Genomic DNA, 72,089 nt, shown 5'->3' on the forward strand with positions numbered 1-72,089 from the left:
ATGTTATGAAGAAAGTAACAACTGAAGTCATTACTTTACATAATTACTGAAAATCTTTCTTTCTTAGTGGGATACCGCTAGCTTAACACTCTGAGCCTCAGTACGTCTTGTGCCGCACAAAAAAAACAGTTTGTTCTGCACTGATCTGCACTCAGTTATTACATAGACACTTTTTGTTGATGGTGCTTTGAATGCAAGTATACAAAACAAAAATTATACTTTTGATTGCATTTAAGACCTCTGCTGTCCTGCGTTGACAAGACAGATTCTGCTCTATGACGAATAGTACGTCAGTTTTGCACTTCACTTATTGTCTAGCAGCAAGTACGAGACCATTTTCATATTTTTCATGACTACCCACTTTCAGACCTGCCAATCTTGAGTCAATTGCTGAAATCAAATAAGTATCAAACAATCATGGGCTGTCGTTGCTTCAGAATTTGTGACATCCTGTTTATATATACAAACAAATTAAAGTAGAGAGGTCATAAAATATCAAGATGATGGAGTCAAAACAGGGCAATAAGGAAGATCTTACAGATACAGAAGAGTGTGGTTGGTTCACATGTAGCGTGACATGAAGCCATGATCACTTTGAGGCTGTCTTCATGGGTACAGAATTTGGCTATCAGTTTCTGCTGGGTGATTCTGTTTTGTTGTGTATCTCAAATAGAACGTTGACCCAACGATCGCAGGCTGAATGCCCTTGACATCTAAAGTGTTCCCCGACCTGGGGGGGAGCATTCTTGTCTAGCAATTGTTGTGTGGTGCTCATTCATCCATTGTCATAGCATCTGCATAGTCTCGCTGATATACCACGCCTGAGGGCATTCTTGCCAGCAAAGTAAGAGATAGACAACAGTACTTAATATCAACAACTGCCAATTTCCAAACGCCATTCTACAACTCATCCACTTCATCCTCGACCACAATGTCTTCACCTTCGACAACCAGTTCTTCATCCAGACACATGGTACAACCATGGGTACAATAGTTACACCCCCCGACATTTTCTTCCTTTGGATTCATTGGAAGGAAACACTGAAACGTCTGCATTGTGATATTAGCAAGTTTTATCCCATCATCAGACTTACCAATGGACTACTCCTTAGAATCAGTCTCATGCTTGGACACAAATATTTACAGCAAGGACTTTCACCTCAGCACCTCACTCTCCCGCAAGCTCACAGATAACCTCACTTCGCTAGCGTCCACCCTAAACATTTAAAGGGGCCATACCCTACTGACAAGCTCTGCACATATGCAGGATCTGCTCTGAGGAAGAGAAACGCGACAGACACCTAAAGGACACCCTCATGCGAACGGGATGAAATGCTCAATTCATCCATTGCAAGTTCCGATATGACATTGCAAAAAATCTGCAAAAACTCCTCAGAAGATAGAAACAGGATATGACTGATAGAGTACCCTTTGTCGTTCAGTTATTCCCCGACCAGAGACAATACATCATGTTTTCACAGCCTTCAATATGTCATTGATAACGATGAGTATATCTTTAAGATCATCCCTACATTTCCACCTGTCGCCTTCAGACAGCCGTCAAATGTTGAACAGAATATTGTTCACAGCAAACAACCCATCCTCCAGGACAACAGCGACCGCAACACCACACAACCATGTCATGGCAATCTCTGCAAAACATGTCAGGTCATCGACATGGATACTATCTTCACAAGTGGGAACACCAGCCAATTAGCAGACGTGACTTGGTCAAAGTTGTCTTTCTGCAGGCAAGGATAGCCTGAGGCATGGTATATTGGCGAAACCTTGCAGACACTTCAACAGTGGATGAATAGACACTGTGTGACAATCGCCAGACGGGAATGTTCCTTCCCAATCAGAGAACACTTCCGTGGTCAAGGAATTTCAACCTCTGGTCTTCAGGTAAGCGTCCTCCAATGTGACTTTCGAGATAGACAACAGCACAGAATCATCAGGCAGAAACTGATTGCTACGTCAACCGTGATCATGGGGTGATGTCGCACTACATGGGACCTCATCACACTGTACTGTGTCTGTAAAATCTTGTTTACTGTCCTGTTTTGACATTATCACCTTAATAAATTGGTATAATCGCTAATTTAATTAGTTTGTGCAGTTTTGGATTACTTATTAATTTGTTTAGACACTCAGCATGCGACTGTTATACCTATCATGTTATCCCAGGCAACAAGGTGCAGGGCTGGATGAACACGGCATTTTGTTTGCCTCCAGCACGGCCTTATTTTTAATCCTTTTTTTGTTATCACCTCCTTTCTCAGTTAATCAGATTATAGGTCATCCTCCGCTTGTTATTCAGCTGTTGACACTTTACTCACATTGTCTGACACTTTTGATCACCTGCAGAGACTATTTATTCGACACTCTACTCACACCATTTGTATGATCTTTTGATCTCTCGGTCCTTGACCTCTCTGCCCATAAATTCTGTGTCTGTGTGTTCATCTCTCTCTGCACCTGATGATAGGGCCATGCTCCTAAATCTTGTGATTTCAAATAAATGTGTTGGACTATGACCTGGTGTCGTATGACTTCTGACTTTGTCTACCCCAGGCTAACACCAGCACCTCCACATCGAAGAAAAATATATCATTATACAGGTGCAGGCAAAATTAGACTGGGAGCAGCTACTTGCAGCTAAGTCTCCAGTTGGAAATGTACATATTTTCAAAGTTCTGTTGTGAGAATTCAGGGTCAGCATGTTCCTATGAGAGTGAAATACAAGGGCACAAAATTCCAGGAACGTTGTATGTCAAGGGATGTCGACAGTTTGGTGAAGAAAGAAGAAGGAAGCACTTGGTAGGTACAGGGTATTAGTACAAAAACAAGAGAGGTTCTTTAGGAATAGAGAGAGTGCAGGGATGCTTGAATAAAAGAAATTAGGAGGGCAAAATACCTTTGAGAGACTGAATTAAGGAAAATCTCAAGGCATTTTAAATATATTTTAAAAGCAGGAGGGTTACCAATGACAGAGTGGGGCCCGTTACAGACAGAAGGGGCAACATATGCTTGGAGCCAGAGGACTTGGATAGGTCTTAAATGAATATTTTTCATCTGCATTCACAAAAGCAAAAGACATTTTGAATGGACGTTTCAGTTGTGTCAAAGAAATTTAAGAGCATGTTAAGATTAAAAAGGAGGAGGTTTTCAATATTTACGCCGGTCTGCAGGTGTATAAATTCCTAGGGCTTGATGATATGTCTTCAAAGTGCTATGGAGGCATGGGAGGAGATTTCTGGGGCAGTGGCATGGGTATTAATTTTTCGCTGGCCACAGTTGTGATGATACTATGACTTTAAGAGATATATTTTGTTCTTTTGTTTTAAGAAGAGTTGAGATCTGGGAGCTTTTTTTTAAAACTTCATTAACGGGATGAAAGAATCTCTGACTAGGCAGCATTTAGTGCCCAGAGGGCAGTTCACAGTCAACCTCATTACTATGGGTTTGGAGTCACATGTACATTAGGCCAGGTAAGAAGGCAGTTTCTTTTCCTAAAGGACATTCGTGAACAAGATAGGTTTTTCCAATAATCAACAATGGATTCATGGTCATCAATCGATTCTTCATTCCAGATATTATATTGCATTCAAATTCCACCACCTTACGTGGTGGGATTCGAACCCAGTTCCTCAGAATGTTATCCGCAGCTCTGGGTTAGCAGTCCTGCCAGAATATCATTAAGCTGTCATCGCACCTAATCGGGTGTCGCACAGTCTGCTTTGCAGCCCATAAAGTACACATCTTGCGAAGCCTTTCTTTTTCCTTCCCTGAGGTTGGAACCATAGCAGCAGCCTGAATTGGGGGGATGAAACTCCCAAAGATTTTTGGTATTAGTTTTTCAGTAGCAGTTGCTGGCGTCCTGAAGCTCCCGTTGTAAGCTGCAGTATATCTTTTCTTCCTGTGTTTTCTCTCCATGATTTTATTCCTCATGGACGGGAGAATTGCCTGTGAGGACAATCGACTTTTTTGAATTTTGCCTTTTGACAAGGGAGTGTTTATGGGTTGTTACTATATTGTAACAGTTAATTAGTAGTTGTTAATATACTCTTATTTTGCTAAGCATTTAGATAGAGTTACAGTTAAGTCAATCATTTGCTTTGGTTTTTATTTTTTTCTGTAGTTTAAGAATAGTGTGAAAATAAAGTTTGTTTTGTTTGTTTTGTTTAACGTCGTGTATTTTGAATTGCATCTGGAACACAACACCTGACATGTAACTTTAAAATAGGCTCTGCACTATCTTCTGAATATATTTTTTGGAGCGGTCTGTCCACACAATGAGAAATCAGGGGCTCTTTTCACAATTGAAATCTATAATTCCAGGTTGGGTTACTCAAAGATAGTGAGCAGTGAAAGATGGTGTGCTTTTTTTTATTTTGGGCATTACATTTGTTTGGTTTAAATAGTGTGTACCTTGTGTAATAATAGTTCTTTCAGCGATTAAGTGTTTCCTGGGGGTGGAAGAAGTCTCGTCGGGAGTTTGACGGAAAGTGAGCAAGACAAAACATTATGAATTGGCACAGAAGCTCGAGTTGGAGGTTGTCTCTGTCTGTGAGGAAAGGTCAGACAATTGTTGTAATCACGTAGCATTTAGAATTTTCAGGTGTACCATCAGAAACTTGAGAGAATTGACAAAATTCAATTGCAAACAAAGCAGCTTGAATGAGAGACAAAAGAAAAGGAAGAACAACCCTGGGGAGAAAAAAGAGATAAAAGGAAATTAAACGGCTTCAATTACTAGTAAAAGGAGAGGAAGAAAAAAAGGAACGGAAGACCCTATCAGAATAAAGGGAGAAAAAAATGGAAAAAGAGAGAGTTTTTGAACTTCAGAGCTTGGATCTGAAAACTCGAAGCTGAATTAAAATGTCGGAGGTAGAGATGGAATGTAGGAGTAGTGATGAGGACAGTCATGGATGGCATTCGTAGCGAAAAGCGTGGCAGAGACTTATTTAAATATGTCCAAATGATGCAACGAGGCGAATGGAAAATTCTTTTTCATTTTATTTGAGAAAGTGGGTCAACAAATGAAATGACCAGTGACCATGTGGGTATTGTTGTTTCAAAGTTGGTAGGTAGAGCTAGTGAGGCATTTGCATCACTGTCAGAAAAGGTATCTGGGGAGTATAATATGTTGAAAAACACCATCTTAAGTGCATATAAGCTCGCAGTTTGGGCCAACAGTCAACGTTTTAGGAATCTAAGGAGTGAACATGATCAGACTTATATGGTGTCTGAAAGGAACAAACAGTAATTTTCAGAGGCGCATAAGTGCATTGAAAATCGATCAAACACATGACACTCTTACACAGAAGATTCTTTTGGAGGACTTCAAAAATTCATTTGCTGAAGCTCTGAAAATTCATGTGAAAGAACAAAGTTAACACTGCAAGATTAGCAGCGGAAATGGCATATGATTGTGAATTGGTTTGTAAATCAAAATCGGGATGCTATCATCAATTTAAATCCGTGAGGTATACAAATTGGGAGAAGAGAAATTCTCAAGCATTGAAGGTAGCAAAGATGCTTTACCATAGGGTAAAAGAGAAACCAATGAGTGGAAAGAGAAGAAAAAGCTCAGGTATCTTCACTGTAATACAGTAGGCCACATGAAGTCGCAATGCTGGTGAACATAGAAAATAGAACTGTACAGCACGGAAATGGGCCATTCAACCCACGTTGTTTTCCCGGAAATGACGCCAAATTAAACTAATCGCTTCTGCCTGCAATGATCTATATGCCTGCCTCCTTGCATATTCATCTGTCACGTCTAATAGTTCCTTAAACTCTCCTATCGTCTCTGCCTCCTCCACCACCCTTGGCAGCGTGTTCGAGACCCCTACCCTACTGGGTGTAAAAAACTGATCCCTCATATCTTCTTTGAATTTTCCCGCTCTCATCCGAAACACGTGTCACCCTAGTATTAGATATTTCACATCTGGGGAAAAAAAAGTCTGACCATCAACCCTATCTGTACATATCAACAGTTTACAGACTTCTATCAAGTGTTCACTCGGCCTCAACTACTCCAGAGCAAAGAAAAATGAGTTTTTCTAGCCACTTCTTATAGCTCATACCCTCTAATTCAAGTAGCACCCTCATAAACCTCTTCTGCACCCTCTCCAAAGTCTCCACATCCTTCCTGTAAGGTGCCAACTAAATTGAATACAATGCTTTCAGTGCAGCCTAATAAAATTCGTACAAATCTGCAACATGACATCTTGACCCTTGTACTCAACTCCCTGACTAATAAAGGCAAGCACACCATACATCTTCTTTACCTCCATATCTAGCTGCGTGGCAACTTTCAGAGAGCTATGGACTTGAACCCTAAGATCCCTCTGTACATCAATGCTGTTCAACGTCCTGGCATTAACTCTATACTTTGCTTAACATTTGATCTTCCAACGTTCAGTACCTTACACTTAGCTGGATGAAAGTTCACCTGCCATTTCTCCGCCCATATCTGCCTGTATCCCGCTATATCCTTTGACAAACGTCTACAGTATTGACAACTGCACTGATCTTTGTAGCATTGGCAAATTTACTAACCCATCAATCACATTTTCATGCAAGTAATTTACATACGTTACAAACAGCAAAGATCCCAATGCAGATCCCTATGGAACACCACTACTCACGGACCTCCAGCCTGTAAAGCACCTTTCCACCACTACACTCTGTCTTCTTTGGACAAAATAATTCTGAATTCACGTGGGCAAGTTTATCCGCACTACCCTTTTAATATTAATCTTCTGGAGAAGCGTACCATGAGGGACCTTGTTGAATTGATGCAGACAACATCCATTGCTCTACCTTATCAATCACTTTTGTCACCTGCTCGAACATTCCATTAAGATGGTAAGACATGACCTTGCCCACTTTTAGCCGTGTTCCTAATTCGGCCATTCTTTTCCAAATGTGCATAAGTCCTATCCCAAAGAATTGTCTTTAACAGCTTCCTAACCACCGACGTGAGACTCACCTGTCTACAGTTTCCTGGATTATCCCTATTTGCATTCTTGAACAGAGGAAGAACATTAGCTCCATGCCAGCTCTCCAGGATCTTTCCAGTGGCTAGCGAGAATACACAGATCGTGGTCAAGGCACTAGCAATCTCCTATCCTACCTCTCTAAAAAATGGGATAGATACCATAGGCCTGGGAACTTAACCACCTTCATGCTCTTCAAGAGGTGCGACACTACTTCTTTCTTGATCTCGAAACGCCATAGCATATTTGCATTCTCCATACAAATCTCACTATCCTCCACGTCCTCCTGGGTGCATACTGATGCAAAGAATGAGGTCATTTAGTAGTAAGGAAACCTTAGTCCAAAATTAAAATGAAGTAAATTATTTGGCATCTCTGCATAAGGATGGGATTGAGCTGTGTACCGTAAGTGACAGGTAATTGGAAAACTTCAGGCAGTGCTAAATCCAGCATTCTTAATACCCAGAGATAACACACTACAGATCTGGAAGAACAGAGCAAGACAGGCAGCATCAAAGGAGCAGTAAAGTTGACGTTTTGGGTCAGGACCCTTCTTCAGAAATGGGAAATGTCCATCCCGCATTTGAGGACCATTTTACATGTTGGTGTAGAACCCCTACCTAAAACAAAAAAGTGGGAATCGGTATTTGTTTACCATAATCCACTCAAGTATAGGATTTCCAGAGAAATTCTATTGCGCAGCATCAGGAGTGCACGAGTTACTCAATTATTTTACTCACTATAGACCACCCACAAACATACAACCAGATTTACCATTTTACATTTAAGTTATTCAAGGAAATTATGGATCACGTAAGAATAAAACAATTCAAACTCATTGTGTAAATGAAGAATCGCAGGCAACATTAGGATGGTGACAGCAAACTTTACAGATCATGTTGAGGGGTTTTAGAGAAGACTGTCCGGAGCATTGGAATAACAGAATTCCATGTGGACTCTTTGCAATTAGGGATGCACCGAACTACCGTACCAAATTCAGTCCATTTGAATGTGTTTTTGGGTATAAAGTGAGAGGACCACTGAAATTAACTAAGGAGAAGTCTGTGAGTCAGAGATTAGAAACCACACATTTGGACTAGGTGTGAAATTCAGGCTAAGATTAAAGCATGTGGTGAGTCAGCTAGACAGTATTTTAAAGTAATACAGAATGTGATGAGCGGGAATCAGGCAAGAAACCAAAAATTCACGAATTTACTAGCAGAGATAAATTATTATCTTTACTTTTATTGATACTTGAGCCTTTAAAAGGAATATTCAGTGGGTATAATCAAATCAAAAGGAAATTGAGTGAGGTAAATTATTTGATAACAACGCCAGATAGGAAGAAATGTCAAAGTCTGCGTCATGATAATATGCTCAAAAGGTGCTTTGTTCGGGAAGGAAAACAAAGGGAGATTGTCGTACTGGTTATGACACAGAATGAAGAGCTAATTTCAGATGGTTTTGAACTGGACATTCCTCTAATTACACTGGAAATCGAGGAAGTTCTCAAAAATGTTGATAAATTTTTGAGTTATCTTCCAGAGGAAAATAGAAATGACCTGAAAGAGGTATTACAATCGGCTGGGGAGATACGTGGGTATAAATTCGGAAGGGCTAATCTAATTACGCATGACATGGACAGAGGACATGTTGTTCCAATTAAGCAACAGTATTTAATCTTTTAAAGTTGGCACAAGTTCAAAAAAAAATGAATGCATGCTGAAAGACAATATAATCAAAGACAGTTGCAACGTATCAAGTCTACTCATAATAATGGTGCCAAAACCACATCATAGCCAATGATTATATGTGGGCTTTCAAAAGGTCAATGCAGTTACAAAATCTGTTTCACATCCTATTCCACTTTTAGAAAACCGTATTGAGAAGTCAGGACAACCTACTTTGATTTCAAAATTGGAATTATTTAGAGGTTATCCAAAACAGCGTGGAAAATGTTGGCTTTGTGACATCGAATGGACAGTATCAGTTTAACGTTTGGTGTGAAAAATGTGCCAGCCACATTTCAAAGGCAAAGCATTAAAGTTATTTCCAGATTACCCAATTACTCCATTGTGTGGTGTATATTGGCGATCTGGTGATTTCCAATCACTTTTGGAAGGAACATTTGGAGCATCTATCCAAATTGTTCTCTTGGCTTTGGGAAGCGGGCTTGGTTATAACCCTGGCTAACAGTGTGTCCACAAAGTTTAAGTCACGTTTCTGGACCATCATATTGGGCATAGACAATTGGCCCAAAGGGATGTGAAAAGAGTTTTCCATTCGATCAAAGGAGAAAGCAGTCCTGCGATTCCTGGGCATGAGGGTTTTTTTTTAATTATTGGAAGTTCATACTGAATTTTAGCATTCTGGTACATCCACTGACTAACTTTTGAAGTAGTACAGAAAGTTTCAGTGGATGGAGGATGGTAAGAAGGTATTTGACAGCCTAAAAGGTGTGTTAACCACTACCACAGTGACGGCCACATCTAATTACACAAACACATTTAAGATCGCTATCAATGCAAGTGATGTGGGTGCCAGTGCTATAATCTTACAAGAAGACGGCGTGTTTATGTAAAGATCTGTTGGGTATTTTTCCAGAAAAGTGAAATTTATGAATGGAAACATTCCAGATTCAGAATGAGACATTGAGTTTGGTGTTGGCTTTGAAAGGTTTTAAGATTTATCTTGCCAGTATTGCGTTCGAGACCATTGTGTATACTGATCATATCTGCTTAAAGGTTTTTTTTTGGAAAGAAAGATAAGCATTTACATTCCAGACTGATGACGGAGAATATTGTTGTATCCATTCAATTTGAAAATTCCACACATGGCAGCAATTGAGATTGTAATTGCCAAACTTTGATGTGATTTTGAAAAAGGATGTTGGACATGTTCGTTGGCGGGAAAAAAAAATGAATGAAATAGCCTGTAGCAGTGAATGTTCCCATGATTAAAGTCACCGTAACAAACAGGAGTTGTCTGTTCTAATAGTGTACGTTTTTCAAAAATGCAGCTATTTTCTTTCGTTGGTTTTAAACAGGGTGGGGGTGGGAATGAGTGACAATACTATGGCTTTAAGAGGCGTAAATTATCTTTTTTTTATGAAGCATTGAGATCAGACGTTCCATTCGGTATGCTCATAGCCCATGAAGTAAATAGCTTTTGAGGCCCTGGTTTCTTTTTCTTTTCTAAACTTGGGAAATTACAAACAGACTGAATGAGTTGGGTCAAGCTGCCGCAGAGCTGGTTTTTAGTTTTAGTTTTTCAGTCGCAGTTTCTGGGGTCTTGAGTCTGTGTTTGGAATCTGCAGTTCATATTTCCCTGATACTCTTTGTCTCAGGGTTTTCGCTTGATTTTTTTTTTCATCCCAGACTGCAAGACAATCTATTTTACTGAATCTTGACTTATGCAAAGAATGTATTTATGAAATGCTACTGTACAGACTCAGTTAATTCGTAGCAATTAATACTGTTTTGTTAGATATTTCGATAGTTACAGCTGAGCCAATTCTGTTATTTTTATTTTGTCCGTACTTTTACGGTTGTGTAAAAGAAATAAAAAGTGTTTTCCTTAACGTCGAGCACCTTGAACAATTGGTTTGTATCTGGAACACCTTACACATTAACACAGGAAACTGTTAGGGTCTAGAGTATCTTCTGAATATACTTGGAGGAAGTTAGGTCTCTTCCATAACACAGGTGATGTGTCAGATCACTGGAGGAAAGCTAATGTGGTTCTTTTGTTCACGAAGAGAAGCAGGGATTGGGCAAGCAATTGCAGTTAATCCGACATCAGTGGTACCGAAATTATTGGGAACATTCCTGAAGCTTGGGGTCTTGTAACATTTGAAAAAGCTGGGATTTAAACAGATAGTCATACACCCTTGAAGGAGTGACTAATTTAATTGAGGATTGTTTTTCAGAACTGTCCAAATATATTAAGAGCAGAGTTGTTGATGTGGTTTACATGATTTCAGTAAACTGTTTAAGAAGAATGGCTGGTATAAAAAAAAGCAAGAACACTTGGGATCCAAGGCATGTTGGCAAATTTTATCCAAGGCAAAGTCGTGATGGTAGACGATCGATTTTTTTGAATAGAAGCCAGTGAGCATTGGTGCGTTAGAGGAATTGATGCTGATACTCTTGCCATTTGTTACGCAGATTAACGACTTGGATGTGGACGTAGAAAGTATAATTAGTAAGTTTGCAGGTGACACAAAATTCATGATAGAATTGATAGTGAGAAGGGTAGTCTCAGGTTACAGTCTGATATTGATCAGCTGCAAAATGGAGTAGAGCAATCATATGGAACTCAATCTTGTGAAATGTGTGGTGATGCATTTTAGATGTCTAATAAGTATCAAAGGGATTGGGTAAACAAGTCCAAGTATTCCGGAGGGCGCTAAAACGCGATGAAGAAGGCATATGTGACGCTTGCCTTCTTAACAAGGGCATAGGTATTGGAGAAGTGAAGTTGTGTTCTACAAATTTGCAACATTTTTTCGGCTACAGATGGAGTTCTTTGCCACTTTCTTGGAAGGACGTGATTACATTAGAAATAGTGAAGGAATAAGGTGAGGAAAAGAAGATATTTGCCTTGTATTTTATGATGTGGAGATGCTGGTGTTTGACTGGGGTGGACAAGGTCAGAAGTAACACGACACCAGGTTATACTCCAATAGATTTATTTGAAATCACAAGCTTTGGGAGCACTGCTCCTTTGTCCGTTGAAGTGGGTGATTTCACCTGACAAAGAGACAGCACTCCAAAAGTTTATGATTTCAAATAAACCTATTGGAATTTAACCTCGTGTCGTTTGACATCTGACCTTGTACTTTGTGGAAATATAACCACAATCGATTAGTTTAAAATATGCAGACATTATTCCACAAGGAGAATAATGCAAAAAATAAATAACTCTTAACACTCTCTAAATTTAATGATAGGAAATCTGTGTATTTTTTTAAAGACATACCTGTGTTTCTCGGCACAATTTTCATCTTTTTGATTTCTGAAATATGAAAAATGATGCGCGGGTTTTGTGTTGTCTCCTAAACCCTTGTGGAAATCTTACACCAACATTATATTTATTTTGAGTTTTAAAGAGGCAGGTTGACAAAGCGATGCTGTAACAAAAAGAAAAGCAGAACTGAGTGGAAAGCACATATCATGAAACCTTCTAATCATCTGAATCTTGTCCTGTCAAATAGTTCTCTTGAAATACCCGTATAGCATAATATTTCAAGTGCAATTTTTTTTCCTTTATTGATTCATGGTTTGAGTGGCCTGTCCCTCATTGCCCAGACAACAGTGGAGAGTCAACCACATTGCTATGAGTCTGGAGTTGTGCGTAGCCCAGGCCAGGTATGGATAGTGATTATTTTCCCTAAAGGACGTTAGCCAAACAGATTGTTTTTTCTTGACACATGGCCATTGTTAGATTCTTAATTCCAGATATTTACCAAATCCAAATTCCACCATCTGCCATGGCGGGATTCGAAACCACTCACCAGAATGTTATCTGTGTCTCTAGATTAACTGTTCAGCAATAACGCCGCTCGGCCATCGACTCCGCTTTTCTCATGTTTAATTTATTTTGTTTTTATTTCCCATGTATAGAACGGTAGTTTATAGCATAATAATAATGCGCTTTGTGTTACTCAATGTATAGTTACTTCTGGACAACTGAAAGTTTACGAATACCCATTGAAATTTTGGCACATGGTTGACTTTGTGTCTCAATAATTCTGCCCTGCGGTTTCATGATTTAAATTTGCTTCACTTCTGTGTAGCAATTTCCAATGTATTATCCCCTTTAGTGTGGAGAAAATATGAAATTTATTACTTAGAAAATTCCTTCTCGCATTGGTTTTGATTGCATGGTCCACAATGAAGATATTTATACTGTGTAGAGGCGTCAGCAATCATGTTTTCAGTAGCCTCTCCAGATAGCTACATGCTGATTGTAAATCTTTATTTCTAGTCTGGAACAGATCTGCGTGAATTACCAAAGTACTGTTGCAATATTGCGGAGGGTTTCTATCCCTTGTTTGTTTGTTTATTTAAGACTCTTCTGCAATCTGGTTTACAAAATAAAGAGAAAGATACATTTAGCAGTTATTTTCTGGGCTGCATCTGAAATCCTGCAGCAATAGTGTAGCCATAAGGTTTTTTTTGCCATATACAATGGATTTCAGTTCACTTTCAGTGGAACTTCTGGTTTTAAATCTACATTTAATTGTGATAACTTTCTCCACTCTCAGTCAATTGTTTATCTGCGATCATTTCTCGTTTCTTTTGTTATTTATGCAACTTACATGAAAACTATTCCAAGGAGAAATGTTTACTCCTTTGTAAACTTAAATAATTTCATGCTGAAACTATTTTTTAAGCATTGAGTTCAATTAAATTAAATTGGCAGTTCTTCAGCATAACTTATAAGTTTCTCAATAGCATGATTAGAAAATTTAATTTATGTATAATGAAGGTGAAGTGCCATCAAAACTTTACTTTTAAGAGCTGTTTGCTTTGTCTATAATTTCACGTTCGTTCTTCTTGTTTTCATTTCAGAAAGCTTTCGTAATTTGTATTAATTAAAGTGCAAAATGCCTAAAAGTTTCAGAATTAATTTGTTGATTGATATAGGAAATGCTTGCAAACCTTTACAAATGATTCAAATGCGCAAATTGGAGAACTGGTTTTGCACACAAATGAGATGAGTCTGCAACTTTGATTAGCTTCATGTCTATTCCAATGATTTTACATCTCTGTTTTCTTATGGAAAAGCAACAGACTTTGTGATGTCTCGTTTATTTTCGCCATCTTAAATGAAAGAAAAGTTCATCGAAACAATAACACACCTAACTCAGCAGAATCCTTTGATTATTAATATATTGCTTTTTGCATTCAAGGACACACCCTCTCTTAAGTCGCATAATAATGTTACTTTGCCAATTTTGCTGTTACATACCTGTTCTCACATAGATTCTCATTGGCACTTTTTCGATTTAAAACAATTACAACTATCCTACTTTGCTTAATATAGCATTTTAAGCCTTCTGTAATCTGTTGACCGCAGGCTTTTACCTACATGGTTGTTTATTCTTTCCTTAAAAGGACTTAACTTACATGGGGTGGTTGTTTTTTTTAATTAAATGCCGTATTCCATATTTATGAATATAGTGAGTCTCTGTTTTACCTTTGTCAACTTCTTCAATATGTTGTTAATTCTTCTATTGTATCTACCAGCCTCCCTGTTATATCTAGTGCTGACTGCACGAAGTTCATAGGCCCTGCTCTTAAGCTGTTTAAAATCTTTTAAAAATACATTCTGAGTTTTGTTTTGACTCGAGGTTTTGTTTCACCAAATTTTATCTCATAAGATAGCTGCAGCATTGGGAGAACTTTTTTTTAACAGCGTCTGGTCGATATCCGTACTAGTGATCCTTATGGTGTAATGTTACATTTCAGCTTAGCCAGAATACTGTAAAGTTTTGTTTCTCCAGATCCAACTGGTATATCGCCAGTAAATTTGCTTCAACTAATGCTTCTTATAGGCATTATTCAAAGTACTGATGAGGAAGCAAGGTAAATCATCACATTAGGTTGATTGACGTAATTCTATTGTCACGAGTACTCACGTACAAAAGTACAGGAGTACAGTGAAAAGTGTATAACGTCGCCACACAAAGCATCATTTTAAGTACAAGTGCGTAGGTACAGATTCTTTAGAACAATGTAGAAAGAAAAAACAAGTTAAAAGTTAAACATTGCAGTAACTATAGAACAGTGAAACCCTCTTAGTTTAAAGTAGAAAATAAAGAAATAAAGCTGAAAGCTTTTCTGCAAGAATTTATGAAAGAAGCTGAAAGGATTCAGTCTAGTGTTGAGTAAACAACAATGGTTTGTTTCCATCACAGTTAACAATTACTTTCCACCTAATGCATGTGATTGTCTTTTTGGTAGACGTTGGCATAAATGTAACAGTGAATATATATTTTATCAATATGCCATTAACTTCAAACAGTGAAAATTGTGACAGTCACCATTACCTAACTGAGATTTTAATTCCAGTATTTAAACATCATTGATCTTCAGCCAGCTGGTATGGTGGGATTTGAAGATATCCAAACGGCCACAGTTAGATCACTGACCATTCCACTATCCTATGGGCTCGCGTTGTTAAATTAGTGTAATTATATACACTTTTTCATAGTTATTTACAAACATTTACCCCTAAGATTATAGAAGCAGGTAAGTGGTAGGTGGGTCTATTGATCAGACACAAGCCTGTACAGATTATTACTGATTAATATTTTGCAACATTGCGGAAGAACAAAAAAAGAACTACAGTCATTTATCTTTTCCTTGCTGTCAGATATTTATCTTAAAAGAGTTCATGATTTCAAACTAGTACACAACAGATCAATCATAATTCATATAAAAAGGTCTATTTCCTTGTCATTTGAAACTAATTTCAACCTAAAGGGTTGTTTTATCTGAGTTAAAAACATTTCAGAGCGACCCTTTCATTCATTACAACTTAGCCCAACTCCTCCATCACGCATAATAATTTTGTCCACCCACGTGGCACGTTTACAACCTTCATATAAAAAACAGCAAAAATCCCCTTAATCCTTCGACCTCTGTATTGTACAAGGCTCCAGAAGCACCGTCCAGTTGAGGCATTAGTATGTTTGTACCGATCTCAGTCTTGTCTATTTGCTACTTACAGTCTGGCTTCTGTTTACATCCTGACAACCAAATGCAGACGGGTGATTCCTTTGTGTAATACCACCACTCTGAGTGCAAGTATTAAGAACCTCTTCCAGATACTTTTAATTTCAGTACACAATCTTGCTCACATGCTCTGTTCTCAGCCCGTAGCAGTGTTACAGTGGAGTCAATCACAAGCTGAAGGAATGATAATCATACCCTGCTTACATTCTTAACACTCTTCAGGATACAATTTGATTTTAGCAATTTCAGAAAATGAAAACGTCCCCAACACCCTTTTTAGATTGGATGACATGGATTTGCTCTCAGCAGATCTCAGCTTGCTATCTATGAGTCACATCTATTGGTAAACACAAGTTACATCTATATCTTTCCTTTACTACTGTTTGACACACGTACTGGGCACCTTCACCGTCAGTTCAATTTGGTGATCATTCCGCTTTGGGATCAGAATAAAACATATCTCTGTTCTACCTTTTCATTTTCAAAGTCATTGCATTTGAAGCATTTGCTCTATTTTCCTAGTCATGGATGCTTCATGGTTTGCTGCGTTTGTTCAGCAATTTTGTTTATGTTTCATGTACTTCGAGTTTTTTTTTAAATTACTGCTTCTGTACATGAAACTATTTGTTTGAAAATGAGAAGCAATTATGGCCGAATACTCTCGTGAACATATTATCAAATTCTCAGATTAACTCACAAGGACAAAATAAAAATCTGAGGTTCTTTACTGGCAGAGTGGAGTGGGTGGGGTGGAGGGTGCGGACAGCGTGGGATAAGGGAGAATCAATGCACTTAACAAGTGGTCATTTTTTTGCCCAATCCTTCAAGAAAGTAGTTTAGCTTTTGAAACTGTGAACAAACAAATTAATTCATCGAAATCAGTTTTATTCTCTCTGTTTAGAAGTCAATTGATATTAACACAAGCACACAACTTGCTATGTGTCGCTAATATCAAAGTGATGGCTACAAATGCTGATTCAGCAGACCTTCATTGAACTCAAAAACAAAATCCGTACTTTGTCTATTTAGAAACGAAGTTGAAATGTAAATAAAATGTATTATAGGATTTCATTATGAAAGCCCTGCATATATTCTACTATACCAAGCGATTTTCAAGTTGTTTACATGCATTGAATAATTAACTTTATGAAGATCGAATAAACTTTTTCCTGTATTCTTTGGAAGAGACCTTTGTCTGTTGACTAGGAATAGATTTTTTTTATATTATACTACAAAGGATCATGCAGTGATTCATAACGCTGTTATTTTCTTCAGCAAATACAATTTCGAAAATTATAGTTTTAATAATAATTACAAGACAATTGTGAGGAACTGTTGCCCTCTATAAAGCTTATTCACTATAATGTGTTTTCTTTGAAAAAAACCAAGAAAACAACCGTCCAGCTGTTCAATTATTCTATGCCCACTGATGTTTTCTCAGGTCTCCTATGTTACACCTGAGATTGAACTCAACCTGGTGTATCACAACTCTTTTTCTTGCGAACCTGTGTTGGCACGAATCAAATAAGTAACGGTAAAGCTTCTTATTTTAGAAAAGTAACTAAATGTGACTGTTGGAAAATGATGCTAAAGCAATTATTGTGTTGTTATCGACAATTAACAAGGTTAGCACATGACATTTCTTTTTCACTTCACCAAAAGTAGGATTTTAAAAAATCATTTATAGTATGCCTTGTTGTGCTTTTGTTAGTCGCCTTAGTTGAGGTTTCAGTAATTGCATTGGAAGGCAGTTCAGAGGACGTTCTCTAGTTTATTTCACAGACGAAGGGTTTACCTTATGTAGTGACGTTGAACAGTTCAGCCTAAACTCTGGAGTTTTGAAGAAGGAGAGGCGATCTAAGTGAAGCATTTAAAACTTAAAAGTGGTTTGGCAAAGCAGACATAGAACTGATCCTTCCTCATGTGGGGTAGTCTAGAAGGAGACAGGAGAGGTCCTTGTTTAGCAGAAGGAGTAATAGTTTCAAAACAGAGATGAGGAGAAATTAATTCTCTAAAAGTGTCTTAGAAAAATGTCTGTGGAATTCGTCCCCCCATAGAGCGGTGGATGCTGAGTCTTTGAGTAGATTTAAGGAGGAGATAGACAGAGTTTTAGTTAGCACTGAGTTGAAGCATTATGGGGCATGGAAAATTGGATATCTGGCCGGGAGGAAATTAGCCAATGTCATCTTAAATGGATCCGCAAATTGACTCTGCTGATTGACTACTCCTGCTCTTGGTTCACATGTTCTTTGAGCTTTGGAGTTGGACATTAGTAGACTGTTCTCGTTTTTTGATTATCTAGATTTCCCGTGCATAAAGTTCTGTGGAGGTGTATCAAATAACCATCATAGCTTCTGGCACATCATGATATCGACAATGCTTATAGGGAGGGAGATTCAGGAAATTGTCTTTGCAACAGTAAAGTAATTGCAATATATTTCCAAATCATAATGATGCGTCACTTGGAGGATAATTCACATGCTGTGGTATTGCCATTCTCTGCTGCCTTTATTATTCCAGGTAGCCAATTTTTTTTTTTGGATTTAAAGGGTGCTGTTATAAAAGTTGTGAAAATTCGCAGGTGTGAGTCTTGTACATGGTACAACATTCTATAAATTATTGCTTATAAGAAGTGAGGATTTGTTCAGAGTGAAATATTAATCAAGTGAGCTTTTGTGCCCTGGACAGTTTCGGGCTCTCTGATTGCTATTGAAACTCACCCTATCGATGCACATGGGGAATACTCCGTTTAACTCCTGAATTATGATTTATAGGAGGCGTACAGGAACTGGGGAGATGTGTACTTGCAAGAAAATTTATAGTTTATGGCATGCTACCTTACAATTTATGTAGCTCGTCTACTTCAGCTTATGGTCGCTCATAGGTCATGGAAGTTCATAATGGTAGAGTCACTGATTGGAATGTCAGTTAATATCCAGGTTAGGTGGCTATATTCTCTCTTCTTTGTTCTTGTAGTTGCCTGAAATCTCTGCAGCCCTCTTCCAATTGTCGTCAGAATGTCGGATACTGCCCAGCTATTGCTTAATATGGATACATAGTGTAGCAGACTGTCAGTTGTCGTGGATGGTTTTGATCAACAGTTGTTGTCAACTGTTCAATTTTTCTCCGTCAGGGAATATCCTCAATGCTGATTATATGATGGAGGACTGAAACTGAAGATGTTTGGAGCTGGGACATTCTCCTGAGGAAAGTTTTCTATGATATCATGGACACAAGTAATTTTGATCCAACAACCAGAAATATTTTACTGTTTGCTCAGCATATCTCAAAACAAAGAATTTTCCCTCTAATTGTCACTTATTACACTTCAGCTCCAATTTCTCAACATCATTCCCTGTCCTGTGTAGTCTTCATTATAAGGGCTGTTATTCTCGCCTTCTTCTCACCATATTTCATCAAGAAAGAAGATATTTGTTGCAAGCTGTTCCTGCTGTTTCCTGGTTAATGCTATGAACCAGAAAAAAATCCCCTGCAAAAATAGTGAAGCGATAGCCGAGAGCCTAACTCGTATCCCATGTAAAGGTGAGTGGAAGGTGCAGCATTCCGCAGGTAACAATAGGCTGGTCACACTACTCAGCTTTAAGAAAAACAGACTTTATTCTGACCCCATTAAAAATAAAGACAAAATAAAGAAGAAATTGTATAACTTTAAGTGTATTGGAAAACTTAACAGAATAATAATTACTTAACTATTAAACAACAACTGATCCAATATAGTAAGATTTCAAACACAAAAGCAAAATTGGCAAAAGCAAATTCAGTGAACAGGTTGTCTCACATGTGATTCTGGCAGCAGAAAGACCTCCAGATTTTTTGCAGTACAGAGAGAGTTCTGCTAGAGACAGAGGGAGAGACAGCTTCCACAGCCAGCTTCAAATTCCCAGTAAATACTGAAAGCTGAACAAAAAAATGCCTGGTTCTGCGGTTGCCTGACTCCACCCGTTCATGCTGCCTCTATTATTCCAACTCAAAATAAAACACCTCATAAGCTCCTTACTTTATAAGCTTGGAGGAGACAACTTGTCAACTATAACTCATAACCTGTCTTTAAAAAAATAGAAAAATGACAGACAAAATACACCTCTTAAAGCCATAATATCGCCACAACCCCCTAAGAAATGAATCATCAATATACAAAATAAAACCTGAAATAACTGCAGATGCTGCAAATCAGGAACAAAAACATGAGCTTCTGGAAGATCTCAACAGGTCTGGCACACCTTAAGGGGCGGCACGGTGGCTCAGTGGTCTGCCCTGCTGCCTCACAGCGCCTGGAACCCAGGTTCAATTCCTCCTTCAGGTGACTGTCTGGGTGGAGTTTTCACGTTCTCCCGGGCCTGCGTGGGTTTCTTCCAGGTGCTCCGGTTCCTTCCACAGTGTAAAAATGTGCAGGCTAGGTGGATTGGCCATGATAAATTGCCTATAGTGTCCGGGGATGCGTGGGTTATGGGGCTGGGTTTGGGTGGGATGCTGTGAGGGTAAGTGTGGACCTGTTGAGTCGAACAGCCTGTTTCCACTCTGTAGAAATTCTATGATTTAATGTTTCAAGTCCGGTGACCCTTCCACAGAACTGATGGTGGCTGGAAAAATATCAGTTTATACCCAGAAGTTTACAAATATACAAGGTGACTTCATTTTTTAAATCCGTTCGGTCTTGTGCTATTAATTGACGGCAATGCTATATATTAGATTGACTCTAAGTATTCAAACATTCAAGACTACATTCCATTTCAGTCTGTTTCTTCCACTACCGAAAGCATATACTGTCATGACTTTGGTCAAAGAATATGTGTCCAAAATTATATTTTCTCATTCTGCCATTTATGTAATTTTCAAATTAAATGGCTATAACATTAACCTCCATCTAACCAGTTTGGCATTTATATTTTTTTTTTCAAAAGATGTTAAGGAGCTATGATCAGGATATACAATTGTCTCAGATAATTTGCTGCCAACATAAATGTTGAAATGTTACAACACCAACACCAAATGCAAGGTCTCCTTCCCACCTGTGGAATCTTTCTGTTGACGAATATTCAACTTCCTGAAAAAAAAAATCAATGTCTTTCTATATTCTTGTCGTCTTGTCATTTCGTCGAGTACAGCATCAACACCCATATCACTTCCATCGATAGCCACCTTGAATGTTCTAGCATAATTATTTGTGGCTAATACTGGATCGGTGATTAGCATAGTTTTCAGACAATTCCTTCTGACATTTCCCCTTTTCACTGAAACTTTATGTACTTCTTCCATAATTCAGTCAGTGGAACAAGTAAACTGATAAATTTTTGTATGAATTTTCAATTAAAACAGTCACTCAGTCCCAGGCTTCTCTCTTCATCGACGATAAGGGAAATTCCCCAATAACCTTTGTTTTCACGTTGTGGGGCCAGCTGTCCATGTCTAATGATATGGCCAAGGAATGTGATTTTGGCTTTTCCGAATTCACTCTTAGCTAGGTAAATCGCGAATCTCGCCTTGTGAAGTCGATTGAACAATTACAATAGATGCTCTGAATGTTTCTTACATATGAGAGTAAAATTTTAATTCAACTACAACCAAGAATATTCTATATATCAGCACGTAGCAAATGACCTATTGTAGTTTTTTAAAAAGTTATATGATGCTTTATTTCTTCCAAATGAAATGATACATTGCTCGTAACTAATTGATCTCCTTTGCATATTCCCATCAGCAAATTTTGCTTGTACCAGATTATATCTGATAATCGTGTGTGCGTCTGTATTTTGGGTACTAGCAGCTTTTGAAAAGAAAATAAATGTGCTCTATGTTAAAAAAATATTAAATGTGGATGAAGAATGCAATTTTTATTCACAAGATAAGCATGGATTAAACTGTAATTACGCAACAAATTAGAACAAAAGTATATACATAGATTCCTTTCCATATTCCACACTCAGTGTCCAAGGACTTTCAAACCATGTTGCCACTCGCCCTTTGATGCCAACGATGCCATTTCACCGTTTTTTTGTACTTGTTAACCGCATTTATAGAGTTCATATACACATTAGCAACAATCCTCTCTGCCCGAAATCACTTAACCTTTCACATCATTCAGGAATTTGGTTTCACTTTTTGAAGCCACTTCTTTCTTAATTAAATCTTTGGTCGATCAGTTTTAGAACCAACAAATGGATGTTGGCATTCGTGTTGTTGCTGTTACTTTAGCCTCGTCTTCTTATTAAAAAAAAAACTTATAACATTAAAATTCATGAACACATTGTAATTAAACATCAGTTACTAATAAATACATAATCAAGGAAAACATGCGAGTTTAGCAGTCAGTTTACAAACGAATACAAGAGCCACATTTAGCCCATCAGCACTGCTTCACCATTCCCAATGAAGTTGTCTCATTTTTCAGTGCTTTTACTCACTTTAATATAATAACCCTGTATATCACCATTAAGAAGAATTCTATTGCTCTTTGTTAAATGCGCTCAAAGGCAGAACTTGCACCACCCTCCATAGTAAAGAAATTCAAAGTTACATCATCTTCTCATTAAAAATATAAACGCCAAATCTCGTTCCCACGTGGCATTCCTGTTATTTTTTAATAATGCCCCGATTTTATAGTCCCCAACCAGGGAAAGAAAAAGTCACCCGCATTGACCCTGTTTCTCGCTTTATTTATTTTATAATTTTCAAATAAGAACACCTCTCTTTCTTCAAAAGTTCAAATAATGCAGGAGCACTTTTTTGATGAACATTTGAACATCACTGGACGCTAAACATTAACTCTGCATTTTCTCCACAGATGCTGCCAGACCTGTTGATTTTTTTTTTTTACAGCAATGTCTGTGTTTTTGTTTCTGGTTGTCTTCATCCACAATTCTTTGTTCTTTTTCTTTCTTTCTATTGTAGCCGGTTTCATGTTTGACTACGGAAGGAAATACTGTAAGTAGCTATCACAAAAAATAACACTTCTCACCTAAGCTATTGCTCTCCACCTGATGTTTCCAGCGTCTAAATAAATTTTAGCATCAATGACGAACGCTGTAACTTCAAAAAAACAGTCCATTGATTGCTCCTAATTATTCTTCGTTATGTTATACGGGCCTTTAGATCGTTCGCAGAAATTAATTCGTGTTTTCAACATTTCTCATTTCTATCCAAACATATTCTATATCACACTACCCTCAAGTTAGGGCCTAATTGTCTATTGTGGTGACACAATCAGTAATTAATCGTTTCAGCCATCCAACATCTCCCAATTTCCTGATCTTTCTCACTGACATGCACCCATCTATATTCAGATGCACAAAAAGTCAACTTGCAGCCATTTCTCTGTGATTATGATCAGATTGCATTTGTTTGTTTACATTTGCATTTTTAGTTTGCTTACTTTATTTTGATTCTACGAGCGTCGAGATGCCGAGCTACTCATTTTCTAACTTTTAAATATATTTTTGCAACTAGTACACTTATATGATGATGCACACTAAAGACTGTGTTTGTTTCTCTCCCTATCTGTCACGTTCTACTTATCTTTTCCCAATGAAAGCTTTCTCGGTGCCCAGTCACTACCCTTCGATTTAGTACATATTATGAAATTTAATTCCTTGCTCCAATTGTTTCATTTATAGTCACACCTAAAGTCAAATCTAATTTTGCCTCTGACTACACAATTGTTCTCAGCAGCGTTTCGGCATGGAGCATGCCAACATAGCACTCCATGTTTTCTCCAGTACTGCGAGCATATGCTATGAACCTTAAGCAATTTCATCTGTCCCAATGTTTGATCATGAATTCATTGCCTTAATCGTATTTACCGCATTCGAGTTTACAAATGAATCAGGTAACAAAACATTGTTTTGTTTTTTTTTTTTCTGTTTTGATGTCATACTTCCTGATGTGGTTCCTGGTGCCTCATACGGACAATGTGGAAACAATTTCCTCTTCCGACATAAATTGTCCCATTTACATGAATCATGATGACTGAAACCTTCCTGTCCCTAACTGCATTTACTCGAGGCATCAACATGTCTCCTGGATGCTCGCACTAGACTGGTGTACGAACTCCTCTTAGCTCCAGAAAGAAAAAAAAATCTACCTCCTTAGGACACTATATACTTCGATTGCCAAATTCATTTTAGTCCCTCCATTTTAATGCTGTTATATGATGACATGTTTAGATAGCTTATCCTAACTATAGGCCTCATACAGGTCCAAAAAAAAAGTCAAAATAACTTCGTATATCTATTAACTGTAAGCTACACATCAAATGAAGTGTTTCCTTTTGATCTGGTTCCTGACGCGCTTATGAATATCTTCCATTTCCTGATTCATATAGACATTGGAACACATTTTGTTTCTAACATAGTACCTATTTTTATTCATGTCATAATGGCAGCATGTTTGTGTTCTTACGTTTCTGTAACAAAAAGAGATGCCTTTCATAAAACCTCGCCCACACGTTTTGCCCCTTGAGAAAATCTCGCATTGAGTGTCACCATTTGATGAATTGCAATTTAACTGCTAATTTTCCGTATGGCCCACGTTATGTTGATTATTCATATAACATGTACTTTTATATTGATCTTTATCATTGACTATTGTATTCCTTTAATTAAATATTTTCTGTAATTTGGCTATTTCCTTGAACTCTTCACTATATTTTGATATCTATTTCGCTTTATTACGATATTTCTGTTGTTGCATTGTCATAAGCTTCGGATACTTCAAGGTTTAAATGCTTTCTTTTGTAGATTGTTGAAAGAGTGCTTCCTGATTTTTAACTTAGCAAATCCATGCCAGATGAGGAATATGCAGGAAATTGTCATATATCTGCTCCTTTCAAGTCTTGGCAGTTCGCGTATGTAAGAGATAGGAGTTACATTGCAGTCGTCCCTGTACACTTGAATGTGTGCACAGAATCGGACTGGCCGAAATCGGACCACCATATGGTCTTATTTTCATTGTGCTACAGTTCTGCAGCAAAAGGAGATTAGTGAAAGGGATGCTATGAAACGTGCAAACATATGGTCCAATGGTACAATAGAAAATGAAATTCCATTGGCAAAATTGGAAGAAGCATGAAACTGTAAGTTTTTACTCTGTTGATGGTAGCTATTACCACTTGTATCTTCTATGCCTGTAGCACTTAGAGAAATTTCCATATACATGTACTTCATTTTGAACTTCGTAATGTGTATTTATAGACAAATTATGCAATGTTGTCTGCAGTTTAGTTTTATATCTATATAGAAAACAAAATAATCAAGATTGATTTAAGCACAGATTTTGACTTTACAAATGATGTTTGATTTAAAAAAATGCATTATTCTGGAAGATTGACAAAATTGTGCCTGTTCAAAATAGCATAGAAATCTGCATTCAACATGAAGATGGAATCCTGAACTTGCAAAGAAAGTTTATACTGAATCTTACGTGGAACCATGAATGAAAATAAATCAATGATTGTCACCGAAAATACGTTTGTGCATTGGATAAACATCAGTAAATTCATCTGTGTGGGCGTCAGTACAATGTTGAAATTTTTGGTAAGATTTAAGTCTCCTGATTAAAATGAAACAAAAACGGATTAGTTGTTTATAAATGAGAATCTGATAAGAGTGCAATTATTGATATCTCATAACATTTGCATACTTATATTTACCTGATTAAAATTGTTGCGTTCCTTTCAAAACTGTCATAATTCAATTTAATTACAGTTTATATAATTTCAACCTAAGTGTTTAATATTTTAGAACAAGTCGTTTGCTCATGTAAGCTTTTCGTAAGCTTTCTCTAAGATATTCCAATTCCGGGAAAGCCATGAAAATAAACTTGTTTTCTTTAATATTTCATAAGAAATGTTCTTATGGCCTGTACCTGTGCTCAGTAAATTCTGATCACTCTAAACATCATCCCAAATCTTAAGACTCCACACTTAGAGCACAAAGTTGCTATCATCTTGCTTATGGGAGACTCTCTTCAGTGAGAGCACATCAGGAATTTTAGGGGAGGAATATTTGGCCAGTAGTACCGTATTTGGTGGAATAAATCTTGAAGTGAGTCCGAGTAAGGTTTCTCTCCTTGTCTTCTACATTATTCTCTTTAATTGCTGTTTGTACTACTGCGATCAGAATCATGACATATATTCATACCACGTTATGCTCCTTGTCAAATCTCTACTCACTAGAGTTTCAGTAAATGATCGAGATTTTTGGCACCTGCACCAGATTGAAAGGGATATTGTGCATCGGCAGTATTGTTGCTCTGAACTTGCTTGACACTGTCTACTGGAGGGCAGCCATGCCCCGCTTATGGCTCAGTAGGATCACAAATGCCAGCACATGTCTCAGAGAGTAATAGAGTCGCACAGCATGGAAACAGACTCTCCGTAACAACTCGTTGATGCTGACCAAGTATCCCAAACTAAACCAGTCCCATTTGACCGCATTTGACGCATATCCCACTAAACATTTCCTGTTCACGTACCTGTCCAAATGTTTTAAAATGGTGCAACTGTAATTGCACCTAACAATTCCTCTGATAGTTTATTGCACATTAGACTAATTTTCTGTGAGAGCAAGTGTCTCTCAGCTCCTTTGAATTCTTTATTCTCTCATATTAAAAATATGCTATCAACTTTAAAGCTTCACTAACTGAGTAAAAGGACATTTGCTATTATCTATAGCCTTCTATCGACACCTTATCTATACCCCTCACAATTTTATAAATCTCTGTATGGTCACCTCGCAACTTTCCATGTTTCAGTGAAAAAGATTCCAGACAATCTACCCTTTCCTTATAACTCAATTCTTCAGTTCGGATAACATCTTTGTGAGTCTTTTCTGCACCCTCTCCAATTTAATAATATCCTTCCTATAGCAGGACGACCAGAAATGTGCACATAACCCAACAGTGGCCAACTTTCTATACAGTTGCATCACGACATTTCTTACATTCAATGGACAGTACAATGAGGGAAACATTCCAAACATCTTTACCATCCTGCCTATCCGTGATGCAACTTTCAAGGAATTATGTACCTGAAAGACTAGGTCTCTCTCTTCTACAGCACTCTCAAGGTCCATCCTATAGATTGTGTAACTCCTGTCCTTGTTTGTCTTATCAAACTGCAACACCTCGCATTTATCTAAATTAAAGCCCTTCTGCCATTCTTCGGCCATTGGCCAAACTGATCAGGATTCCTAGATAACTTTCTCCACTGTCTACTGTTATAACTAATGTCAATGCCTATGGACGAGGGGAACATATTGCTACTTTCATGGAGAGTTCCCGAAATATTGGACCCCACTTTCAGATACAGAGATCATTTGCAGCACACAGTGAGTTGAGCTGAAAAGAAGTCATCCTTTACTCTGCTTTGTTGGAGTTGTTATTAAACACATCTGAAACAAGTCAACATGTAACTAGGCCTTCTGGATCACAAGAAGGGCCACTCTCATGGCACCACAAGAGCCGTCAAGATAACTAAATTGCATGATGTGTTTGGTAAGATAGCATTTTTTATGAGTTGCATTATTAACAAGCAAGGAAAAGAGTACACAGCGTCTGTTTGGAACTTGTCACCCCTCAGTGAAATTCCCACCATATGTCTTGAGCAAAGTTGAGAGTTTGCCGCCAAAGATTTCAGTATTGACACGGTTATCATGCCTGATTCTACTGTTCATCACTCCATGCCTCACGTTACTCAGAACCTGGATATATTCTACTCATTGACTATTTTCTTGTCGAAAATAAATACAAAGCATGAACTGAGCATGAAACATAAGGCAACATAAGGAGGAATCACAAAGAAAAGCACCGTGCCAGAAATGAGTAGTGATATTTTAGATTCAATGGCATATTACTGACAAGAATTTTGGTGTTGAGAGCCAAACAACGTCAGATATTACATAGTGCAGCAGTATAACAATTCCCATCCAGTTAGCTTTCACTTGAAGGGGAAGCATACGTTCTGTTGTGAATTACTTTAACAGAAAGGTGATTGGTAGAATCAGAAAATATATATAATACTATTAATCGACATACACAAAATGAGAAAAGAGAAAATCCACAAAGTAACGTCAATTTCTCGTAACAGCACTATTTTACTTATACTTTAAACATTAACTATAAGATTTTCAAGGAACAGAATTATTGAATCAGTAATTATGCATGTAAGCACCATAAATATTTCTGCAGAACTGTTATAACTTTTATCATATTGAAGAGTACGAGCTTCATCTACTTAGATGTGTTTCCTTGACAGCCACTCCTTTTTTCTCGTCCCTAACATGAACATACCTAAGAGCGTAGCTCTGAGTTATTGGCAAATAAAACAAGCTTTGGGACATTTGTGGCATTAGGGGATATATTTAAGTGGAGCAAAGCTTAAGCCATTTTAAATCTTTAGGTATTTCTGGAATGATACCTGTTATGGTGAACACAAAGAAGATGGTTATGGTTGTCGGATGTGATTTCCCTCAATATTCGGAAATCAAAGCATTAGTTCAGTGGGTTATTATCCTGTAAAATTTACCTTATTTTTATTTAGATGATTTGTTATCAAAACGATGTCTGAAGTAGGATATATCGTTGATATGTATACAAACTTCATTTCATTAACCAATGTCCCAGATAGTGAGTGTACCATCTCCATTTGTGGTAAGAACTAGACAACGCCCAGGTTTAGATTGAAAAGTGGCAGATAATAATACAATTGTGTCTATTGAATCACAAGCCCAATCCAATAGACACTTTCAAGAAGACATCATATATCCTTCAGTTCTGAGGAAGGGTCACCCGACCCGAAATGCTAACTTTTTTTTTTCCTTCACAGATGCGGTCAGACCTGCTGAGATTTTCCAGCAACTTTGTTTTTGTTCATGGTTTACAGCATCCGCAGTTCTTTCGGTTTTTATCATATATCCTGTTATGGAGCAGATGAAACACCCTCAAAATAATCAGAAGATAGCCTAAAGTCTTTTTTGTCCTTACTTTAAAGGTAAATGAAATGCATTGTGCTCCAGATGCAATGTGGTTGGTCAAACTACCGGATTTAAAGCAAATTACGCGCTATTCACTAATTATGTTAAAATAAAACAAAATAAAGAAGGAATTAGAATAACGTAACCACATTGGAAAATCTACAAGCATAATAGACACAGTAGCAATTAATAACTAACTGTTGCAATATAGTAGCATCCCATAAACATGCCATTGGAAAAAAGGCAAATGCAGAAAATAGGTTGTCTGACGTGTAACTCCAGTGGCAGGAAGAAAACTCCCATCTTTTGACTTTAACTGAGAAAGGCGAGAAAAGTTTCCACTTCTTCTAGACCCCAACAGCACCTGCTAAAAATTGACAACTGGAAATCCTGCTTGTCTGGAAGTCTGCCCTCACACATTCAGTCTTCTTGTATTGTTACATTAAAAAAGAAACACTCAAGGCGTCACAAAGTGCTTACTCTTGTGGCTCTGGTAGATTGTTTTGTACGTCTTCCTTAAAACCTGTCTTCAAAAAAAAAGTGTAAAATAACCCGTTAAAGCCATAGACGTCTTCTCCCTTTCAATATTCAAAGATGGTTTCATTAAATAAAAAGGACTCTAATCTTACGCTATTACTGCACAATATATGTACATTATACTGACTCCAAGCATGCAAACTTTCAATACTACAGTTCATTTCAGTCTATTTTTCCTGCTACCTGACACCTCTATATTTCTTCATCAAAGGCGTGGCAATGCATTGGCAATTACGCTCTCTCATCCTGCCATATGCATAATTTTCGAAAGGAATGGCTCTACTAATAAAGTCCATCTAAACATTCAGGACTTTTTGCCCTTAAACTTCAACAACTCTATGCCATACATTTTCATATGTACAATAATCTCAGACACATCACTGGCCTTATAAATGTTGAATTATAGCAACACCAACACCAAGCTCAAGATCTCCTAGTCAATCGTGGGATATTTTTGTTGATGATCATTCAATTTTCGGTAAAACAATAATTAGGTCTTCCTATCTTCTCATCGTCTTCTTGCAGGAGTACAGCACCGACACCCACATCACTTTCAGTGATAGCCAATGTAAATAGCTTTGCATAATTAGGTGTGGTGAACACTGGGGCAGTAGTTAGCACAAAGTTCAGGCTGTCAAATGCCTTCTCAGTCGATTAAAATATTCTGATCTGCTTCAATAAGTCAGTCACTGGATTGAAGGCACAGCTGAAATTCCTTATGAGCTCCAGATAAATTCACTCAATCCCAAGAATTGCATCACTGCCCTCTTCATCGATGGTATGGGAAACTCCCCAATAACATTTGTTTTCAAATTCCGTGGAGCTATCTGTCCATGTCCAATGACATGGCCCAGAAATGTGACAAGAGCTTTTGCAAACTTAATATTAACCAGGTTTATCACCAATCCCTCGTTGAGAAGTTAATTGACTAATTCGGAGAGATGCAGTGAATGTTCCTTCCATCTGTCACTAATAATAATAAAAAAGCCAGCTCATTGATGTGCACCGCAGAATTGAGTAATCCTGAAATGACTTTTTTGGTTAATGTTCAATTGTGCTGGCTCATTTTTCATTCCAAATGACATGCATTTACACTGTTATAGACGATTCAGTGTCATGAAAGCTGAAATAGTCTTTACTTTTTCAGATAAAGTTACATGACATTATCCCCTGAGTAACTCCAAATTAGAAATATAAGTTTCTGGGCCTTATTTCTCAATACAGTCTGCCAAACGTGGAATAACACATAAATTGGATTTTGAAACTCCATTGACCTTGCAACACTCTGCACATAATCGTTGGCTACCACCTTAATTTGGCACCATTACTATAGTGAGACGCATTCTTTGCAACTTGCTTCGATCATTTTGTCTCCAAGTACGCATTCATTGTCTTTTGAACCTATTCCTACTTTAGACGGTTACATCTATAAAGATGTTGTTTAATTGGAACAGCATTTCCTATGTCTATTTCATGTGTAATTTAAAATTATATTTCCCAGCTCATTCCCACATATTGTCACGTGATTATTATAAGTCTTTCAGATCACTTAAATATTGGAAAATCAATAATTTATCCCTATTTTTGAGAACTTCCTCACTGTCCAATTTAGTGTAAGCAATGTCCAATTCAGAATCATCTGAACTTGGTTCTTCAATCGGTTTTGTAACAAAGAACCCATTCCCCCTTTGCTTCCCTTCCCTATCAAAATATCTTTTGAGCGTATTCACATGACTGGCTCTGTGAAATTTCATTCTATCTAGCATTCTAATCAAATAATTCACCTCACTCAATTTCGTTTCGATTTCGTAAGCGTCATTAACCATATTCACCTGCCAATGTAAATAATCCTAACACTTTAGCTTCACCATCGTAATTTTTAGATTTCTTGTCTGCTTCCTGTTTCATCAATTGCTGTACTATTTTCAGAAGCAGTCGAGCAAGCTCACCTGTATTATTTAATCTTTCCCCGAAATTTGACACGTAGTCCAAATGTGTTGTTTCTGAGCTCTGAGTCACCAATTTTTGCTTAATTTTTTTGTGGTCCTGTCATTTTATGCCCTCTCTAAAACTAATTGAAATGGAATTAATTTGTTACATTCGTTTGGTTCAGCCTTAATTGTAAGAAGTACAAATGGAACTACTTTATCCCAAACCCCTGGATTGACTTTAAGGTCTCAAGAAAGTCTTTAAATTTTGATGCTGCCTTTCTCATGTTCACTGTGATTGTGAATTTACGCATTGGATTTGAACTGTTGTATCCCTTAGCTATCCATAACTTACATATGCAATTTTGATTTGAAGTTTGACCTTTGATCTGTCTATATCTGTTTAGTTGGTCCGTATCTAGCAAGTATTTTGAGGAACTCTTCTACAATCCTTTTAGCTGTGATAATGCGTAACAGACTTGCATCTGGAACTCGAGTAGACACACCTATTTACAGTCAACAAACATTGATTCCGACAGGTGTTAAGTAGGCGTCCTGCACAATCAATTTATTGGTAAAAGGGGTTTCTCAAACGCAGGAATGGGTACTTATGGGGCTCGTTCTATCGCTTCCTGAGTTTTTACAATTGCTTGACATGTATGACATTTCTGGAATTAAATAATATCCTTATGCATTCCAGGCTAATAAAATTGTTTTTGAATTCTGGCTTGAGTTTTCCTTACTCTCAAATGACCTTCTACTGGTAATTCATGTGCTACCCGTAACACTTCCTTGCTATAATCCACCGGTACTGCAAATTGATGAACATTTTCCCCCCATTTTTCATCCACTGGAATATGTGATGGTCTCTATTTCCTCCCCAAGAGGTTTTTTTTTTAAGATAGCAACATTCTGGGATACACTCAGATTCTTCTTCTCTGTAACCTTTTTTGATGGAACTGCTTTAGTTTTTCATCTTCCCGTTGTAATTCAGTTAATTTCACGAAAGTAAAACTATTCACTTTTGTTATCCTTGTGTTTTTTGTTTTCGCAACCATTTGATCAAACATAGTCTGTGACAATTTAATTCCAACTTCCTTATCTTTATTCTTTGATTACTCTTTCTGCTTCAAACTTCTAGTTTGTGATCTTTTTCCGAAACAGTCAGGGAAAGAGAAAAAAAAAACAGAATATACTTCCTTTTACACCTCAGTTACGTGATTTTCCACTGGGTTTTAAAACACATTAGGCAACATTGCTGTCTGTGATCCAGCTATATCATTGACAAGGATACGTTATATTCCTGGAACTGTGAATTTGTCTGTTACTCTGATGACCACTTCATCACTTTTCAACGGACGCTCCAAAGTTAATTTATATAATGGGTCACTGGTGTTTTCACCAGGAAGTCTACTTATTACCATTTTTTCTGGCAGTACTCCTTCAAAATTACATGTCTTCTCATCTCTTACCATCAAAGATCAACTTGCTCCCATATCTTTTGAAATTTTAATTTCTTGACCTTCTCCTCCTTGCATATATGAGTAAACCTTCCCCTTGCAAGTCAATTCTTTAAAGAGATCAGGCACTTACTTCTCAAACAATCCGTGGCTGTACATTCTGGTGCAGCTTTTAAGTGTAATTTCCTTTATGTCTTGGACAAAACTTACTAGCTGATCCTGTTATCCAACATCCGTCTTCCAAGTGTTTTTCCTAAAGTACGAACACTGCAACTTAATACGTCCTACTTTATTGTAGTGGAAGCATCTGAACTCCTGTACTTCTCTTTCCCCTTCATGGGTTTGTATTTTACCCTGTTGTAAACTATCTTTACTACCTTCAATGAGATATCATTTTCCCTTGCCACCCCCAGGAAAATCTTAGTGACTGAAAGAACTACAAGCCTCATCCTGATTAAAGCAACCGAATTTAACAGCAAAATAAAAGACACTGACATTTATGATTTGCTGCATTTGAATCTAATATGGAATTAGAGATTTTGATCCTAACAAGAGTACACAATTTATTATGGATCAGAGGACACCGCCTCCAAGTATTCAAGAGATATTCAAGACCCTATCCTTTTCTAATTTTAAAGGCAGATGCAAGGTCCTGCATTCTAGATGCAGTTCGATTGGTCAAACTATCGGACTTAAAGCAAAACACATATAATTCATTCATTAAACAACGCAGTGTGGAGATGGACGAACACAGCAGGCCGGGCAGCCTAATGGGAGCAGGAAAGTTGGCATTTCGGCTCGAGACCCTTCTTGACAAAAAAAAAAGAATCCCTCTAATGCTGCCTGGCCTATTGTGTTCCTCCAACTCTACACTGTGTTGTCTCTGACTCTAGCATCTGCAGTCCTTGCTATCTCTAATTCATTCACTATAGTTGAAATACAACAAAACAAGGATTTGGAATAACAATTGGAAAAAGTGACGGAATAGTAGATACAGTCACTATTACTATTTAAGTGTTTCAATATAATAACATCCCATGAATACAGCCTTGGCAAAAGATAAATCCAGAAAACAGATATTCTGACACGCAGTAGCAGGAAGGAAATTTCCAGCTTTTGGCTGTAACTGAGAAAGTAGAACAATAGCTTCCAGTTCTTCAAGACAACAACAGCAACAAAAATCCTGGTTCTGTGAAATTCTGTGCACACTCATTCATGTTTCTTCTATTGTTATATTAAAAAAAAATCTAACAATTGTGAAAACTGTTTACTCTATTGGCTTGATTAGACTATTCAAGACCTCTGCCTTAAAACCTCTCCTAAAAGAAAACACAGGAGAAAATGACTTCATTAAACCACAGTATCGTCATAATCCAACTTCTCTTAAAATTGAATGCTATTGCAATTAACATTGCCCAAATGTTAACATTTTAGGTTTTGCAATTGGATGAAGAGTTTGTCAGAACCGGCCAAGACAAATCACAAAGATTAGAAATCCTGAGAACAGTAATTCAATTTATGACTTCAGAAAATCTTTCCATTTTCTGAAAGATGCAAAACAGGAGTGTTTTTATTTAGAAAAAATCTCAAGTATTGTGCATGCGGATCGCCTTGTTAAAATTTATTATCTTTATTGATGAGCAGCTATTTTGCATTGTGCAAAATGCCTTTTTGGTGAACTTATCCAGATTCTAACACACATCACAGCAAAATAGTTCAGTTCGGGTTCGTGTGTGACTTGGAGGGTCATGCAATCCATATGCAGTCCTTATAAATTTTCGAGCAGTAGATGTTGATGATTAAGAAAGTACTGTGGAAATATCCTTGGTAACTTACTGCAGTACTTTTTTTGGATCATAATCACTGTTCTAAACATGAGTTGGTGACGAAAGTACTGAATAATCAAAGAGGCGGATAGGATGTCAAACAAATAATGTGTTTCATCCTGGGTGGTATGCAGCTTATTAAATGCTGCTTTACTGGGAAGTTGTGTCCCCATAGAAATGAGATATTACAAGCAATACAGAAATCAAGCTGATGTTGTGGAATCAGATTTTCAAAGTGCACCAAGGCAGATGGTAAAACTTTATTTCAATCACAATCTGCAATAAAGACAAAATGAATGATGTCCATACAATCACCGTTGATTGTTTTTTCAATATCCTATTTGGTCCACATAATGTGTTTCAAGGAAGGGCATCTGTCCTCCTAATTGATGTGGCCTATATAAGATTCCAAGTCCACAACATTGTGGTTTTAAATTAACTGCAAACTCGAATGCACAATAAATGCTAGTATTGTCACCACAGTGACAATAACGTCATAGGAACGAAGGAAAAAGATGTTACATCAAAGTGCTGTTTATCAGCCAGTGTTGGGGTGGTGGGGGAGGCGTGATTGGCGGCAGTAATTGGCGCTAATTGGTAATCATCAAATTGTCTCCTTACTACGTAATGTCTAAGGTCATAAGCATATGCGGGGCATCGTGATTATTCCTGAGGATTCGGTGCATTCCCAGGGTTTACGTCTCCTGACTGTGTACTACTGTGCTGCATCTGTATCTGCTAGTGGGGCAGGAGAAAGAGAGGGATGCTGATAGCGTCAAAAGACCCTTGTCTGTTCGGTGTGACTTTTGCAGAGTTGATCGAGCTGCTTTTTTAGTTGTTAGTTCTGGTCGGTAGCTTCAGGTCAGTGTTCAGTGCAGTTTGATTACATTGCTTACATACTGTCGTGGTTTCATAAAACTGCATGGCTCTCTAGATCATATCAGTGAACTGTTAAGGTCAACTGCATTGAGCAAACAATGTTTGGAGTTACTTGGAGGTCATACCAGGTCGGGATGACCGACTTTGTTTCCTGTAGGACATTAGCGAACCATATAATTTTGTTTTCACAGGAATTAGTAATTTGAGCATAATGGTGATAAGGCTGGAATTTCATTATAGAAGCTGTTTAAATTAAAACATTGGCACCTCTTCCATTGCACTCGAAAAGCTAGCTCGACAAGCACGTGGTAAACATGTTTGACATGGTCCAGAACCAAACACAAATGGAAGGAAACCAACTAACTTTTTGATGTAATAAGCTCCAACTTTATAATTCCACCCATCTGCATCGCATAGTGCCACCGTTGCGTTCCAAGTTCCAAATTCAATGCAGAAAAAGCGTAATCCTCCTTCAGACATACGATTGCAAAATATGTCTTCTATTTAGTAGGATGGCTTTAGCAGAAGGAGAACAAAACCAACTGTTATACATTCCCAGTCCAAAAAAAACAAAAAAAAAAAACAAAATTGAATTGGAAGCATCCTGGCAGTCTTTCCTTGATATCAGTTGCAAAGTTTGCAATCCCTTCATAATAATTTGGTTTGTGCAGGTACAAGGAAAAATTGAAGAACTGGCTCAATAAAATGCAATTCCAACGATGTCCACTGCCAATCAAAAAATGCATTAATAATTACTGCAATAACATCATTAATAATGAGAAAGTAATCGAAAATATATTTGCATAATATTGAATAGTTATTTTCACCTTTATGCATAACAATGTGAAAATTGGAAAAATAATGCATCCCGTACAGTTGCTTAATGCACTGAAGTGTACAGTAAGTAAATTGGAGTACTGTTAATGCAGTGACAGTGTGCGATCTGTGGGACAGAAGATTTTGGTTTAAATTCCACTTTTTTCAGTTATTTATAACATGTCTGAACAGGTTCGTTCAAATTTAACTACCATAAATGATAACCTTCTCTAATGATGTAGTACCATATTTACATTTAAGTTTATGACTTTGGAGACTTCGAATAATTTGCACATTAATATCATTTTATGCAACCATTCGTATCAGTGAGATGTACAAAGCGATATAGAATTCAGCTTGTGCTTCAAATCGGTTCTGTTATCAAAATATTCCTTCATAAAAACACCATGTGACCATTTTCTAAATTCCCACAATATTTACTGTTTCTTATCCAGATCTTTCCTTCTGAGAAAGGATATAACCTATTAAATCCATTTGTTTGAACTGTACCATTGGATTCTCCTTCCTTTGCGACGTAGGGCTCACTCTCATCCATGAAGGTGGAAATTAAAGGTCAGGGTGAATATTCTTTTGGATCATCTTGGATTCCCACAAGGTCTTCCATCGTGAACCTTGCTGAGAATCTTTGCTTCTAATCTTTGCTGAAGATATGCCTTCCAATTGTGTATTTTCATCCCTAGCCTTCGACCTTCCCGAATAATCTGTTGTAATTGGCCAATGAGGTCATAATCGGGGGTCAGTTTATCCAATGTGGTTACACCATCGCCCTTCACTGTTGCCATGCTGGGACGGTATAAATTGTATGCCCGCAAGCACAGGCCTGATGTCAGCGTGTTGGAAAATCTGAATGGGACTTCTCAAATTCCCAGCAATTGGGTTGATTTTATTTGGTTGCCATGAGCCTTTATGATCTTTTTTTAACCTCGTTTTCATTGTTGTCTGTAGCTGACAGCTGTTGGCTACTGTTTAATTTTGGTCATCTAATCTTCTGCCCAGCCTGATTTCCCTGGCGCTGGGTCAATTTAGAATGTTCAATTTTGGGCCTCTGGTCGCTGGACCATAGTACCCGCTGCCAATACCTTGAAGCGTTTAATAATGGTCTCAGCCTCCGACGACGATCTCCTGCAGGCACGAATCTCACATAGATAGCCTAACTCCCTGCGTATTTATATTCTCCATTGTACTTAGACAAAAAAATACCCTATACATTAATTATGTTCCTTACACTCGTATATTGACACATAAATTGAGAATTAACCATTATTAGATAACAAGGTGTAGAGCTGGGTGAACACAGCAGGCCAAGCAGCATCAGAGGAGCAGGAAGGCTGACGTTTCGGGCCTAGACCCCCCAGCTCTACACTTTGTTATCTCAGATTGTCCAGCATCTGCAGTTCCTACTATCTCTGAAACAATTAGCCATTATTTATGTGCATTGGCTCACTCTCAAGGCTCTTTGGGCATTAACAGCAATTTGAAAGAGTAAAATTCAAACTACATAACAATGCATAAAATCATTTCATTCTGGAGCCCAGATATGTAATTTTATTGGCCCTGGCTGCAGGAACATAGAGTCCATACACGGGCCTTGGATAGGCTCCTTCTTCCAGTATAGGAATTTAATCATTAGGACAGCGAAGTAGGTCAAATTTGTGTATCAATACACCATCCTCGCAGTCAGTTGGTAAGTATCACATATCAGCAGATTTTGTGCACTTCTGTTGTCTTTCAATAATTGCAAGCAGGAACTCCAAATAACAATGCAGACCAACAGACTATCTGTCGTCAACCTTACCTTTACCTTCCCTCCTTCACTTTATCTTCTCTTGTTTACACAGCTCTAGGGAACAAGAGCCAAGCATATCTTCTCCTGGCTGCCTCCGAACTGGGTCTTCTAGCCATCGTAATGGGGCTTGCCAGTGGCTGCACAGCCGACAAATCACACGCCCGCTCTCTGGAGGTCTTGTGACTGCTGCAACTGCAGCTGCAGTGAGATATTTGTAAGACTCACCTACCCTAAAGCAGTGTTTATATAACCCCCAATAATTTTATAATAACTTCCCAAGCATTTTAAAACCCCCAATCATTTTATGAAAAGTTCCTGGCCCAGTGTTTGTATAGCCCCCAATTTAGTGTTTATGCATATACAATAATTTTATAACAACCCCACACTTCAGTAATTTTATGACACTCTCCAATGGCCAGTGCTTATGTAATCACCTAATCCAGTAGTTTTATAACCCAGAAAAATTTTAACCATCCCAGTCCAGTGTTAATGCAACCCCCCAGTAATTTTAAAACATCCTCCAAGTCCAGTGATTTGTTTTTTTTTTCTTATTAACGACATCGAGTACCCATTGCTTTATACAACATCTCCACTAAGGTTCAGTACTTCTATAATTAATCTTCTAATACTCTCCCAGCCCACTGCTATTATAAACTCCTACCAACCCAGCAATTTTGCAAACTACTCAGCTAAAATTTCAGTTAATTTATAACCTTCACCAGTAATTTTTCAATATTCCCCAGCCCAGTGATTTTATAACACCTTCCAAACCCAGTGCTTTTTTGTTTACTAACAACAACCTAGAGTCTACTGCTTTATAAAACACTCAAAACAAGTTTCAGTGCCTTTTAAACGCCCACAGCCCAGTAATCTTATAACGCCTTCCCAGCCCAGTGCTTACATAAACCCCTATCAGCCCAGTAATTTTATGAACTAATCATCTACCAATTGAATAATTTTACATACCCCAATCCAGTTTAATGCTCTTTTTTCATTAAACATCCCACTATAACCCTAGGATTTTACCACTGCCACCTAGTGATTTTACAAACCCCACCCCCAGCCCAGTGATTTCACAATCACAGACTGAGAATGACCTGGACAATGGCAACAACTGCGCTGTCCTTCTCCTCCTCTCCACTTCTTCACACTCTCTTCACCTAGTATGAAGTGCTGACCAGGGCCGAACTGTTTGTCTGCGCTCCACCGCAGGCAATCAGGACCAAACTACAGTATCTGGTTTCCAGTTGTTTTGGAACCTCCTCATTATTGGGCCAAGACGTTGAGCTGCTAAACCCATGTGGTAGCCGATGTATAATGGTGTTCCAACTTTAAAAGAACTCTCGTCCAGTTACCTTCCACACCATCAGTATGATGTTTGAGACATAGAACGTCAGGACACTCATGGACAGTTCCAGCAATGACAGTGTGGAATGCCGCACTGCCATCGTTGCTCGGGAGTTCAGACGCAATGATTTTGACGTTGCCACTCTGAGAGAATCCCCGCTGGCAGGGGAAGGATTGTGCAGAGAGAAAGGTGGCGGCTACAATTTATTTTCTGGAAAGGCAAGGCTGAAGAAGAGAGCCACATCCACAGAGTTGGCTTCATCATCAAAAATGAACCTGTGGATCAATTCAAAGACTATCCAATGGAATAAGTGAACACCTCAAGACACGATTCACCATTGGTCTGAACCAGTATCTCATTGTCGTTGCATCAGCTGAGAACAAGGGGAAATTCTATTCCAACCATGAACAATTTCTTTCACGGGTCTCTAAGTGGACATATTAATATTCTTCAGTGACTTCAACGCTAGAACCGGAAAAAAAAAATGCAGACTCTTGGTGCAACGCATTTGGGAAATACGGAGGTAGGGAAGCAAAACTCCAAAGACACGCTTTTCATGACCAAATGCTGCGAGCACAATTTCCTCATCACGAATACTCTGATCCCCAAAGGGATAAAGACAAGACAATGCAGCAGCGCCCGCAATCCAAACACGGGTATCTCCCTGTCTGCATCACTTTCAGAGCTAGCGATTGGAAATATATTAAAATCATATGCTCCATGACAAGAGTCAACATCTGCTTGATGAACCACTGTCTGATCCAAACCAGTATCAACAAAAATATAGCCCTGCCGCAGCGGAGACAACAGAAGCAGTACCACAAAACTTCTAACACTGAAGCTCAGAAAAACCCAGAAAAAATCGCCTTATACAGCAAACTTCTTGCTACACACCTAGCAACTCTCGGCAAAATTGAGTTGCGAGACACCAACAGCTTCTGGTGCGCTATTAAGATCATCATCATCATTAATGCTTGCTAAAAACTCCGTCGACCAGCAATCAGCAAACACCGAGACTGGTTTGTTGACAATGATCGGGAGATCCAAGAACAGTTAAGCCAGAAGTGCAGAACATTTCTGAGTGTAAAACAACAACTGCGCTCAGAAGGGAAAAGGCAGGCCTATATGCGACTGGAGGCCGAGGTCCAACAACAAACCTGTGAGGTAATATACAAGTGATGGGTGGAGAAAACAATGGAGGACCAACTAATAGCATAAAACAATGATATGCATGGTTGCTCTGTGTTGTCAAGACAACATAGAAATTAAACACCCAAGGTCCCACCCCACTGTTGACCAAGGACGAAGTGGGGGGCCGGTGTTGGTGGTGGCGGGGTTTGGGGGGGTGTGGTGCGGAGGGGTGGGTGTGCTCCAGAGACGTTCTCAACCAGGCATCTGTCTTCGAATCGAGCATTCTTTATGGCATCCCACACCATGACCTGTGCAACACTGCAGCCCTGCACGAAGAACAGATAGCCTTCAGACAGTTGAAGAACAATACATCTGTTGGAGATGATGGCATCCCCACTGATGCCTAGAAGTGCAGAGGTAAAAAAAAGCTCCTGCTGAAACTACACGTCCTTGTCTGCCTTAACTGGGAGGGGAGAACATCCCGGGAGAACTCAGAGATGACACAGTCATAAGCATTTTCAAAAAGTGAACAAGTCCTACTGTGGTAACTACAGGAGAAGGTTCCTGCTGTCCACCATTGGAAAAATCATAGATAAGGTCCTCATCAATCATCTCTTCATTGTGGCCGAGGAATTCCTCCCAGAATTGCAGTGCGCCTGTTGAGCACAGAGGAGCACAGTGGACATGATTTTATCCGTGTGACAGCTACAGGAGAAATGCAGAGAAAAACAAACTACTTATGTACCTGGCCTTTTCGACCTTACAAAGGCCTTTGACGCTATAAATCGGGAATTATTATGCTGGATCCTCCTGCGTATTGTTTGCACTATCAGGTTAGTCACCATCATTTTCCTGCTCCGTGACGTCATGGAAGTTGCATTAATAATAAATGTCTCCACTGCCGGTCACTTCGCCGTCCAACCCGGTGTCAAGCAGAGCCACATCATCACCTCAACACTGTTGTCACCTAGCTTGCTGCAATTCTTCAGCTCACAGTCGACAAGCTCCTTGCTTGAGTGGTGCTAACTTACAGAACCTGCAGAAAATTATTCAACCTCCACCGCCTTTAAGCCAAAACTAACGTCACAAAGAAAATGGTGTTCATGAACAACATCATCAGATCCTGCAACAAGATTATGGTTTACAAAGCTGTAGTTGTTCCTGGCCTCCTATATATTTCTGGACTGTCTGCAGCAAACACTTCAAGGCACTGGAAGATCACCACCAACGTTGCCTGTGCAACATCCTGTAGATCTGCTGGGTCGAAATACCCACCAACACCAGCGTCCTCGAACAAGACAACACCCCCAGCATCGAGGAATTGACCATCCTTGTTAGGCTTCGAGGAGCTGGGCACGTCATCCGCATTACCTACAGGAAACTCCGCATGCAGATGCTCTCCTCCCATCATTGAAATGGCAGTCAAGCCCCAGGTGGTCGGAGGAAGCATTTCAGTGTTGTCCTTTAAGGCCTCATTGGTGAAATGTGGCATTCGAAAAGACACCTCGGTATTACTGGCCCAAGACCATCCAAAGTGGAGGAGGTGTATCTATGGAGGTGTAGAACACCTCGGGACTTATCACTATGAAAAAAAGGCGGAAGCCACACAAAAACAGGAAAATGAGCATGCTGCCACACCAACGCCCCACCGCCCCTTCCCATGACCACCTTCTGCCCCAAATATACCAGATTCTGCATATCTGCAACTGCCTGTACAGCCACTTATGGACTCACCCTGTGAGTGGAAGAGAGCCATCCTCGTCTGCGAGAGACCACCAATGAATGTATGAATTTTGCCTTCTTGGATAGCTGGATGAATGTAAGGTCCATTACTATCCTCTGATAATATCTGACCAGGTTTCGATACCTCACCACCCTTCTCCACATGAGGACATTGTTATGTATGTTCGCACTGACTTAGCAACTAGCACATACTGGACATGCTGTAGAATGAATAGTGAATAGTCTGGACGCTTGAGCATAGATACAAAAATAGAAATTCCTACACGAATTACAAAATAATGTTTTACAATATTACTGTAATTGAAAAAAGCATACTGTGAACTCACACATGTAGTTTAAAAGCTTTATATTCATTAGTACATGTCAGCAATTTTAGAGCCTTGACATTGTTCATAATTCTCTAGCAAAAATATATAAGATTCATATACCTTGTTGATAAATATTTGAAGTGCGTTGAGGATTTGCCATGAAAGTTGATTTAAAATAGCTTGTTTCCTGCAAGAGGCAGCCTGCTCTCTCTGTTAGGAATATTTCAAAACAGCAGCTTCAAAATTAACTCATCATAACAGAGGAGGTAAAATATTGTTTCCAATTCAAAATTCAGAAGTCTATTAATCAACTTGCTTTATTTTAATGGTCAGGATAGCCAGCTATTAAATAGAAACAGTCAAATTGATTGACCTCTTTTTTCGTGATAAAAACTGAAATAAAGATGGAAGATCAAGGGCCAATTAAATGGTAACAAAAGCATTTGACCTACTTGCCCTCACTAAATGAGCATTGACTGTAGGAGTTGAGGCATCATGTTATAGATGTGCAAGACGTTTGCGAGGCGATTTTTAGAGTTCTGTGTAGGTTATAGTCATCCTGTTATAGGAAGGTTATTATTAAATTAGAGAGGGAGCAGAAAATATTTATGAGGCTTTCACCAGTACTGGAGTTTCAAGTATAAAGAGAGACTAGATAAGCTGAGACATTTTTCACTCAATCTTTGGAGGTTGAGAGGCGACCAAACAAAGGTTTATTAAATCATGAGTGGCAAAGATAATGTGAAAAGCAAATGCATAGTCCCTAAGGTTGGGGAGTTCAAAACTAAAAGGCATAACTTTAAGGTAAGAGGAGAAAGATTTAAAGAGAAATGAATAACAACTTTCTTTCACACTAAGGGTCGTTCGTAGGTGGAATAAATCGTCAGAGGATGTCGTAGATGCAGGTATAGTTATACCATTTAACAGATATTTGGACAGGTACCTACGACTCTGCTATTTTATTGCTTGGATCTATTGATTAATCAAAACTCCTGAAATATCTGAAAACAAATAAAACAAGCAGGCATCTATGGATTCTGCATCGATGACATTTTATGACATAATTCTACAAATCAACAACCAATTACTTTAAAGTTTGAGTGTTTTCCTTTGAAAATGTCATTTACTTGAATATGATAGCCGAGGACGCCTCTATTTTATAACTGGTTGTATTCCTGAGAAGAAGTCTAAACAGACTGCCTAATTTCAAATTATATTATGAATTGGATATACTGTAAAATCATGTGAACATATTAAGGATGCCAATGTATTCTACCCGGTTGGAAATGATTCTGAATAAATCGATAAACCATCAATTTAGGACATATTAACGAAGAAAAACAATGCATTGTTTTCCTAAATTTTTTGATAAACATGTCACCATTGCCAGTAAAGTACATTTCCCTGATTCATAAAGAGATGCAAGAATATATTTGGAAATGTCGAAAAAATGTAGGCTTATCACAACTTTTCTCAGTTGTGAAATTCTTTATGAACACCAGAAAATGAACAATAACAGCAGTAAATTTTCAAAACATCGTAAGCCCGAATGTACTTTTTTAATCGATTTGAAATGATATCTAATGCACTATTTTTAAGGGCTGAAATTAAGACGCTAGATAGCTAAAGTAAAAGCAGGAATCACGGTACAAACTCAGCACTTGAGGCATTATCTGCTAAGAGAGAGCACGGAGGTCATGGTGAACATAGGTTTTGGAATGTTTTGGACAGGTGACCAGTTTGGTATATGAAAGTGCTACAGTTGATGTGGTTTATATGGATTTCAGCAAAGAGCTTACCAAGGTTTCACTTGGCATCCAGGGTAACTTAGAATTTGGACTGAAAGAAAGGTTATTCAGTGATAGGAGACAGTGGAAAGAAAGTTTTTTGGGCCACAAGAGGTCAGTGCCCAGTGATGGACCTAGGGAACAGTGCTGGGTTTCAATAGTTCGTGTTCTATATAACCAATATGGAAGAAAATGTGGGGTGGAGTTTGTGAGTGATACGAACATTGGCCTGGTGGCGAACAATGAAAAAGAAAATTTTAGGTTAGAGAAGGATAAAGGGGGTTTTGTCAGATCGCAGGTGTGCATTTTGGCACGAATAACAAGAGAAAGAAATAGGCAATGAATGGCAGGACACTCGGAGGCTCAGAGTAACAGAGAGACTTAGGTGCACACTCTAAAGGCAGCAAGATAGCTTATTAGGGTATTTAAGAAGGCATTTGTCTTAATCATTTTGAAATATAACAGCGGAGAGGCTATGCTTGTGTTATATTAAAAAAAACATTGATGAGGCCACGCAGTGGTGTCCTGGCCACCATATGATGGGAAGTATGCGAATCCACTGGAGAGAGTGAACAGACGATTCACCATCATTCATAATTATGAATAACGTTAGCTGTAGAGATGGGGAAAATAACCTGGGGTTGGTTTATTCCGCTTAGAGGTGAAGGAGAAAAGACCTGATTGTCATGCACAAAGTGATCTGTCGCAAGGACACCGCGGCAAGGCAACAACTGTTGACCTTCGTTGAAGGGACATTAACAAGGAGACATACTTTCAAGGTGGAACCTAGGAGGGTTGAAGTATATATGAGTTTTTTTTTAACTCGGAATGTGGTGAAAATTGTGAATTCTTAAAAATCTTTAAAAACAAAATACTTGGATCAGCGCCTGAAATGTCACAGCATTTGAATTTATGGGCCAAGGGATGGGTTGTAGGATTAATGCATATTAAAAGTTTTTTGTCGGTGTAAACTCGGTAGGCAGAACAGTCGCTCTGTGCTGCATGATTCTATGATCTTTCAGAACGTTAATATTTCGAATCTAATATGACTCTTTTTCGCAACTCAGTCATATTGCACCGGAAACAATAACTGTGTTTCTGCGTCCACAGTTGCTGCTAGACTTGCTGAAGGTAAAGTGTAAAATAATAAAATTTGCAGCTTCAGCAAATCAGATTCAAATGGAATTTTACAAAGATTGCAATGGGTTATATTTGCACTCTTGGAGAGGAAAGATTTTACCAAGTTACACTTTCCCCAATGGTCCACGTAACAATTAATTGCACCGAATAACATTCACATTGATTGCACTAGCAAAATTATTAAGTTAGCCATCATTAAAAAAAAAACAGTGAATAAAGTGCTTTAGCCGTAACCTGATATTTAGTTGTGGGAGACCCGAAGCTATTTTCCTGTCAATATATTATTCAAGCTGAATGTACAACAGAACAGCCTTTGTGCAATTTGCTCTTTCCTGGAGTTGAATTTCAACCTAAGCCTGAATGCTGATATGGACACTGCAGAAATGTTATTTATCATAACATTTAGTTGGAAGTTTTAAAATGAACGAATGCACATCAACGGCTCAATTTCCTCAGAAGTCTAATGAAATTCATGCACACAATGGAACTTACTAATTTTTACAGATGCACCAGAGGAAGTATCATATCCAGCTGCAGTTCAGTTCAGTATGGCAACTGTTTTGCCCAAGACCGCAACAAATTCCAGGGAGCTGTGAAAGCAGGTCAGCCCATCACGTAAACCAACTTTCCTTCCATTGACTCCATGTGCATTTCCCACTGCCTTGAAAAAGCAGCCAACATAATGGACCCCTTCCAAACTGCTTATGCTCTCTTCCACCATCTATAATCGGGCAGAAGGTACAAAAGTTTGAAAACACGTACAATTGAAGAAAAACTTCTTCCTCTGTTTTATAAGGCTTATGAACAGATGTGTCCTGTATTAGAGTTGATCTTTCTCTGCGCCTTCTCTGTACCTGTAACACTATATTCGGCATTCTGTCCTATTACTCTGAAGTACTTATATAGGGTATGGTTAGCGCACAAACCAATACTTTTCACTGTATCTCGGTACATTAGTGTATTATAAATCATATCAAATAAACACAGACGCACAATCATTGGCCAAACAATTGATTAACCCTGCATCTGTCTCCATTCAATATTCTTACGGCTGTGAATCTGCCCCAAAATCAATTCGATGGCAAATCAACCTCTCTCTTGGTATCAATATGCCTCACAAATGTTTTGTTTTCATTTAGATCTTTAAGAAAATACACATCCATTTGATAATCAAAAGGATCAAATCTTGTCATTGAATGATGCTTACTTTGATATCAGCAAAGATGCTTTTTCACAAATAGCTTAATTTATCAGCAAGTATGTGCAATAGAGCTCTGCAGTCTGTAATAGTGCAGTCAATGGGGCTATTATATCACGTTGTGCTGCGATTCGAGAGAATTCAAGAGATCGTTTGCTCACACTCAGCCTCCTGCATATATTTCTGCTTGAATTTAATGAACTTAAAAGTGAAGTGAAAAAGAACATTTCTTGCCAGTTTAGGATTACGAATTTTGTATTTTCACACTAAATAAATGAAAGAAAAAACTACTAATGTTTAACTCGTCCTCATCGATGAATCACTTTAATGTCGCCATATTTTATTTTAATATAATATGCTGTATCATTTATTGGAAATCAAAACACGTGTTTTTATTTGTAAAGTTTTCACTTCCATTACTGTTTCCAACTTTAACGCATTGTTTGTGTTACTACCTGGATGTCATCCCGGTTATTTTTATACGGAATATGTGATTCATTTTACAATTGTGGATAGTAACTTCCAGTTTTTTTTAGAACGACAATATCAAGCTTCAAAATATTACAAAACAATGATGATTTTCTGAAATCTGAAATAGTATACACATATAAAAGTGCCAGCACATATGCCAACAACTTCTGCAGATTGTGATTTTATTTTAAATAGAATTGACGAATCTAATGTATAATGAAACAGACACAGAAATACGCCATATTACAAATGCAGCATTACATTGTTAAAAGAGGTTGGCCAGAACATTTTGACATCCAAGACATTAGACTACAGAGCGTCTGTCAAGGAAAACAAAAATCCTGAATGAAATTCAAAAGGCCTCTTCCAAGTCTATTAATATTGAAGGAAAGAAATTTTTCATTTGCCAACATAAATAATATATGATTGCCAACGTTTAGTGTCTGGATTAAACGAAGCTAGGCAGAATAAAACTTTAAAATAACATACCTGCCTTATTGAAATAAAGCGTGGACAATGTTGTATGCAATCTGTGACTTAGGAACTCCAATTCTGAAACACGGAAAAGAAAAAGGTATTGAGTTCGAATAAGTCATCTCTTAGGAATTCATGGTGCATCAAGTTTTCCAACGCTCACTGTTAACATTTTTTTCGCTACAGGAAGGATGTTATTGATTGTATCCACTTGCGAATGATAGCATTCAGGGTCGCTTCAATTCTATTACAACTGACACAAGTTCACAATGTGTGGGACATTCTGTCAAAAATTTGTTACTAACTTTCATTAAATACTTATACATATTTTGTAAGGAATTTGACGTCTACAAGTTATGTTTTGCACTTCACTATATTTTTAAATGATTATTACTCAACTGTATAATAAATAATGGTAATTGTAATAGCTTAAACTCAATTAGATTTAATTAGTTTAGGTTTTATGAACCTGTGTGCAACACTCATCTTGCGCTATCATGAGAAGCATCACCTGGCAAATAATCGTTTGCTGACATTCGATATCTGCAATTAATTCTATTCTCATTCACGCATTTTATTTAAACCAGCAATTTCTTAAACTTTAAATTCAAATTCGCAGCCGTATTTGCTATTATTTCTGGCTTCAGTTTACACAATGATCCAATCTGGAAGGAAGCACTCAGTATTTATCTGAATTATTTAAATAGAATCGGCCTTTGTCTCTTCGTCGTGAAATGATTAACTGCATTATTTTGTCTATTTGTCAAGGAGCCTTACACGTCATTTTATCTCCGTTAATTATGGTCCTTGAAGCATTACAAAAATACACACAAGTCAGTCGACAGTTGATCCCAACATGTAGTAGAACATTATATTTTCATAGGTATCTTTTCAGTTGCAGTTTATGCCGGAGTATTGACAAATTTAATTCAGTCCTTTTCTTTCCTGTACATTTTAAAGCCAACTAAAATGTAACAGTGCTGTTGACGACTGTCGATTCAACCTTTTCTCTCTCTGTGTTTGCATTCAGCACACAGAAAATGTTTTGAATTATTTCTTAATGAGAAGGAATAGTGGCCTTCCAAAATGTGGAACTAGCATTAGTGAATAACATTGTAATACTGTTTTGTTACTTTGTACCTCTGCTAAATGCTTCATGATACATGCTGGTCAGATATACTGAGAATGTTATCACGCCGGCCAGTTGTATAATTCGTAATAGAGCTGATATCTATTTCAAACACCTTATGTGCAATGTGTTTTAACTAAGTGTTTTGGATTTTAAAAAATGCAGAAAGTAAAATGTTTTGGATCAACAAAGATCTCTTTAAAAAGTTGTTTAGTAAATTATCATACCAATTGTGAAGAAGAACAAGCGGAATTAACAGTGAAAAAACACAGCACCAGAAACAGGAAAAAAAGTATTATATTGTGCAATTTCTGTTCTTTAATTCCTATCTTTACGTTTAATATGCCACCATATGTTTCCTTAAAATATTAAGTTTGTTATTCCAGAAGCAAGTCGATTTCTTTGTGGCCCTGATCCTCGAAAAAAAGGACTGCTGGTTGACTTTTCCTTCCAATGTTTTTTTTTCTCAAAGGCAAACTCATGTCATCCTGCATGATTCCAGTAAATACATTTATACTATTATGTGCAATATAGAGCAAGATTTCCTTTATGTCTTTTTAAAACTTTCTAACATTGTCTCTTCCCTCAGTTTCGCAATATTGCTGTTATCCTGTCTTTGAGATATTTCTTTTTTCTGCTTGGAAATAGTGTAGAAAAAATACAATCACACTAAAGGATTTCCTAAGTAGAACAGTGCACATAATATATCTAATCAGCTGATCTTGGTGATTCCTTTGGTGACGTGTCAATTCTGTACTTCGATGAAAACTTTTAAATATTGCCAATAAGTATAAATAAATGATAGCCTTGTACTATCACAGGTCTTGACTGCTATTTTGAAATAAGACTCTTGCCAGGTTTTCATTATCTAATAATCTGGACAACCAAAAGAACACCGACTTCCAAATAGAAATGAATGAATGATGGTTAAGGAATGGCGTGCTGAATATTTAGCTATTGAAACTCGAATTGGTCAGTGGGTTTTCATTGTGCGTACAAAGAAACAACTAAGGATATTGTTTAAATAATTTTTTAAAATTCACATCTAATTGCTTGGGGGTGTTAAAAGTGTGAGTACACGAGGAAACGTTGTTAACAATTCTGACTAGATGCCTGAATAATTTCATTTCACCGGATGAGGTCTGTGAGACATGGTTTGAAATATGCCATGCCATTCAGGCAAAGCATCTCGACTGATATTCTTGTGCAGCTGGAAGAACACAGCAGGCCAGGCAGCATCAGAGGAGCAGGAAAGCTGACGTTTCGGATCGGGACCCTTAAAATTTCTTAAGAAGTGTCCCGATCCGAAACGTCAGCTTCCCTGCTCCTCTGATGATGCCTGGCCTGCTGTGTTATCTCAGACTCCAGCATTGCCAGTTCTTACTATCTCCAACTGATAATCTTACTTTTTTTGTCTGCTGTTCTTGTTTAACTCAAGATTGTTCTTTGAATGCTGGTCAGTCGCCGAAGCTGATTTAATGTAGGACAATATGTTCTGAGCTTTGGAAGCATGGTCAGATTAAGTGATGCATTGTCTGCCTGTTGTGAACAAACGAATGGATAGGTTGCTTATTTCAATCCAACTAAGATTGGGATGTATGGCCTGTATATCTGACTTGAAACTGGAATTACAATTCATTATCATACTAAGTATACTTTGCTGTGTTAGAAAGAATGCATTTTTGTTGTGCTGACGGAATTCATGTCATGAATATCCCAATGTTCATGTTACCCACATTCCTAACTCATCGATGCCCTGTCCAAAATGAAGGAGTACGATCTTGTAATTACTTAATTTGGCACCAAAGGCCTGAACATATTTTTGCTACATGTCCAGAAAGGAATAATATGATCAAAGTAATCATTATCTAGTGCTACATAGTGAATCAATAGCTCAGGTTATGTTTACAATGTTGCTAAAATGGCAAATCTAACAGTTATTGGATCAATAAGAATCCCATGGTGCTCATAGACAAGCGAAGATCAGGTTTACAAATGCACAGATTGAGGGACCATTAGTGATTGGTTAACTAGCAAAGATATTTTGCGAGAAAACTGAATTGTTAAGATGCATTTAAACCCAGTATACAGTCAGTGTTGTTTTATTTTAAAGTAGAATCTGTAAGTAGCATGTTTCTCACACATTAGGAATTTTTCCTCTTAAAACTTGAAATACCTGAATTTGTCCTGATAAACACAGGATGAATAATATGGACAGAGACCCATGCTTTCAGCAAAACGTTAAAGTATTTTAACAATCCATATTTCAAACAACATTCATTTCGTTTTTAAACCATTGATGTCTTTGGAAAGTGACAGCTGGGGGAATGTATTCCTGGTTCGTAGAGCAATATCGTGAAGTGTTACCTCTCAAATTGAATTTCATGTTATGGCATTTTATTGTGAGTCTGCCAATTAATTAAATGCTGTAGTTTACAACCATATTTACTTTAAAAAAAATCTCTCAAACCAACCCGTTGCCTTACAAAATCTACAAAAACAAAAGTGCTCATCTGATTTTTCACGCTGTTACTCAAAATTAGCAATATGGTTTTATTGTCTATGTTTTCTCCCTTCTGGTAGTGCAACATATTCAAGGGAATGGGATATAAATTTGCATCAGTTTATAACAGATCGAGGGAAAAAAAATATTATAAGCTTTATGGTTGTTCAAAACAGAATTTCATGCATTTGCAATTTCAAGCAATTGCTATTTAATGTCATATTTTGGCTTTAGGATACAAAGTAAATTTTGCATCATAGAATGGCCAATAATTATATGTCTTTTTTTCTCACATTAATGGTCATTGAATTCACTAAGATCTTTTAAAAACAATATTAATACATTTTGTCGGATATGGGCGTTGCTGTCTGGGAAGCATTTATTGACCGTCATTAATTGCTTTTGAGAAAGTGATGTTGAGCTGCCTTCTTGAATCGCAGAAGTCCACCTGCTGTGTTTGGACCCACATACCAGTAGGTAGAGACTTCCAAGATTTGACTCATGTGACAGTGGAGAAATAACAAGATATTTTCAAGTCAGGATGATGACTGGCTTAAAGGGGAGCTTGCAGGTGATAGTGTTCCCATATATCTGCTGTGCTTGTCCTTTTAGATGGAAGAAGTCATGTGTTTGTAAGGCACTGCCTGCAGATCTTCGGCGAATTTCTGCAGTGCATCCAGTAAGAAGTACACACTGCTGCTACTGAACATCGGTAGTGTAGAGAGTATTTGCTTGTGGATGTTGTGCCAATCAAGCAGGTTTCTTTGTTCTGGATGGTGTCAAGCTTCTTGAGTGTTGCTGGGGCTGCACTCATCCACATAAGTGAGGAATATTCCATCACACTCCTAGCATGTGCCTTGCAGATAGTGGATAGGCTTTGGGGAATCAGGAGGTGAGTTACCTGCCACGGTATTCCTAGCCTCTGATCTGACCTTTTCGACCCTGCATTTATGTGGTGAGTTGATTGAGTTTCTGATCAATGATAACTCCAGCATGTTGATAGTGAGCTATTCAGTGATGGTAACACCTTTGGCAGGGAAATTGAGTTTAAGAGCCGCGAGGTTATGCTGCAACTCCATAAAACCCTGGTTATACCACACTTGGAATACTGTGTAGAGCTGGATGAACACAGCAGGCCAAGCAGCATCATAGGAGCAGGAAGGCTGACGTTTCGGCCCAGACCCTTCATCAGAAATGGGGGAGGGGAAGGGGGTTCTGAAATAAATAGGGAGAGAGGGGGATGTGGATAGAAGATAGATAGAGGAGAAGATGGGTGGAGAGGACACAGACAGGTCAAAGAGGCGGGGATGGAGCCAGGAAAGGTGAGTGTTGGTGGGGAGGTAAGGAGGAGATAGCTCAGTCCAGGGAGGGCGGACAGGTCAAGGGGGCGGGATGATGTTATTAGGTAGCAAATGGGGGTGCGGCTGGAGGTGGGAGGAGGGGATAGGTGGGAGGAACAACAGATAAGGGAGGCGGTGATGAGCTGGACTGGTTTTGGGATGCAGTAGGGGGAGGGGAGATTTTGAAACTTGTGAAATCCACATTGATACCATTGGGCTGCAGGGTTCCCAAGCGGAATATGAGTTGCTGTTCCTGCAACCTTCGGGTGGCATCGTTGTGGCACTGCAGGAGGCCCAGGATGGACATGTCATCTGAGGAATGGGAGGGGTAGTTGAAATGGTTCACGACTGGGAGGTGCAGTTTATTGCGAACCGAGCGTAGGTGTTCTGCAAAGTGATCCCCAAGCCTCCGCTTGGTTTGCCCGATTGGAGAGGAGGCCACACCGGGTACAGCGGATGCAGTATACCACATTAGCAGATGCGCAGGTGAACATCTGCTTGATGTGGAAAGTCTTCTTGGTGCCTGGGATGGGGGTGAGGGAGGAGGTGTGGGGGCAGGTGTAGCACTTCCTGCGGTTGCAGGGAAAAGTGCCAGGTGTGGTGGGGCAGGAACAGCAACTCATATTCCGCTTGGGAACCCTGCAGCCCAATGGTATCAATGTGGATTTCACAAGCTTCAAAATCTCCCCTCCACCTACTGCATCCCAAAAGCAGCCCAGCTCGTCCTCGCCTCCCTAACCTGTTCTTCCTCCCACCTATCCCATCCTCCCACCTCAAGCCGCACCCCCGTTTCCTACCTACTAACCTCATCCACTGGCTCCATCCCCGCCTCTTTGACCTGTCTGTCTCCTCTCCATCTATCTTCTCCTCTATCCATCTTCTATCCGCCTCCCCCTCTCTCCCTATTTATTTCAGAACCCCCTTCCCCTCCCCCATTTCTGATGAAGGGTCTAGGCCCGAAACGTCAGCCTTCCTGCTCCTATGATGCTGCTTGGCCTGCTGTGTTCATCCAGCTCTACACCTTGTTATCTCAGATTTTCCAGCATCTGCAGTTCCTACTATCTTAGAATATTGTGTTCAGTTCTGGTCGCCTCATTATAGGAAGGATGTAGAAGCTTTAGAGAGGGTGCAGAGGAGAGTTACCAGCATGCTGCCTGGACTGAATGGCAGGCCTCATGAGGAAGGATTGAGCGAGCTAGGATTTTTTTCATTGGAGCGAAGAAGGATGAGAGGTAACTTGCGAGAGGTGTACAAGATGCTGAGAGGCATAGATACAGTGGATAACCAGAGAGGTTTTCCCAGGGCGGAAATGACTATCATGAAGGGACATAATTCTAAGGTGATTGGAGGAAGGTATAGGGGAGATTTCAGAGGTAGGTTCTTTTCACAGTGAGCGATGGGTGTGTGGAATGCACAGCCAGCACTGGTAGTGGAGCCAGATACATTAGGGACATTTAAACGACTCTTGGATAGGCACATGGATTACAGTAAAATGTAGAATATTCAGAGTAGTTTGATCTTAGAGTAGGCTAATAGGTCGGCACAACATCGTTGGCTGAAGGGCCTGTACTGTGCTGTACTTTTCTATGTTCTTGAATGTCAAGGGGCTTTGGTTAGATTGCCTCTCGTTGGTGATGTTCATAGCCTGTTTTTTTGTGTGGCATGAATATTATTTGCCAATTGTCAGTCAAAACGCTGATATTGTCCAGATCTTGTTGCATTTGGACATAGACTGCTTCAGTGTCCGAGGAGTTACGAATGATGCTGAACAGCGTGCAATCATTTCCACTTCGGATCTTATGATTTAAGGAAGATCATTAATGAAGCAGCTGAAAATGTTTGGGCGGAGGATACTACACTGAGGAACTCCTGCAGAGATGTCCTGGATCTGAGATGACTGACCTACAATAACAACCACTCTGCTGTGTGTCAGGTTTGACTAACCACCAGAGAGTTTTCCCCCTTATACCCGTTGATTCCAGTTTTCATAGGCCTCCTTGATGCTATACTCTTTCGAACGCAGTCTTGATATCAAGAGCTTTCATTCTCACTGTACTTCTGCAATTCAACACTTTTGCCCATGTTTGAGCCAAAGCTTTAATGAGGTCAAGAGCTGAGTGGCCCTGGCAGAACCCAAAATAAGCATCACTGAGTATGTGTTGTTTGATTGCACTGCTGATGGCGACGTCCATCACTTCACTGATGTTCGAAAGTTAACAGAAGGGGTAGTAGTTGGTAAGATTAGGTTTGTCCTTTTTTATGTATAGGGCATACTTGGGCAATTTTCCACTTTGTCGGGTACATGCCAGTGTTGAAACTGTACTGGAACAGCTTGGCTGGGGGAGAAGAATGTTCAGAAGTAAAAGTCTTCAGTACTGTTGCCGCAATGTTGTCAAGATCCGTAGCCTTTGCAGTATCCAGTGCCTCCAATTGTTTCTTGGTTTCATGCAAATTTAATCGAATTGTCGAAAAAATGTTATCTGCTTTGCTGGGGACCACTGAGAGATGCCGAAATGAATCGTCCACTCGGCTGAAGAGTACTGCAAAATCTTCAGCCTTGTCTTTTGCACTGATGTCCATTGATTTTCTGTCATTGTGGATGGGGATATTTGTGGAGCCTTCTGCTCCAGTGAGTTGCTTAAATGTCCATCACGATTGGATTTAGCAGAAATTAGATCTGATCCGTTGCTGGTCTATGTTTTTCACTTGCTACTTATGCTGTTTGGCATGTAAGTCCTCCTGCTTTGTGGGTACACCAAGTTGACAACTTATCTTCAGATTTGCAGGTGCTGCTCCTAGCATGCCCTCATGCACTCTTCATTGAACAATGGTTAATCCCGTGGCATGACTGAGAGGGTTGATTGGAGGTTATGCCGCACTATGAAGTTACAGATTGTGCTGGAGTACAATTCTTTTGTTGTTGACTGAACACTGCGCCTCATGGATGTCCAGACGAGATATGTGAGATCTGTTTGAAGTCTGTTTCATTTAGCACGTTGATAATGCCACACAACATGATGGGGATTATCACAATGTGAAGGCTGGACTTTGTCTCCACAATTACTGCGTGGATGTCGCTCTTACTAATGCTGTCATGGACAGATGCATCTTCAATTGGCAGATTGGTATGGATGAAATCAAGTATTTCTTTCAGTGGTGGACATTGAAATCTCCCACACAGATACATTATGTGCCCTTACCATCCTCAGTGCTTCCTCTAAGTGTTGTTCAACATCAAGGAGTAACGATTCATCAGCTGAGGTAGGACAGTATGTTGTAATGAGCAGAAGGTTTCTTTGCCCGTGTTCAACCTGAGGTCATGAGACGTCATGGGGTGCAGAATCAATGCTGAGGACTCCCAGAACAACTTCCTCCCGGCTCTATACCATGCTGCCGCTACCTCTGCTGGGTCTGGCCTGCTAGTGAGACAGGACATATCCAGGGATGGTGACGGTTGTGCCTGGCATATTGTCTGCAAGGTGTGAGTTCGTGAGTATGACTATTTCAGGCTGTTACTTAACTAGTCTGAGAGATAGCTCTCCTAATTTTGCCACAATCCCCCAGATACTTATGAGGAGGACTTTAACGTGTCGACAGTGCTGTTTCTGCTATTGTCTTTATTGGTGCCTTGTCGATGTAAGGTGATCCATTTGGCTTCATTTCTTTGAGATTTTCTAGCGATTGGTACAATTAAATGTCTTTCTAAGCCGTTTCAGAGGGCGATTGGGAGTCAATCACATTTTTGTGAGTCTGGAGTCACCTATAGCCATTCCAGGTGAGGATGAAAGATTTCCTTCTCTGAAGGGCATTAGTGAACCAGATGGGCTTTACCAACATTCGATAATGATTTAATAGTCATCAGTCGATTCTTAATTTCATATTGTGTTTCCAACATATGCCCCCTGAACATTACCGCAGTCTCTAGATAAGCAGACTAGCAATTATAACACTAGCCTGTCACTTTCCAATTCAATTTAATTCAAATGCCATGATACCTTGTGTATTCCAAATTGGCAGAGTGCAGATTAAGCTTCACCAATCATCTTTCAGAACTCAAAACAAAATGACCTCACTCGGTGATTAGACACCACATTCTTAAGTTTCCTGAGTGCATTAATAACCACAGTAACATATAATTTGGACAATACTATCAAACATGCAATATGGATCTTTTAAGCAAGACACCACATTTGCAGAGGGACGTTCTATGCAAGCAAAATGAAAATGTTTAACCCTTGCATTTTTTTCTAATTAACCTGAAGCATATTGAAACCCTGCTTGTCATTTTCTTTCTTCACTTTTTTTGTCTTTGGTGAATGTCCACATTTCCAACAATCAACACGAATGTAATCCTGCAGCATAAACTATTGTGATCGCATGAATTCTCATATTTGGAGTTTATGGAAATATTCATTTCCTTCACAGTTTCCCTTCCAGGGAGAAGTGGAAGAAATGTTCCAAATTTGCCTGGCATTTGTTGTTGTTTCTGGTTTCATTCTAGTTTCATTCTGCAGCATTTTTCCTCAGTTGGTTGCAATAAGTGCCACACAGAATATCATGAACCATTTGTATCTCATAGAATGTAAGATTCAACATTCAAAGACTTTCTATGATTAGATTAATAGAAGTTATAAACTAAGATCTGCAAGCTGAGTGCATTTTTCTAGGTATTAAGTATTTTCAGCCTGTGACTAGTGGGACACTTTAAGTATCTGTGCTCTGGGTATCAGTTATACGTCTCCAAGATGGATGATTTAAATTATGGATTAATTTCAATGTTTTTAATTTTTCAGATAACAATAAACTAGGTGATAGTGTTATATGTGAGATGAAAACGATTATAATTCAAATAGGGACAACATTTAATCGAACATGGCATCATAGAGCACATCTCGTTCAAAGAATATCATTGGTGGTGAGTTTTAATATAGTATGTTCGTCCCGACCATCTTCTGGTGTTTGTCAAGACCTGCCTTCCGTCGTAGGAAGGACGATTTCTCATTGATAACTATTCGATCTTCAATTACAATTTTATAAAACTTTGATTAGGACACAGATTGAATTCCGTGTGCAGTGTTCATCTTTTTTTTCTGTATTTTAATTATAATGCTTGAATAACGTGCATTTTGTTTTAAGTCTGGTAGTTTGACAAATCGAATTGGATCCAAAACATAACACTTTACACTTACCTTTACAATAACTAAAAAAAGTTAGAATCTAGAATATCTTCTCAATAAACTTTGAGAGTGTTTGGTCTGGCACATTACAAAACTGCTGCTCTTGGTGGGATCATTATCTTTAATTTCAGTTTGGGTTTAGAATTGTTGGACTCAAAGGTAGTGAATGATGAGTGCTGCATTTGGTTGGTTTAAATAGTGTGTGCCTTGCGTGGTAATGGCTGTTTAAGTCACTAAGATATTCCTGGAGTTGGAAGAAGTCACATCAGGAGTAGTACAGCAAGTGAGCAAGGCCTTGGCAGACAAGCTTTCCTCACCACAATGTGAGGAAATGGGAAATAATTGCATCAAGAGCTCTGCGTTTGCAATTGCCAGGAATGCATTGGAGACAGCTGAAATCCAATTGCAAATTAAGCAACTTGAACATAAAAAAGGGAGTGAAACAGTTTGAAATACGATAAAAAGCAGAGGTGATAGAAAAGGAGAGGAAGGCCTGAGAAAGAGTAAAGTGCTGAACTTCAGAGGTTGGAATTGAAAACTCAAAGTTGATTTAAAATGGTTGAGGTAGAGATGAAAGACAGGAGTAGTGATAAGCACAGTGAAGGACAGCAATCCCATTGCAGCCAGATAACTGATAGGAATCTATTTAAATGTGTCAAAGAGTTGCCAAAGTTCGATCTGAAGGTTGTAGAAACTTTTCTCTTCATTTCATTTGAAAAAGTGTCTAAGCAAGTGAAATAACTGTTGACCATTTGGATACTGTTGATCCAAACAAAGTTGTTAGGTAGAGTCAGTGATGTATCTACATCACTATCAGGAGGAATCTGAGGAGTATAATAAGGTGAAAGAAACCATTTTAAATGCATATGAGCTAGGACCAGAAGTCTACTAACAATGTATTAGAAATCTAAGGATGGAACCTGATCAAATACACATAGAACTTGAAAGGTTCAAACAAAGCAATTTTAATAACTGGATAGGGACATTGAAAATAGATCAAACATATGACACGCTGAGAGAGATGATTATTTTGGAGGAGTTGAAAAAATCACTTCCTGAAGTAGTGAGAAATCATGTGGAGAGCAGAGAATTAAGACTGCAAGATTAGATCTGGGAAAGGCAGATGATTATGAGTTGTTTCATAAACCAAGGCTTAGGTCCCACAACAATTTTAATCTGTGAGGGAAATAAATTGGGGAAACGGGAATCCTTATGTGGTAAGGAAAAAGGAGATCTCATTAAAGTTAGTGAAGATAGTTTTCCACAGGTTTAAAATGAAAACCATGAACGTGAAAGGGAATTTAAATAAAATAAATCTCAGGTGTGGTCACTAAAATAAAGTTGGCCATAAGAAATTGAATGCGTTGGTTGTTTAGAAAAAACTACTGGGAAGACGATGTGAGAAAATAGGATAAGCCAGTGTTTTGTTGAAGTGATAAAGTAAAGCACAGTAGAAGCTTAAAAACTGCAAAAGAAAGTATATATGATCATGGGTTTGTTTCGAAGAAAATGTCAGAAATCTGTCGAATTTACTTGCGTGGGTAAGGTTTACAGATGTCTGCCAGGATCAGCAGGTAAAGAAATTAATATTTTAAGAGATACAGGAAAAAGTGAATCTTTAACAGTGAAAGATAAGGAGATATGTAATTCAGAAGGATTATTATCAGAAATGATGGTAATATGTGAAATTCATAGAGTCCTATTACGTAAAGTGCGATTGGAGAATCTGGTGAAACATGGCGAAGTGGTCGTAGGAGTAATAGAGAAATTCTCACTTTCAGAAGTGCAGTTCAGCCATGGTAACGATATAGCTGGATCACAGGTGGGAGTGATGCAACTGTGGTTGAAAAGACAGCGTCATATCAGGCAACTGATATTTCACAGGAAGTCTATCCTGGGATTTTTTCTAACTGTGTGTAGCAAGGTTAAAAAGCCACAGATGGAGACAGAACGAGAAATCAAAGAGAAAAGATAAGAAAGCTGATATTTAAATCTCAGAGTTGGATCTTTTTTTTTTAAATGAACGGGGAGAGGACAAAATGGATGCTTTCAGCTCAGAGATATTAGCTGAATTACCACAGAAAAAAGATCAAATGAAAGCAGTTATACTGACAAACATACCCAGAGGAAGAATCTGCGTGTATCCCTGAATATTTCTATCTTTGAAATAACGTCTTAATGAGAAAATTGAGACCATCACATATTCAGATGAATGAGAAATGAGCAGAAGTTTATCAAGTAACACAACTGGTGGGTATAGAAAGGAGGTCTTGAGGGTAGCTCATGAATTATCAGCAGGAACTCATTGGGAGTAAGGAAAACTCAAGCTAAAACATATAAACACTTTAATTGGCCAAGATTACATCAGGATATGTTAGACCTTTGCCACAAATGTCATACACTTCAGGTACTTGCAAAACCTCAGGCAATGATAAAACCAGCACGTTCAATATCCATTCCCCATTTGAGGAATTTTTTTACAAGAGTCTTGATTGATTGCGTCATATCCTAAATGAAAAATACACGTGATAACCAATATTTGTTGACCATAATTAATGCATCAACTAGATTACCAGAGACAATTCCATTTTGTGGTATCACTGCTGAAAGGATTGCAGAAGAGTTATATCATTTTATTTTACTGGATACGGACTATCAACCAAAATGCAATTGGATCAAGGGTCAAATTTTACATCAAAGTCATTCGGAAATTTACGGATAGCTTAGGAATAAGGCAATTCAAATCCACTGCGTACCATCCAGAATCAAAGGGGACATTACAAAGGTGACATGAAACTTTAAAGACCACATTGAGGGCTTATAATCAAGACTGTCCAAGGAATTGCGACAAATGAATTCCATTTGTAATTTTTGCAAGAAAAGTTGAGCCAATGAATTAACAAAATTCAGTCCACTTGAGTTAGTTTTCCGGCATGAGATGAGAGGGCCACTGAAATTAATTAAGAATAAATTGGTAATTCAGATTTCAGAAACTACACATTTTGAATATGTGTCAAATTTTAAGGAGATTTCTCTTTTAAATGAGCATGTCAGTTGGCTAGAGAGCTATAAAAGTGGCAAAACATGTAATGAAAAAGGAAGAAGAGAAGCATTCAGAAATTCACAATTTCGCTACAAGAGATAAAGTGTTAGAGTTACATCAAGCGGTGGGCGAACTTTTAAAGGGAAGGTTTAGTGGGCCTTATAAAAGCGAAAGGAAATTGAATGAGGTGAATTATTTGATAGGAACGCCAGATAGAAAGATATCTAGCAGAGTGTCTCATGTGAATATGCTCAAAAAATATTTTGACAGGGAAGGAAAGCAGGAGGAGAATGGTTACAATACAGAAAGAAGAATCAAATTCATACGATTCTGAATTGGACATTCTTCAAATTAAATTGATCTTTGGGGAAGTCTCAACAATTCTGGTAAATTATTGAGTTACTTTCCAGAGGAAAATGGAAATGATCTGAAAGAGTTATTACCATCAAATTGGGCGATATTCAGGAATACATTCGGAAATATTGATCTAATTACACATGATGTAGATATCGGACATGCTGTACCAATCAAGCAACATCCTTACAGACTTCACCTTTTAAAGTTGACACAGATTTAAAAGGAGATCGAACACATGCTGAAAGACAATATAATTGAGTGATTCGTGGCAGTACTCTTGCAAAAAGACAATAAGAACATAGAAAGACTCATTCAATTCTCCAGAAAATTGAATAATTAGCAGCAGAAATATTCCATGATTGAGGATGAGACCTTGAGATTGGTGTTGTTGTTGCAATATTTCACCGTTTATAGTGCCAATGATGTGTCTTAGGCAATTGTATATTATGATTGAAGTTGTTTAAAGTTTTTATTTTGGTAAAAAATAAGGATTGCAATTCCAGACGTTGCAGGTGGAGCTTAGTATGGCAGCCATTCAGTTTGAAAATTATACATGTAACAGTTCAAGAGAACATAGATGACAACACAGTGTCTCAACCTTCATCAATGAAGATGGAGAAATTCGTTAGTAGGACAAATGGACTGAAATGAACTGTTATAGTGAATGTCTGTATGCTCACAGCCATTGTAATGTGTACGTATTGTAGTGTCCTAATAGTGTAAGACAAAAGGTTATTAAGAAATGAAGACATTTAATGTGTTGGTGGTTGGTGTTCTTTGTTCAGGGGGACATACGAAGATACTCTGGTTTTAAGAAGTCTATTTTGTCATTCATACTATTGAAGAAAGTTTGAGGCAGACATACTGAGCAGTCTGCTCCAAAGAGAATAAAGTGATCAGTTTGTCAATCCTTGTTTTATTTTTTAAGAAAAAGGGTCATGCTCCCAAATCACCAGGCCCCTAAGCCGGGTCCAATCCATCTCCTGCACTTCCGCCCTGACCCCTTCACTTCCCTCATGCAACAGTGATAGGGTTCTCCTTGTCCTTACCGACGATCACACCCGCATCCACAACCGGAAGGTCATCACATGCTATTTCCCCCACCTCCAGCGAGATGCCACTGCCATATACATATCCCCCTTCCCTCCCTTGTCTGCCTTCTGCAGGATCCGTTCCATCCAGGACACTCTGGTCCACTCTTCCTTCATCCCAGCAGACCCCAGACAGTCTCACGGCACTTGCCCTGCAAGCTGTGAAGGTGCAACACCTGCCCATTTACTTCCTCCCTCCCCACTATCCAAGGGCCCAAACATACCTTCTCGTTGAAACCACATTTCACCTGCACTTCCCAGCTTCCCAGAATCTAGTCTACTGCATTCGTTGCTCACAATGTGGTCTCCTCTACATCAGGGAAATGAAGCGTCGACTGGATGACCACTTCACAGAACATCCACATTCTGCTTGCAAAAAAGACCCTGAACTACCTGCCACTTTAATGCACCACCCTGTTCGCTGGCCACCATCTCTGTCTCTAGCTTGCTGCAGTATTTCAATGAAGTTCAACGCAAGCTGGAAGAAAAACAATTCATTTTCCATTTCAGGACATTGCAATTCTCTAGACTCAATATCGAGTTCAATAATTTTATGGCCTAAACTCTCCCATGCTCTAGCCCCCTACCCCACACACCAGCCCTTGTTATCACATAGCCTGCAACTACACACCACCCATTGTTAGTCGCTAACAATCCCCATTAACAACGATTCACCCTCCCAGCCTGATTGCTATCAACTCCTTTGTTTATCCACCTGTTGTTCTCTCTCTTCAGGCTCTAACCTATCGTTTACTCCCTAGTCCATTCCCCTCCATATTTTCTGCATTTAAGCTGACATTTTCCCAGCTGCCATCAGTTTAAAGGAAGGGTCACCGGACCCAGAACGTTAGCTCTGATTTTATTCTTCACAGTTGCTGCTAGACCTGCTGAGCTTTTCCAGCAACGTCTATTTGGTTTAGGCCCGAAACGTCAGCCTTCCTGCTCCTATGATGCTGCTTGGCCTGCTCTGTTCATCCAGCTCTACACCTTGTTATCTCTGTTTTTGTTCCTGATTTACAGCATTTAGAGTTCTTTCAGTTTTTGTTCTTTTAAAAGAATAGTTGTAGCCTTCAGTAAGAGTTGCTGGTGTCTTGAAGCTAGGTGTGTAATCTCTTATCCCTCTCGTTGGGACATTTAAAACTAGGGTTCTATTCCTGCTGTTAGAATTGCACGTGAGACAATTTATTTCACGAATTTTGCATTGACTTGTTCTACCACAGTCTTTTGTTCATTGCTTTCCATGTCTCCTACGTTTCATGGCCTTTTCTTTTCTAGTTAAACACTCATACATGATAATGAGATGTTTGTTTGTATTGGCTGGCAGGCTATGTTCAAACTTCCTCTTCATTTCTTTTGCTTCTGTTTTCACCATCACACTGAATATTTTCTATTTAGAATCGTTCCCCATTGCGTTGGGTGGCGTAGTGTCAAAGTGGTTAGCACTGCTGCTTCACAGTTCCAGGGAATAAGTTTGATTCCATGCTCAGGCGACTGTCTGTGTGAAGTTTGCAAGTTCTTGCCGTGTCTGCGTGGGTTTCCTGCTATTGCTCCGGTTTTTGTCCCCCAGTGCAAGGATGTGCACGTTAGATGGATTAAGCATGTTAAACTGCCCAGAGTGTCCGACGATATGTAGGTTAGTCATTGGAAATGCCAGCTTCTACATTGTAGGAATTTTATGTATTTTCAAAGTTTTACCTGACATGTGCGCAGCTTGGCGACTGTACATTAATTTTTAGCTTTCTTTTAATCGTGCAGGCAAGGCTTGATCTGTATGCCATTCCTTTCCATCAGGAAGAATTATTCCTTAACTGTGCACGAACCAGCCTTACTGAAGAATGTGCCTTGAATTATATCAAAATAAAAGAGCCAAATGATCTTGTTAATTTGGGTTTCATAATGACTCTTTCTGTTATTAACTTTGTATCTATAACAACATCGATTTTAATGAGTAAGAAGGATTTAAAAAAAATTGAAGGATGTTTTCACCATTTCATAGCAAGTGATTTGACACCATTTGCAGAGTCTGTTCCTGTGGATGCGGGCCTCTGATGTGAAGGTGATTGGTTATCTGCTCATTGGAACCGGAAAACAAGAAACAATTTTACGTAGAGAGAGAGGAAAAAGTAGACACCAGGACGTGTTGTTGCTTTCTCCAGCAAAACCTGACTGCTTCGTCGAATGAAAAACTCAGTAAATGCCAAAGGAAAAAAAAAATACTTTTCCCACAACAGTTGCTGTGACATGTGACTTTTGAAATGATAAATTAGTTGCATTTTACAAGTGAATCAGTTGCTCTGTACTTCTTACAAACCAGTGGAAGTTTTCAGAGAAATGCAACTGAAAACCTAGGGCTTGGTTGGACAAAGAACGATCATTTCAACCTTGGAACTGGGAATCAAAGATGTCCAACTGATGCTACAGTGCATCTACCTTTGCGAATAATTTATTTTCTTTGTTTAATTGCCTTTATATGTGCCTGCCTGGGGATGTTTTAACGTGATTAATTTTTTTTTTTGAGCTAGTAGTGTTAAATGCACTATTTCCTATCTGTTCAAGTAGCTATAGTTAAAACTTTTGTAACAAATAATAATTCTTGTTCAGAACGGAAACCACAATGTTGGCTTAAATATCAGCTAGTTTGTGTTACTGTGCCTTCTTTAAAATAAAACGTTATCTTTTTCTATGAATCTGAGAATAGTGTAACTTTATATATGACTTGCTACTCTGTCATAAAACATTTCTAAAGACTTTTGGCAAGCTCACAGTCAGGACCTTATTAAAACTCTTCACGGCACAGGGCATCAAACTTATATCTTATCATTTATTTTGCAATTCGTTCATGTACAGAAAACAGACAAGACCAAATAACTACTAATTATCCAATGGGACAACAGAAGATTCAGAGCTTGTCGAAAAAATAAATCTCACATTTGAAAGAAATGGTTTTTATGTGGGGAGAAATTAAAATGGGACAAATTTTGCTGAAGGGAACGTGATTTATGAGTAGGATGGAAGAAGACTTCAAGCAGAATAGTACAGACCAAATGAATCGGCAACGCAATGATAGATGGGGTGTAGGAAAATTAAGTGTGAAGGTATTTGCTTCACTCGAGATTAAAACATAGACAAAATATTTCTTAAATGCTGAGTGGCTGAGCTGGTCTGGTGTACATGCAACTTGGGTGTCATTGGTTGTGACGCACTTAAATCAAACTTGTAGGTTCAGTAAACAATGTGAAAGTCAAGCAATATGTTTGCAGTTATTTTGTGTAGATTTGGGTGCAGAGATAAAGTGCACGACGAGGTTGCAGCTACTTTGGTGAGACTTCACGTGGAGTATTGCACAGTTTTGATCTCGTCAGCGAACAAATGGGACACAAGCAATTGAAGGACGATGATGGTAGTTCATCGATTTTATGATTGCGGTTACGAGATTGTCTTTAAACGTGAATTGATGAAATTGGTTCAACATTCTCTAGTGCTTGAAGAATGAGGGATCACAGAATTGACATCTGTAATATGCCAACAGGCCGTGATATGAGGGCATTGATGGGATCTCCCCCCGACTTGTTTCTCTTGCATTAGGAACATAAACGTCGGCTAGGGGAAAATCTTCTTTAAGGTCGGAACCAGAATGTATGCATCAATGTACAATGTGGTGTCATTATGGAATTTTTCATCGCATGCAGTATTCATCTCAATCATCATGCAGATTCAGGGCAGAGTTTTTGTTTTGTTTGTTTGGTTCTTGAAATCTACTTCAATAAGACAGACAGAGATAGTTTGGGAAAATGAAATTGATTGGATGATCAGCCAGGATCTGTAATCATAGTACAAGTTCGACTGAACATCGTTAAACTCTTCTTATGCCCTTCTGTACTTAATAGATGAACAATTCTTCAGCGACTATTTGTGGTCAAAATTTAACTCCATATCCCGTTGACATACTGAATAAATTATTTTTATTTGTGTTGTCCATTACCATTTCCCGTATACACCTTAAACTTTCTGCTGGTTTGATGACTATCGTTCAATTTTTCTCTCATAAAAACTTTATTTGGCCCATCTCATTGTGAAGGAACAAGACCATAAACGAATCAGTTGTCATACATTAAAAACATACTGCTACATAGAATAATCCTGAACACACGGCAGCCAGTCTTGCGCGATTGATCTTTGGACTACATTTATCCAAATAAGGATTGCCCATAGAAATTTAAAGCTCGCCAGCATAAGTAATCATTACTTTTGCCATCATTGTAATTTTACTGCTTTTGTGTTCCTCTGTATCGTTGCTACCTGTTGGTGGTTTTGTCATAACCATAGAACGTTGCAATATTACTTTTGTTTCCCTTAAGTAAATTATTCTCAACTTTCTGAGACAACATCTTTCTTCAGCCCTTCACTGTTCTCTTCATCAATATGCAAAACAAAGTCTAATCCTTCCTCGAGCCAGTTCTTTTTCATTGCAACATATTTCCATGTGGGCCTTTGAAGCTTCCAACATGTAATCGCATTTCCCACTCTCCAGGCATTAATGCTATTTATCGAAATATGCTTTACATATATTACTGATTATTAATTTCTTACCTAGCTCCCGTGATTATGACTGAAGTAACATATTCTTAATTTTACTTACTTTACATGTTACCCTATGGACCATAACTCCTGGGCAGTTTACTCCTACTATTCATGGTGTTTTGCAGCTCTTTATTGGAGGTTTGAGATTCGTTTGAAGAGGGGAGTCTACCATCTTGAGTTCATGTCTGCAAACCTAGAATGTCACATCGAATCACCTAGTTTTATTGAAATTCCAACTTTCCAGCCTTCTGTCGAGATGATAAACTTGTGCCTTTTTCGACATATCCCTCACTGCACTACCCGTGTTAACCATCAGTCTTCAAGAGGAATATTCCACAGAGTCTGCGATGATTTCAAGATAGACTTGCGTTGTTATCCACCTAATACATTTTGAAAGCCTACTCCTGGCTTTTACCCTATCAGTTCTAACACTGTTTGCCCACGTCTGAAAAGGTGATATCTCAGTATACAGCAGTCCAGTGGATGCAGAGCTCGATGAAAACTTTTGATTATTTTCCAAAACTCTTCAGTTCCTTCTGCTTCAGTGGACGTTCCTTTCTGAATATTCAGATTTTTAGGTCATGTAAAGTGTCTTGAACTTGGCAAATGATGAGAAAAATTCCATAAGAAGTAGGAACAGTGGGATGCCCTATGGCTGCTTGAGCCTGCCCCACAATTCAGTAGGATCATGGCTGTTACAACGTTCCTCAAGTCCACTTTCTGCATTTTTCCCGTGACCTCCGATTCCCCTTTAGATCATGAATCTATTTATCTCAGGCTTATTTACTCTCAAGAATTCTTACGCGGCAGCTAACTCTGGCAAGGAATTCCAAAGACTCACAGCCCTCCAAAAGACAAAACTCCCACCTTATCTCAGTCTATTATTAGCGTCCCTTCATTCTGATGCTATGCCCTCTGGTCCTAGACGCTCACATTAGAGAAATTATGTTGTCCCCATTTCCTCTTCCAAGATGTTTAGGAAGCTTCTACACAGAAAGAGGAAACGTAGTCTCAAGGACGTCGACCGTTGTGCTATTTATTAATTTTTAAATGAAATTCAACATTGTTTTGGAATAATTCCTTTTTGTCTTGATCAATGCAGCTCCAAATAACCAGCTTGACAAAATCCATAAAGAAGTTGCTTGTGTGATTCTCATCATATCTATCGAATTCTACCTGTGCAGCACTGACAGTAGCAGTAGTAGTACAATCGACTAGGTATACTGCAAAAATTCATACAGCTCCTTGTATAATGCCTTCCAAATCCAAATCATACATGATCTCGAAAGACAATGGTTTCAGTAATATGAAAACATGGCTGTTTGTAATTTCCTATCTAAACCACTCGTTAACCTGTTTTGGAAATATATTGCAGTTCTTCACTGTCACTTGGTCAAAATACTGTAGCTCATTTGTAAGAACATTCTTGGTCTAGCCGTATCAAATTTGACTGCCACAATTGAAGAAGTCAGTTGACAACTAATTTCTCTAGCACTTTTATAAATTAACACTAAAAGTTTGCACAAAGAGTGAAGCCCACATCCACTAAATGTATCTCTGTTGGAGGGGAGGGTTTGGGTCCTGGGGCACAGCCGGCAGCGATACTTAAATGGTCTTCTGATTTGTAATTGCGGGTTTTTGTGTGGTAATTTGAAGAGTTAGTTTAATAACTGATCAGTAGAGAGACTCAGATGTCTAATAATTCCTACTGTTTACCTAACTGCAAAAGAAGACGATAAATTTCCCATCTAATTGGTTCATTTCAGAAGGATAGAGACATAAGGGTATTGACCACTGGAAGCTTCAATTTCCCAGCAAATCCTTCGGATACAGCCAAATCAGGGTTTCTACAGATTCTCAATATGCATCTCCCATTTGCTGTGCAGATATTATTATCTGATGAATTACATCAAGACGTTTTGAGGAATTAGGGATGCTACATGACTTCAGCATTTACATGATCCATTTTCTCAGGCGCTCTACTCTTTACTTTCTACCTCAGTATCCTGCATTTGGCATGGCGAACTCCTGAAAAAAATCAACTGACATGCAGCATTCAGCATGTTCTTTGTTTAGCATTATCTTTGATCTCCATCAATATCTAAGGATAATGTTAAGAATAGTAAACATACTGATGTTTTTTTTTTCTTTCTTGGCTCCAAAAGATATTTTCCATTATTATTGAACGTTCTTTGTATGTCCTCGAAGCAACAACCCTTTGTCTATCACTTACTCCACTCCAATGTTTCCACTAGAATGTAGATAAAATGCAAAAAATACCTTATTTTACACAGCAAAGTTTGTCTTTAAGTCCCTGGGACTCTCATCAGGTTAGAGGTCATCGGACAGTTGTCATCATTCTGGCCCATTGACGATAGTGTCTCCTAAGAATTAAAGTTAATGCTGTTGCAATTCAATAACTGCTGCACAGTGCATTTGAAGTTTGCTCTTTTTCAGCCCTCTGAATAATGAAGGTGGTATGGCTTTGGGCCATCCAGACATATTGATCGGTTCATCAAGAAGTATCAGCAGGAATTTCGATTGAATAGACCTGGTCTGAGGAGAATACTGACACGTATTTGATGCTGCTCCAAATGAGTCTGGAAGATGCAGAACAAGCACTGTTTATTACATTTCACCACTCCTCTTAAGCATCGTTTATGCTCAATGTAAATTTCACTCTAGTATTGTTGTATAGTGATGTCTACTATTGTAGCCCAGATTGGTAGTTGACTTACTGATATTTTTATTGTTAATTACTCCTTCGTCATAGTTTGAAGAACGCTTAAGTAGGATAACTGTTCCCAGATAACATTTCTTTGTCCATGATGCCAAATTGAGAAAGCTGACAGGCAGGGCTGAGAAATGCTCAACACATTTCACAGTATCCCCTTCCACATACTTCAAGGTTTAAATTATAGTACCTATGGATGTAGACTTACTTATGATTTCGGAAAAGGCCAATTTTTCTTTGTGATTTTTTAAAATAAAAAATTTAGAAAAGCGTCCAGCTCAGTGCAGAGTAAGCAACCACTTTGCCATCAAACAACAACGATTTATCATGTACATTTATGCAAATTTGTTCATATTTTAAATGGAGAACACCAATGATAAACAGTTCTATGTTTGTTTTCTAATACTGCACCAATTGGCAGCTGTTCAGTGATGATGTCCGACAGCTACTGTTGTGAATTTTTGAAATAGCTTCTGGGTGATTGTAGCCCTAGTTTACCCCAGTCATGTTTTAGAAGGGTTCGATTCCATATCTCCTAGTTACCTCATCTACGATTGAAACCTCATGAAACAGTTCCAAATTAAGGACGAAGCTTTTTTGGATATGCAATTTGGCTGGAGAGCAAAAGCACATCGTTTAAAGAATAAGTGTTCTTCTCCAAGTTGACGAATGCAATGGTGTTGATTCTTGTCTCTTTCAACGTTATTTTGAATGCCTGCTAGCTCAAGAGATATTACTGTATCCTTTTCGAACAGGCGCTCCAGATTATTTATGACCGTTACAGTAGTGCAAGGTGTCGTATTGAGATTTTGAGCCTTCATCACGCAGATGGTCATCACTATAGCAGCGCTAGCAGGAGAAAGTCAGGCAGTTGTTCTTTTGAGCTGATGTACACCTATTTTGTGTGAGCACAGCGTAATCTGAAATAAATGCAACGTACGACAAAGAAGGGTGTAACATATGCAATTAATGTTAGGGCCTTGGGCAGTGTTGTAGAACAGAGGAACCAAGGGTACAAGTACATAATCTTTGTTGTCTGCGTCACGTACGGACAGGGTAGTTATAAAGGTGTTTGGCATGCTTGCCTTCCTTGCATAGTCCTTTGCATATAGGAGTTGGGAAGTCATGTTAATATTGTACAGGACCTTGGTTAGGCCTCCTATGGGATATTTTGTCCAGTTCTGGTCTCCCGGGTGTAGGAAAGATATTAAGCTGGTTCAAATGAGATTTATCAGGATGTTGTCAGGTATAGATGATTTGAGTTACATCAAAGGGTGGTTTAGACTGGGACCTTTTTCTCTGGAGCTTAAAAGGTTAAGTGGCAACCTTATGGAAGTTTTTGGAATAAGCAAGGGTTTAGATAGAGTTAGTGGTAGCTGTCATTTCCCTAGGATGGGGAATTTAAAGAATAGGAGGCACATTTTTCAGGTGAGAGGAGAAATATTTGACAAAAAAAGGCAGGTGGGACTTTTCTGTTACACAGCGGGTGTTCGTGTGTGAAATGAACCTCCTGAGGAAGTGGTGGATGTGGGTAAAATTACAACGTTTGAAAGACATTTGGATAAGTGCGTGAATAGGAAACGTTTGGAGGGATATGGACCATGAGCAGCTAGGTGGGACTAGTTTAGTTTGGGACTATGTTCATCATGGACTGGTTGAAGTCAAGGGTCTGTTTCCATGCTGTGTGACTGTACGAGTCTATGCATGGTAGTGTCTCAAAGACAATCTCAGCCAATCATGTGTCATAATTATTTTTGTTTCCTACGTGCATATTCTTTAATAGATAGTCTCAAATTACATGTTCCCCCCGCCCCTCTTTTCAGACATGCTCTATAAGACCAGGGAGTAGCAATTGAAACTATTTTGAATCCTGTACATGACATTCATTTTCCACTACTGTTATTATTTTATAATCGACTTACATGCAATTCAGTAAAATTAATCACATTACCAGAATTAATTGTGATAATTGTGTCACTAGACTGCATAGAATATGAAACTGACCAATATTAAAGACTGTTGTCTTACAGTTGGGTAAACCATGCTTGTAAGACAAAGTGCAGGGATTGAAGCATGTAGCCTGACATTTTGTTAAAAAAAAAGGATATCAGTAGAATCATTACTAAACTAAGGTTACTGGATAGGTATCACGCAAGTATTGTTGTGAACCCAACAGAATCGTCATCAGTATAACATAAATAGGTTAGCAAGATTTCCGTGTTGACATCCAACCAATGCATGATGCTTATATTTCGTAAATTATGCTTTTTTTTTTGTTTCCTGTATCATCTGTTAGCACAAGGACATCAATAGGTTGAATATGAAAAAAAAATCAGTCAATTTGAGCAGCAGTTATAATTTATTTACGTTGTTAGTACAAATAGAAACTTTCGAACTTCGGCATTCAGTGTACATATAATTAGCACAAAATAATAAATTAGAATAAGTCAGGTTATATAATGATTTATTTGTGTCACATTAACTCAGTGTTGATGGACTGTTTGGTAGTTAAACCAAGCTTAACATTTGAGATTCGTGTAATGT

Source organism: Rhincodon typus, chromosome 35, assembly GCF_021869965.1.
Source record: "Rhincodon typus isolate 14 chromosome 35, sRhiTyp1.1, whole genome shotgun sequence".
NCBI classification, from domain to species: domain Eukaryota; kingdom Metazoa; phylum Chordata; class Chondrichthyes; order Orectolobiformes; family Rhincodontidae; genus Rhincodon; species Rhincodon typus.